We start from the raw sequence: 67,841 nt of genomic DNA, 5'->3' as shown, positions 1-67,841 counted from the left end.
GAGCGCATCCTTCACTCTCAGCTTCCTGTTCATCACTGGGTCAATGATGAACCCAGAGGCTGCCTGTGCCTCCAGCAACACCAGCGCCGTGCCCTGGCTCAGGATACCTCGTATCATGGCCTGATAGAGGCTCATCTTCTGGTTCTTGGATGGCATCAGGACTCCAGCTATAACATTCCCCTCCCTGGACCCCATCTCTTCTTCGGTGCTGACATTCCCGCAGCCCTCCATGGCTCTGCCAGATGGCCGTGAGTCCCCCTTTCTGTCGGTGGCAGCTTCTGCAGTAGGCAGTGGCTCCCTTCTCTCCTGGGTAGTAAGTGCGTCTCTGGAGAGAAAAAAGGCTCTGTGAGACACGGACATGTATGCTGTTTTCATGGTAAATAAAATAACTATGGTAAATAAGATGCTGACACACACGCACATGCACACGTGCTCTAGCACACACTTTTGCTATTGTGTGATGGAGGGGGGCACATACAGCCATTGTGTAGATTGTTATTTGGCTCCCTGCAGAGGCTGCCTGGTGCTTATTATGGTCCCCTGGTGCAGCCTTCTCTGGCCCTGGAGGCTGAGGGGAAAGGAGATCTGTAGGCAGCTGCCAGCTGATGATGGACCATGAAGCTGCCATGCTCTGTTACGCAGCCTATGCATTAGGTAAGAGTGATGTTTCTATAATTGATTGGCCGGCATCAGATAACACCTCTTTCTGACTGTGTCCAGGTGGTGAGGTCAGTAGAGATATTTAAGGGGGTCCCTTCAGGAAGGAAAGGAGGGGACATTTTTTTAAAACACACACACAGAAGCATGGACCTCCACAGTTCTTTCTTATTCTCTGGATGCAGAAGTGAGTACCTTACCAGAAACCCAACTAGGAACTTAGTTGACTGTAATCTAGTCATGTATTAATAGGCTGACAGGCCATTCAGATTTGCTCAAGGTTGGTTTTCTTTCAAAAATTTGCTATTGATAATCCTTCCCCACCATATCCCTCTTGGATCAATAAATCTATCTGTTTTAGCACATCTCGCTATGTGTGCTTATGAGGGAAGGGACTTGCTAAGGTGGGCTTGGCTATTTTATTTTCCTCCTGCACAAGAGGTTACTGGTGAATGCTTCAGGCTAATAGAAGCACCCCAAAATCCCAAGGTCTACCGGGCCTGTATATCCCGCGCAGCACAGGGTCCAGACAAAGACCTGAGTCTGGGTGGTGGCAGCGATACCCCAGGCTTGAGGGTGTGCTCCAGAGAGGGGGTCGGCCAGATGTAGGCACCCTGGGGGAGGCACTTGAAGCTTGGTTTTTGGGTTGAGCACAGTGATGCAGGTGGCTCAGCACAGGAGTTCCCCCTGTTGGCCCACTACAGGCTCTGCCTGTTCACTTCTGACCCTGTCCACAGCAGCGTCCGATCCTCTCTTTGCTGAGGTGGACAACACTGTGGGTGAGCCCCATGTCACTGGAGGAGGCCACCTGCAGTCCCCACTGCGCTGGATCTAGGAGACTTTGCCATATTTTGAACAGTTCCAAACATCTGGGAACTTTGGGAACTCTGTCCCCTGGCCACAACCCCAGCAGGGGTTTTGCTCTGTAATGAAGCTTTTTTGCTAGTGAAGTTTTAGTTCAGCATCTTATTTCTTAAATTCCTTCTGGCCGGGACTTCCAGGTTTTAGCTATATTGGTGCCATGGGCAGTGGCATCCTAAGTCACCTTCTATGAGCAGCTAGGCTGGAGAGTCCAGTATTGCTGGCAATCCCTGTGGGGGAAATGTTAGCCCATGTATCACATAGATAGCTGGTGACAGAGTTTTCATTCTTGCTCTCAGGCCTTCCTCTGAGCTAGCCACAAACCCCGGCGGCAGTGTTACGCATCCCACGCAGACCCTCATGTGGTCTTTGCCCCTCTCTCTGTCTCAGGATCTACTGTAACCCTTTGCCAGGATTGCAGCAACTGCAGCTCCCATCTATTTGAATTTAATTGCTCAACCATTGAGACTTACATTTGTGTACCAGGGTGTTTCCTTCCTACTGAGGACATAGTTCCCAGTAGCACAGATTTGTTGTCACCTGCTATTTCCTCTTGCTGAGGTATTTCCACCCCCTGGGTGATCTGCCCACCACTGCGGACTGACCTTCCCTGTGGCATCTCTTGCGTTCAGCGTCTGCTGCTGGATGTCAGTATTGCCCATGCTCATGCCTTTTGGCATTGTTCTTAAAGTCTACACTTCGGGAATGCGAAAAACTTATCTCTTTGTTTTTGTAACAGGCTCACCTTTCAGAGCTTGAGCTGAGTCCCAAGCTTGAGATCCCGCTGTTTTGATTGGTGGAACCCATCCACCAATCAGGAGGCAGCAAGGGAAATAAAGTCACACCCCTTTCCTAAGGGGAGGGGGAGAGGAGGTTCTTTGGACCTGATTGAAGGCTGTGGTGCACAGTATCATTGAAGGTAGGGCATAGACTGGGGCATCTCAGGGCACCGTGCCAAAGAGGGTAAAAAGGCAGCCTCCCTTTACCAATATTAAACGTCAAAGACGTGGCGGGCGAGATAGCGAGGGTGCATTTGAAACCAATTTGGCACGGGGCGGTAGGGGAGTTCGCGGCCGCCCCTAGTCCCCATCCCTCCCACAGTCTTGAACCCTTATGCCTTGTTGTTGCTCCTTTTTAATGTTTTATCTTATATGTGAAGGTCCCACCTCCTCTTCGATCTCGTCCCTTTCCCTTTCATCAAATATTGTCTGATAAAGGTTTACGTGTGCTGCTTGCCTCTAAGTCACACTGCTGTTTCTTCACTGTTTCTTGTGTTTTTTGACCTTGGTTAAGGCTTTTTCTCATGTGAGCTCTGCATCTCACTGCAGTTCTGCTGATAAACTGGTGTGTCTGAGGCCTACAACCATCCACCCTGTCTCTTAGCTGTTCTCTTCCATAACTGCAGGGCCCAGCAAGAGCATGACCTGCAGGACTTAAAGATTCAGCTCCCACCCCTGGCTCCTGCCGCCTCAAGTTAAATTTGGTCTTTTGATATATACCATCCTGTTTACCTACCAAATGGGCATCCAAAACCTCTGTCGCTTTCTTGTAGCCTTTCCCCGCCCTGCTCCCTGGAGGGGAAGGGCATAGAGAAAATGACCAGCTGCCTCTTCTGTGGCAAAGAGGAGGACACTTGTCCATGCTGTGATCCAGACCCTGCGGAGCCACCTGCCTGCGTCTGCAGTCACAGCTCCAGCTGCACAGCCATGCACACCCTGCCTTTGTCCTCGGGCAGCTTGGGGAATCCTCTCATAGTTTCATAGTTGGTCGGGTCATAGTTTCATAGTTTGTAGGGTCGGAAGGGACCTGAGCAGATCATCAAGTCCGACCCCCTGCCATGGCAGGAAAGAGTACTGGGGTCAAACGACCCCAGCAAGGTGTTCATCTAACCTCTTCTTAAAGACTCCCAGGGTAGGAACCTGCACCACTTCTCTTGGAAGCTGGTTCCAGACCCTAGCCGCCCTGACCGTGAAGAAGCGCCTCCTGATATCTAGCCTAAACCTGCCCTCTGCCAGCTTGTGACTGTTATTTCTAGTCATTCCTGGTGGTGCTCGGGGAAACAGTGACTCCCCCAGTGCCTGCTGGTCCCCTCGGACTAGTTTGTAACAGGCCACTAGATCACCCCTCAGCCTTCTCTTGTGGACGCTGAACAGGTTCAGGTCCCACAGTCTCCCATTGTAGGGTCTGCCCTGCTGCCCCCGACCATGCGAGTGGCCTCCTCTGGACCCTCTCCATGCTGTCCACATCCCTCCTGAAGTCCGGCGCCCAGAGCTGGACGCAGTCCTCCAGCTGCGGCCTGACCAGTGCCGCACAGAGGGGGAGGATCACCTCCCTGGCCCTGCTCGAGATGCATCTGTGGATGCAGGACAAGGTGCGGTTGGTCTTCCTGACTGCGTCCCCACACTGCCGGCCCGTGTTCATCTTGGCATCAGTGATGACTCCAAGATCCTTTTCCGCCTCTGCGCTGACGAGAAGGGAGTTCCCCAGCCTGTAGGTGTGGTGCCGGTTCTTCCTCCCCAGCTGCAGCACCTTGCACTTGTCGATGTTGAAACCCATCCTGTTCTCATCCGCCCACCCCTGTAACCTATCCAGATCTAGTTGCAGCCTGTCCCTCCCATCCAGCATGTCTACCTCTCCCCACATCTTAGTGTCATCTGCGAATTTGAGCAGGGTGCTTTTTACCGCCCCCCCCCCATGTTTTGTTCCTTGGGGAAAGGGCTCAGGCTCACTTCGGCATGTCTCTTAGGAAGGTATCACAGAGCCAGAGAGAAGGGGCTAGCCAGGCCATTGGGTCACCAGCCTCCTGTGCCAGGCAGGGGTTCTGGTCTTGCACTTGGGGCAGCAGGGCCGGGGGAGGCCAGACATCGGCCCAGCTGGTCCAGAGTTCGGTCCCACTAGCTGCCGGGAGACGGGCCTCACTCCTGGGCCGTGCCTGTCGCCCCTCCTCTGGCTGCTGGGACAGGCGTTGTCTCGTCAGCCAGGCACGAGGTCACCTTGTCAGGCTCCTGCTCCACATGACGACCCACACGTGTAATTAAGTCACCTCTCGACTTCCTCCCTGGGGAGCTGAGCAGGTTGAGCTCCTCACGCTGTGTTGCCAGGCCTGTTTGCCAGCCCCCGGGTTGCTTCTCCTCTCAGGTGTCTTGGGTGTTTCCACACCCGTCAAGAAGCCGGGACTCCAGGCCCAGCCCGATGTTGTAGGGCGGCATCTCCTGTGCTGCTGGCAGGGGCCAGATCCCACCTGCACGTCTCCTGGATGCTCCTTGTTGTACTTATCCAGGGTCTGCTGGAGCCTGCCCTGCGCCCGTGCCGCCCTGAGTGCACGCAGAGTACTGCTCTGCAATACCCCCAGTCCATTCCCGCATCCCTGCTTCTGGGATGCAGCTGCCCTGCTGCGCTCCTGCTCCCCAGGGCGTTCCCTGCCGTTGGGCTGTGCTATGGCCCATGCTGCTGGAGAGCCGCCGTTTAGGCCGGATACTCAGGTCACTCTGACAAGAGATCGTTGGCCTCCTCATTAACCGACCAGCTGATTTCTGTGTCTCTGCATATAAGAACAGCCCAAAACCTCTATCGCAGGGCAGAGCACATGCAAAACCAGTGCAGAGCCGATTGTTGGGGGCCAGCGAAGCCACCCAGAAACAGCTGTCTTTTGGGATTTCCCAGTAGGTCGTTTATCCTTGTCCAACACGCGCCCTGATCCATGTAATGCAGGTTTTCTGGCTCGGTGGTGCATACGCACGTGCTCAAGAGAAACCCCAGCACACCCTGTCATCTCAGGCTGCAACCTTGACAGGCTGTTAGATAAGACGTCTGTCCCGTGAAACTCGAGTCACGGCTACCGATCTGTCGCTGGGCTTGTGTCCTGCATCATTCCCAGGTCATTGCTCCCGCTGGGCCTGCATCAGCACCCATGAAGGGATGGGGGAACAGCTGGAAAATCTGCATCAAACCATTTTTGGGATGAAAAACGTGATGCCACAAACTCAGCAGTTCCTACAAGAAAGTTCCTGTTTGCTGAAAGCTTTGGTGTTTCCTCTGGGGAAAAATACCCAGGTCGTCTGGGCCTGGGCCTGGGCTGGCTCAACCTGTCGTGGAACGCACGTTCCACCATCTCTCCTTGGGCTACGCCCAGTGGCTCCAGGGAGCCACGGTCTGGCATGTGTCGTGATGCAGGGATCCAGCCCGGGGAGCAGCAGGGTGGCTCCGCGGCTGCTACTGCCTGGCCCTTCTCCCTCCACTCCTGGGAGCTGCCTGGGCCCTTGCTGGCAGCCGCTGGCTTCTCCTGTCCTGCTGCTGGTCTCCAGGCCGGGCGGCTGCTCCCGTTTCTTCCTCAGCATCCTCGGGGAGGCAGGAGGCCTGGCTGTCCCGTCCTGCTCCCAGGCTCTTAGAGGCGCAGATGGGGCTGGGGCCTGTGGGGGCCAGAAGCTGTCACACCCCAGGGCCAGCACACGTGTATGGGACACTCATGCCACCTGCATGGCCCTGGGGCGAAGAGACGCGAGAAGAGCGTAAACTGTCATTATCCAGGCTGCAATCAGTGTGTGCATAGCTTCCCAGGCTGGGCTGGGGTAGGGCTGCCTCTGCCTCTGCCTCTCCCACCCACGGGCTCCATCCAGCTGCCAGCTCCTCGCTGCCACACGGAGCCTGTTTGACATGGAGGAGCATGGGGGGCACAGCATGACCGGGGACCTCCTGGCAGGGGCTGGCGCCGCCTGTCCAAGTGCCCCCAACACAAATTCATCCCTGGCCCTGCTGCAGCTGCCCCATGCAGCACCCAGTGTGGATCCGCTCGCAGGGTCTTGCTCCCTGGACGATGCTGCCTCCCCGCTGGCCACAGCTCTCCCCTCTCACACCCTTGTCCCAGGCTGCCTGGGGCTTCAGCAGAGGCCACGATGCCGCGGCCCCGTGGGGTCCTTGGCTGCCAGCAGTGCACCCCTGGTGCCAAGAAGGCTACTGGCATCCAGGGCTGTGTTGGAGGAGCATTGCCCGCAGATCCAGGGCAGCAATTCTGCCCCTCTGTTCAGCACGGGGGAGGCCAAATCTGGAGTCCTGCATCCAGCTGTGGGCCCCCACTACAGAAAATGGATGGATGGAGAGAGTCCAGTGGAGGGCAATGGAGATGGTTGTGGGGCTGGGGGACAGGACTGGTGAGGAGAGGCTGGAGGAACTGAGCTGATTTAGTCTGGAGAAGAGAAGACCGAGGGGGACTGAATAGCAGCCGTCACCTCCCTGCAGGGGGGCTGCAAAGAGGACAGAGCTGGACTGGTCTCAGTAGGGGCAGACGACAGGACAAGGAGCAATGGGCTCAAGCTGTAGCAAGGGAAGTTGAGGCTGGATATTAGGAAAAACTCTCTCACCAGGAGGGTGGTTAAGCACTAGGACAGGTTACCCAGGGAGGTGGTAGAGTCTCCATCCCTGGAGGTGTGTAAGCCCGGGGTAGACAAAGCCTTGGCTGAGATGATGTAGCTGGGGCTGGTCCTGCTTGGAGCAGGGTTGCATGAGATATCTCCTGCAGTCCCACCCTGCCCAATGATCTGTGCTTCGCTAGTGCAGCAGGGCCACTGGCCATGTCGCTGCGAGTGCTGCCTCGAGGCCGTGGGGTTTGTGGGGTGCTGGTCCCAAAGGGAGCCGAGATGCAGAGCACAAGGCAGCCGCCCTCGGGGCAGGGGCCAGCTCAGCCTGGACTCCAGTGCCACATCCCTCGCGTGCCCTGCTGAGCCCCAGCCCCGTCCCGCTCTGCCAGGCTCCCTCCGTCCTACCTGGCGTCTCACCCGGGGCTGCTCTCGCTCTGCTGCTGCCACTCGTCAGGCCAGCTCTGTAGCTGGGACAAGAGCCTAATTTAAGCTGGTCCCTGCCCGTCCCCGCCCTGGGATGACGCACCAGGAGCCCATTAGGCAGGTGTGGCAGGTGCGAGGAGGGCGGCTGCAGCCCCGGCTCTTGCCCATGCCTGGCCCTTAGCGAAGCAGGGAGGTGCAACCCCCTCCCCGCTGAGCTCCCGGTGCCGTCTGGGGGTGGGGATGGGGCCCGGGGGCTCGGCACATGGCCTTGGCTAGCAATGGCTGTGCGGGGGATGCAGGGGGCTGGAGGGGGAGGCTCAGGGTCCCCAGACTGGTGCCGTCACCTCTGTCCTGGGCAGATGCCCGGGGCAGCCCTCCCTGCCTCCTGCATCGCCCGGCTCCGCCAGCCCCTGCACCGCCAGGCTTGCCGAAAGGCCCTTCCCGCATCCACCTGCGCCTGCCCACGGGCCTGCCCTGCGCTCCAGGCTTCCCTCCAGCCACCCCTCCCGGCCACGAGTCCAGTGACCCAGCCCCCCCGCCCCCCGCGCTGTGCCTGGGCAGCAGGCCCCACCATGGCTCTGCCCTGGCTCCTGCCCCTTCTCGTCCCTGAGCAGCCTGGCCTGGGCCACCGTGCTGCCGGCTGCCACCTGCGCCTCTGCACCCGCAGCGGTGCCACCGTGGTGTGGCACCGCCCCGACACAGCCCCATGGCAGGCTGCTCCAGAAAGCCCGGGGGTGAGGAGCATCCTTGAGGACCCTGCATCTCTGGCCCAAGACCCTCCTCCCATGTCTGGGATGGTTCGGATGGGGCCGGCCCTGCCTGGAGCGGGGGCTGAAACAGGCCTGGCCTGGGGTCTCTGCCAGCCCGGCTGCACTGCGAGGCTGTGCTCTCCGGGCTTTGGCACTGGCTGGTTATGGTGCGAGCTGCTGGCCGTGTGTCTTGCACACTGCATGGTTTTGTGCGACTGGTGTTGGGGAGTGCATGTGTATGACTGGTGTGTGCGTGTGTGTATGTGTCTACGGTATCATTGTGTGTGTGTGTGTGTGTGTGTGTGTGTGTGTATGACTGATGCTGATGTGAGACTGATGTTGGCATGATTGCATGCATGTGTGTGACTGATGTTGGTGTGACTCTGTGAGTGCGTGTGTGAGACTGTTGCTGTGATTGCACGTGAATGTGTATCTCTGACTGATGCTGGCGCAACTGTGTGTGTGTGAAGGATGTTGGTGTAAAGGCAGGTGTGCTCCCTGTGCTGTGGCCCTGGCCTGGGAGCCTCCCTGGTGCCGCCCGTTTGCATTTAGTGGCTGGCTGTGGGGTGTTCACGTGAGCTCGGTGCTTGTGAGGGGGACTGGCCAGGACGGGTGTCCCCACCTCAGGACACCCCTCTTCTACCAGGACCTTCTCTGCTGCCCACGTGACACCAGCCCCCCACCCCGCCCCACCCCACCGCTGGTCCCATTCTGCCTTGCTGCACCCTCTGCGGGGGGCTACGCCTGGACAAGGAAATGCAGCTGCTGCGCCCGGGGCTGCCCACGAGCTGGACTAGTGCGGCTGAGTCCGCCCGGTCCGTGCCAGCTCTGGGCAGGCGGGAAGACCCCAATACTTGTTTGCATTCAGTCACCAGACTCGACCCGGGATCGGGACTGACAGTTCTCGCACGCTTGTGGCTGGCGGCACCACGGTGTGTTGGGTCGACACCGTCACCCCTCGCCAAGGCTCAGCTCCAAGTGCAGGCCCCTCGCCCAGGGAGCAGCCCGACGCAGGGGCTGGGCGTTGCACAGGCCTGGGCCGAATCCTGTGTGCTCTGCCCCCCTCGTCCGGCCACGGGGCCTAACACCTGGTGCATCCCGTGGCTGTTTGCAGCTGATGCTGGTGGAAGCCTTGCCTTGTCCACAGCCGGGAGACGCTCATCCCGCCCCATCTGCTTGAGGCACGTCTGGGTGGAGATCCTGCTTAACAGCAAAACAGCAAGTACCAAGGAAACTTGTATCTCTGCCAATCGCCCTCCTGTCGCTGCGGGGCAGGCACGTGCGGGCGGCGGGAACAAAGCGCCTGGCTCGGCAACTCTGGGAAACCTGCCTTCGCAAGCCGGAGTTCCCAGGAACACAGACCTCTCCCCGCCCCGAAGGACGAAGGACGTGGTGCGGAGGGACGCGGCAGGGTCTGCTGGGCACCGGTGCCCCCACCCCTCCCCTCCCCTCCCCGCCTGCCAGCTGCCACTCCACGGCTCCTGCCCGGAGGGGCCCCGCTTGCAGTGGGATCTGAGCTGCCAGGAGCAGGCCCAGGCTCAGGCTGGCCGTGGCCGTGGGCCCTCGTGGGTAAAGGTGCTATTCATGCACTAGCCGATGTCTCTGGCCCCTCCCCAAAACTTCTGCTGCCCCTCACCATCGTACGGCCTGCAGTGCTGAGGCCAGGCTGGGCCTCCTGGCACAGCGAGGCCCCGGAGACCGCTGGCACCCACGGGGCACAAGGGCTAGGCCGAGTGCAGCGAGAGGTCTGAGGCTGCCCCCACTCCTTGCTCTGCGGTCTCCGCAGTTCTCAGCGCAGGACAAGGAGCAATGGGCTCAGGCTGCAGCAAGGGAAGTTGAGGTTGGATATTAGGAAAGCCTCTCTCACGAGGAGGGTGACGAAGCACTAGGACAGGCTCCCCAGAGAGGTGGGGGAGTCTCCATCCTTGGAGGTGTTGAAGACCTGGGTAGACCAAGCCTTGGCTGGGATGATGTAGACGGGGCTGGTCCTGCTGTGAGCAGGGGGTTGGACTAGATGACTGCAGCGGTCCCTTCCAGCCCCCATTGTCTGTGCATCTGTGAACTTGGCAATGCACCACTGAACCTGAGTGCCGCAGCACAGCCCACCTCCCATCCCTCCTGGCTGCTGAGAGCGCCCGCTGCTCCGCTCCCTCTGACTGTCTTCCCAGGTGCTTTGCAAACTCCCTGCCCTGCAACCCTGGCAGCTGTGGACACTTGCTTTCCCAGGGGACTCTGGGATTGCCACCCCCAAGAGCATGACCTGCAGGGCTGGCTGCGGGTCCCACTTCCCAGCATGGTCAAGACCGTCCAGAGCCAAGCACGAGACCGTCCTGCCATGCCCAGCACTCCTGGGGTGCCATTAGCAATGCAGGGTGCACTTGGGCTGTGGCAATGAGGCTGGGGAGAGGGGCTCCTAGGGGAGCGGGACCTGGGGGTGCTAATCTGGGCCTCGTGTCCCAGTGCGGCTTGCAGCACGGGGGCCTGGTTCAGAATCGCTGGCAGGCACGGGCACGGGCTCTGGGGATGAGCGCGTCCCTACCTGTTGGAGCAGCCAGCCCCCATTTACTGGATCATGTTTCCCACAGGCTCAGCTTTGCCCGCAGCTTATCCCTGCCTGCCGCAGCCTAGGCATGGCGGGGCTGCTGAATCCTGCAGGGCTCGTGCTGCCGGGGGGTGGCTGTTGGCTTGGCTGCGGGTGTGAGCCCCACCGGTGAGACACGCTATGGCACTGCCGCCCACGGCTGATACAGGTCCCCGGCGGTAACTGCCACACGGCCTGGGCTCAGCGCCTCGGCTGGGGAAAGGAGGAGCGGCAGAGGGGTTGTGACGCCTGGGTTGTTGCAGGCGGGCAGCTGGCCCAGATGTGGGCGAGGAAGGATGTCATGCCCCCACGGTTGTCTGAGCACAGCAGGGAACGGGGCATGCTCCACAACCAGCCCCATGTCCTCCACGGCTGGTTCCCTGGAACGGCCTGAGCACGTCATGCACCGCCCCAGGGGGTGGGACACACACCACGCTCGCCCCGGGCCAGCTCTAGGGCTCTGGGCCACTAGTGCTGGGCCTAGGCTGGAGCCTGCGTGGCCCAGGAGCACCTGAGTGGCAGCACCTGCAGTGCTCGTCACCCACGGTGCCAGTTTCGGGTGGGGTGCCCTAGGCCAAGACACCCCTTATTTTTGTCTGCCAGTGAACAGGCAGGCAACGTAGGAACAGTCAGATGATATTTAATGGCCAAAAGGGCGGTCGGAGCTGCCGTGGACCTGGGGAATGCGCTGTCCCAGAGCCAAGCGGCGTGGCGGGAACCCTGGTGTGGCATCCACGTGATGTGCCCTTACTGCGTGTGCCTTGGGAGCAGGGGCAGCCAGGGCACTGGGGTGAGCCTGGGAGCCACCAGCTGCTGCTTCCAAGCCCTGAGCGGGTGGTGCCTGTGACGTGGCCCCTGCCCGTCACCAATACCCAGGCGTCATCTGGGGTTGTCAGTGCCAGTGTTGGCATTGTTCTCATCCAGTGTTATTGATGTGCTGTCAGGGTTGAAGTCTCATGAGCTGCGGTGTTGACAGGTCTCAGTCAGGAGAGCCCGACACCAATCTTGTCTTAAAGACAACCACGGGTTCGGTTCGGTGGCAGAGATTCGGCCAGCTTTATTGCCTGTAAGCGCAGCCCCAACACATTGGCCTAGCTGCACCTCAGCCCAGGAGCGAAGGCACTGGTACCCATGGCACAACACCACGCAGGCTCCCACTGGCTGGTACAAAGTTGTCCGGCTTTCCATACAATGACCAAAACGAATAGGGAATTGTATTCCCTGCATCTTCAGCATCTCAAACCGGCCTGCATCAGGTGCTTGTTACGCATGCTGACCCTGGGTATTCCCACTCCAGTATCATCCTGGTACTGGTCTATCCTACCTTGTACCATCATCTCTCCCTCCTATCTCTTGGCATGTGAGCCTGCCAAATTTTGTTTATGTGAGGAATTCAGGCACTGGGCAGGTTTGCTGGTCAATGCTTCAGCAAAGCTTTTCTGCGAGTAGCATACATTGATCAATGCTCCAGAGCATCCTTTTTGTCTTTTACAGGGGAGGATGTCCACCCATCATCCTGGAAAAGCACAATGTGCAGCTAGAGGGTAACCCAGTGGGCTAGACACTGTTTTGAGTGACCTACTTATGCCCATCTATGCATTCATGTCTCATCCATCTACACATTGCTTTGTATGACCCGTATACCAGCCTTTCCAATTGTTTGTTCCACATGTAACCCAGGAACACCCAAGGGTGTGCCCATCCTCATTTGGAAGGGATAGAGGAGGCAGGTGACAGTGCCATGAGAGGGACACTGGTGATTTGAGCACAGGTCCCTCTTTCCTCTATAGAGTGAACTCCATGCCAATGCTCTTAACTATTTACAGTTTATTGAATTATAATATACGTACTATTTCTTATTCAATATTAGACGTAAATATTCTAACAGGTAGCAAAAGAAAAAAAACTTTCCAAAAATATTCTTAGCAATATCTTTTAACACCACCCAAGGTATACAGATAAATATTTACAATACAATAAGCCAAAACCCATTATACCAAACTAACCCAGTTCCATAACATTTTGTACAACATAGCCATATTTATGATAAAATTATACAAAATACAAGGTGCGGTTTTACATGACATGGTGCATTTACCCCTAGATCCCAGCTAGCAAGGGGTGCTTCCCCTCCTATGTGTCTAGCTGGCAGGGAAACTTCCACCCAGGGCTTCCCTTGGGTGCGCGGTGTCGCCTTATTTCCGGTATGCCTCCCCTGCGGGACCCGACTCTTCCAGCAACTTAGTTTTCCTCGAGGAGCCATCGACTGGGCCTCCGAGCCCTCTTCGCAATCGGGCACCCCGCCAGTGTTGTCTGCGTCACTCCAAGACCTCCCGTCCTGGCCCTGTGCCCCGCTTTGGGCACTGGGGGCTCTTCCAGCTCTTGTGGTGGGGAACTTAGCTGCTGCTGGCTGGGTTTACCTGGCCTTATGCTTAGGCCTCCCTTTCCCTGAGCCCTGCCCTAGGCTCTGGGGCTCTGTTAGTTCTTTGGCCGGGCCGCACTGTGGGGCTCTGGTTATCCAGCTTACACCGGGGCCAACCTGAGCAGCCTCAAGCTGCTCCCAGGCCCAGCTCTCAGTGTGCTGGTCTGCACGCCGCATGGGGCCAAGCAGCCGCGAGCTGCTCCCAGGGCCGGCTCTCCATGTGCCGGTCTGCACGCCTCTCCATCCAGCCCTTTGCTGAGGACGCAGGCTTGAGCTGCCTTGACAGCTCCCAGAGCCCAAGCCCCATGCGCCAGCCTGCACACCGCTGGGGTGAAGAAAGGATCCCGTGGAGGCTCTTCCTTCACCAGTGTCCCTCGTCATCTCTGCCCAGCGTGCTTTTATCTACCCCGGAGGCCCCGCCCCTGCAGTCTGCTGGACCAGCAAAGCACAGTCTTCAAACAGGTCCAGGGGCTCCTCACCCTCCCCACTCTGAGCAGGGGCATGGCAAGCTCCTCCCAGCTGTTACCTGATTGGTAGAAATGTTCCACCAATCCAACGTGTCCTTCTCCAAGCTGGGCTTGCCGGGCAAAAGCGGTGAGCCCGCCACACATAGGTTGGGCTGGGGAATGTGAGGTCCAGGACCTAAAGTTGAGAGGAGGAACGCTTCACCCATACAGTGATAATAAGCCATATGACGAGAACACCAGTACTATGCTGATACGGATAAACAATACCATTAAAACCTAAATGCATATGGGTGTACAGAGCATGCATGGAAATCCAGAGTTTCATAGATTTTTAGTCAGAAGGGACCTCAGCAGATCATTGAGTCCAACCCTCCGCCCCGGGCTGGAAGAGCGCTGGGGTGAGATGACCCCAGCCCGGTGCTTGTCCAGTCTTCTCTTAAAGACCTGCAGGGTAGGGGAGAGCACCACCTCCCCTGGAGCCCGTTCCAGATTCTGGCAACCCTTACCGTGAAGAACTTCTTCCTAATGTCTAGCCTAAATCTGCTCTCCGTCAGTCTGTGGCCGTTGTTTCTAGTTACTCCAAGGGGCGCCCTGGTGACCAGAGCATCTCCTGTTTCTTGCTGCCCACTCTTCGGCAAATTTGTAGATGGCCACAAGATCCCCTCTCAGCCTTCTCTTACGGAAGCTGAAGAGATCCATCCCTCAACCTCTCCTCGTAGGCCCTTACCTGCAGGCCCCCAACTATACAAGTGGCCTCCTCTGGACCCTCTTGAGGGTGTCCACTTCCTTCTTGAAGGGCGGCGCCCAGAACTGGACACGGTACTCCAACCGCAGCCTGACCAGTGCCGCATAGAGGGGACATATCACCTCCTTAAACCTGTTCGTAATGCACCTGCTAATGCATGATAGAGTGTGGTTAGCTCTACTGATCGCTTCGTCACACTGTCGACTCATGTTCATCTTGGAGTCAACTATGACTCCGAGATCCCTGCTGCTGCTGTGCTGCTTAGAAAGTCCCCCCAGCTGGAAGTGTGTTGGGGTTTCCTTCCCCCTAGGTGCAGTACTCTGCACTTATTCTCATTAAACGGCATCCTATTTTGTTTTGCCCACTTTTCCAGCTTGTCCAAATCTTCCTGAATCCACTCCCTGTCCTCCAGTGTGTCTGCTTTCCCCCACAATTTGGTGTCATCCGCAAATTTGGACAGTCTGCTCACTACGCCTTTGTCCAAATCACTGATGACGATGTTGAACACCACTGGCCCGATGACCGAGCCTTGGGGGACCCCACATCCTTCAAGGTCGATACCGACCCATCCACCACCACTCCCTGGGCGTGTCCCGTCAGCCAATTCACCACCTACCTGACCGTGAAATCATCTACGTCACAGCCATAGTTTCATAGTTTCTAGGGTCGGAAGGGACCTGAGTAGATCATCTAGTCCGATCCCCTGCCATGGCAGGAAAGAGTACTTGGGTCAAACGACCCCAGGAGGTGGGGCCACTCAGTAGGGTTTTTTTGTTTGTTTTGTTTTGTTTTGTTTTTGGGGGGGGGTTGTTCATTTGTTTGGGTTTTTTTTATGAGAATGGGATATGACACCATAACAAAGGCTTTTTAAAAATCCAAATAGATGACAACCATCTCAGCTCCTGCATCTAAGCAGTTCGTAACCTGGTCGTAAAAACAAACCAGGTTTGTCAGGCAGGATCCACCTGCTATAAATGCATGCTAGTTGCCCCTCAGCATTACTTTTTCTGCTGGACTCACACAAATATATTCCTTAATAATTTTTTCAAAGGTTTTCCCAAGGATAGAGGTAAGGCTAACTGGCCTTAATTACTCAGGTCCTCCTTCCTCCCCTTCTTGAAAATAGGGACCACATTGGCCCTTTTCCAGTCTCCTGGGACCTGTCATGAGCACCATGAGTGGTCAAACAGCTGTGCCAGCAGCTCTGCTATGACACTGGCCAATTCCTGCAGCACCCTTGGATGAAGAACAAGAAGTCCTTTTTAAATACATCGGGGGCAAAAAGAAGGTACCGGGTAACGTGGGGCCCCTGCAGGACACGCTAGGAAATTTGGTCATCACACCAGACGACAAATCTAACCTATTTAACAACTTCTTTGCCTCCATTGTCCTAAGCAGGGGGTAGATCAGCCCCCACACCGGGCCCCCCCCAGGCCCCAGGGGAGGCGCACCCAGGCCCAGGGTCAGGACGGATCTAGTCAGGGATGTCTGGCGGGACTGGACGTGTTCAAGTCAGCGGGTCCGGACGATCTCCACCCCCGAGCACTGAGGGAATCGGCTGCGGTCGTTGCGGGACCCCGGCACGGCTGTACGAGCACTCGCGGTGCTCTGGTGTGGGGCCGGAGGACTGGAAAAGGCCAACGTGGTTCCCATCTTCAAAAAAGGCAGGAAGGAGGACCCGGGAAACTATAGGCCAGTTAGTCTTACCTCGATCCTGGGCAAGCTTTTTGAGAGAGTTATCCTGGCGCATGTCCACGAGGGGCCGGGGGCGGAGATTATGCTCAGGGGCAACCAACGTGGGTTCATTAGTGGCAGATCCTGTCAGACCAACCTGGCGGCCTCTACGACCAGGTCACCAAATCCTTAGATGCAGGGGGAGCAGCGGACATCGACTTCCTGGACTTTCAGGAGGCCTTCGACACTGTCTCTCACCCCGTTCTCATTAAGAAACTGGGGGCTGTGGTGTCGACACCCACACAGTCAGACGTGTCGCCAACTGGCTGGAGGGCCGCACCCAGAGAGCGGTGGTGGACGGGTCATGTTCGACCCAGAGGGACGAGGGCAGTGGGGTCCTCCAGGGCTTGGTCCTCTGGCCTGCACTGTTCAACTTCTTCATCAGTGACTTGGATGAGGGGGTAAAAAGCACCTGTTCAGATTTGCTGATGACACTAAGATGTGGGGGGATGTGGGCACACTAGAAGGGAGGAATAGGCTACAATTGGACCTAGACAGGTTACAGGGGTGGGCAGATGAGAACAGGATGGGATTCAACACCGACAAGTGCGAGGTGCTGCACCTGGGGAGGAAGAACTGGCCCCATACCTACAGGCTGGGGAACTCCCCTCTTGTCAGGGCAGAGGCAGAAAAGGATCTTGGAGTCATCACTGACTCCAAGATGAACATGGGCCGGCAGTGTGGGGACGCGGTCAGGAAGGCCAACCGCACCTTGGCATGAATCCACAGATGCATCTCGAGCAGGTCCGGGGAGGTGACCCTCCCCCTCTGTGCGGCACTGGTCAGGCCGCAGCGGGAGTACTGCGTCCAGTTCTGGGCGCCGCACTTCAGGAGGGATGTGGACAACATGGAGAGGGTCCAGAGGAGGCCACTCGCATGGTCGGGGGCAGCAGGGCAGGCCCTATGAGGAGAGGTGACGGGACCTGAACCTGTTCAGCCTCCACAAGAGAAGGCTGAGGGGGGATCTTGTGGCCTGTTATAAACTAGTCAGGGGGGATCAGCAGGCACTGGGGGAGTCCCTGTTCCCCCGAGCGCCGCCAGGAGTGACCAGGAATAACGGTCACAAGCTGGCAGAGGGTTGATTCAGACTAGACATCAGGAGGCGCGACTTCCAACCAACTATGAAACTAAGATCATCTGGGTCTGCTGCTTTGAACACATCTAGCCCCTCCAAATGCCTGTTCACTAGGTTGATACTAGGAGTTGGTGGACCAGTGTCCCCCCCCGTGCCTGTCTATTTCATAGACATTTGGGCTGGAAGGGACCTCGGAAGATCATGGAGTCCAGCCCCCACTATAGTCCAGTTTGGTGATATTGTAGGCTGCTATGGGCAGGGTCTGGGCAGATCACAGCAGGGTATGTTTGGTCACACTAGTTGAGCTGACCAGCTTTACTTTTACTGCTGGCTTTGGCCAAGGACTCACTGTTCAGGGCCCTTGCCTCTGCTGCAGCCAGGCTAGTGGATAATACTCGGAGGCCACCCAGGCTTGGTAGCGATGCAAAACAAATAAAAGAAGTTAAACAAATAAGCAGCACTTAGGTGTATTTCAGTGGTTCTTCTAGACTTCACCTCCTGGTCGTCTCTTATCTTTCAGAGGCTTTGCAGAGCCTGTGGGCTTGTGCAACAAGCAAATGATCAAACAGAGAGAGAGAAGCCCAGCTCCAGCTCTCCTGGTGGTTGCTTAACCCCAGGTAGCTCCAGGCTCCAGGCAGCCTGCTCCCTGGCCAGGTGCAGCCCCTCAAGGCTGCTTTACTCTTCCCACTCTGGGCTCATGTGGCTAATCCTCTCTCACTGCCCACACCTGTGCCAGCTCCCTTGCTGAAGGATTCACTACATCCCAGGACCTGGTCCCCAGCCTCTGGTGAGTGCTCCCAGGTCTGGGGTGGGTGTGCAGAGGTGCTTCTGGGGTGTTGGGCTGTTCAGACTCCCCCAAACCCCTGGTAACAGGGCAGGGCCCGGTTACAGATATGTCTTTATCTGTGTTCAGGAATATTGGTGCAAAAAACTCATTGAAGGGCTCAGCTTTCTCCCTCCCGTCTGTCACCAGTTGCCCTAGCCTGTCCTGTAGGGGTCCTATGTTACCACACGCCTTCTTTTTGCTCCCAATATACCTGAAAAAGGTTTTTTTGTTGTCCTTCATTTTTGTTGCCAGCCTGAGCTCCATTGCTGCTTTGGCCTTTCTTACTAACTGCCTGCAAGTGTGAGCCAAGTAGGTGTATTCCTCCTTGGTGGCTATGTCCTGCTTCCACAGTCTGTACGCCTCTTTTTTCATCCTTAGGCTATCCTGGATTTCCCTGTTCAGCCAAGAGGGTTTCCTGGCCCCTTTGCTACTTTTATGTGCAATGGGATTGTCTCCTTTTGTGCCCGAAAGATCATTCCCTTGAGGAACAGCCACCCTTCCTGGACTCCCATCTCACCGAGGCTCTTGTCCTTCAGCGCCTCACTTACTACCCTCCTGAGCTCACTGAAGTTAGCCTTTTTGAAGTCTAGCACTTCTGCCCTGCTGGTCATCTTTCCCGCCGTTCAACAGGTAGTGAATTCCAGCAACCAGTGGTTGCTATCCCCTAGATTACCCCGTATCTGCAGATCTCCCACCAGGTCGTTGCCTGTAGCAAACACCAAGTCCAGCAAGGCGTTTCCCCTAGCAGAACCGTGTACCTCCTGCATTAGGCGCAGGTCCTGTACGCAGGTTAGGAACCGATGTGAACGGTTGGATCTGGATGACTGCTCCTCCCAGCAGATGCCAGGGTAGTTAAAGTCACGTGTGACAACCATGTCCCTGGACCATATGGCCTCCGAGAGCTGGCTTGAGAAGTCCAGGTCCAGCTCATCCTCCTGATGTGGCAGCCTGTAGTAGATCACCACTACCAAGTCCCTTTCCCCCCGACCCCCTTGTATTCTGCCCCACAGTATCTGAATTTGCCCCTCTTCAGATTCCATCTTGATTACTGAGGATGTGTATTGCTCCTTAACATAGAGAGCAATCCCCGCCACCCCTTTTCCCCCTACTCTGTCCCATCTATACAGCTTATATCCCTCAATACTTACTGCCCAATCATGGGTAGGGTCCCACCAGGTTTCAGTTCGTCCAGTCAGGAGACAATGCTAATTTAAGTCCCATTTTGAACTTTCATAGTGATTGCACACATTTACTAAAGTTTTACAGGTCTGGTTCAACAGTTCAGTGTGAGATGCATAACAGCCACTTTGCAAACAGACGTTTTGCTGGTTTTGGCACAGATGAGACCTTCAGAGGAAGGGGAGAACCTTTATCTACACATACAACTTAACCAAGTAACAACGGATAAAAAATGCCTTGTTATACTTTACAATAACATTGGTTAACGACTGAATATTCGTGTTAGATCAAGTCAGTCTCTTTGGTTATTACAGCCCTATTTACAGCTACAGTCAATCCCTTTTCCATCTGGTTTCGCAATTTAGTGTTTTGATGCTGACGATGTAGATAACAGCACATTCCAATTAGCACAATCACAGCAACTCTGTATTATTATTATCAGGCTTAGTGTTCAGACTATTAGGTGTACGGTGATATTATTTTCCAGGACACCAAGGTGCCTTTACTTTTTCCCACATCTTTTTTATGTCCTGGATTGGTGGTTGTACGAGCAGGCAACCTCCAGAGGTCATTTCTATACTGGGGGCGGTAATGGGAATGGAAGATTCCTTTGTGTGGGTGACCAGGCCTTGTCTGTCTAGGTGTAATTCTGTGATGTGGGGAAATAAGTTAATCATTAAATCCCTTATATTGTCAGAAGGAATGAATAGCTCTGTTAGAGTTCTTGTAGTGCAGGTTAGCAAGAAAGCCTGAGTCCTGCTTTGGGTTGTACTGGTTATGTTCAGGCAGAATCCTTCCCAGTTTTCTGGACAGGTTTCTTCCTGAATCATAGATTTCATAGACATTAGGGCTGGAAGGGACCTCGGGAGATCATCGAGTCCAGCCCCCTGCCCAAAGGGCAGGAAGTCAGCTGGGGTCATAGGATCCCAGCAAGATAAGCATCCAATATACTCTTGAAGCTGTTCAATGTAGGTGCTTGAACCACCTCCGATGGCAGGCTGTTCCAGTCCTTGGGAGCTTGGACAGTAAAGAAATTCTTCCTTATGTCCAGCCTGAAGTGGTCTTGCAGGAGTTTGTGACCGTTCGACCTCGTTGCCCCTTGGGGCGCTCTGGTGAACAGATGTTCCCCCAGATCCTGGTGGTCACCCCTGATAAACTTATAGGTGGCCATCAGATCACCCCTGAGCCTGTGCTTTTCCAGGCTAAAGAGTCCCATGGCCCTCAGCCTGTCATCGTAAGATCTGCTTTCCTGACCTCTGATCATGCGCGTGGCTCTCCTCTGGACTCTCTCAACTTCTCCACATCCTTTTTGAATTGTGGAGCCCAAAACTGGACGCAGTACTCCAGCTGTGGCCTCACCAAGGCCAAGTACAAGGGGAGAATGACGTCCCGGGATTTGCTCGAGAAGCATCTATGAATGCACTTCAGCATTTTGGTCGCTTTACTAGCCGCAGCATCACATTGCAGGCTCATGTTCGTCTTGTGGTCAATGATGACCCCCAAGTCTCTTCCTTCTGTAGTGCTAACCAACGTAGCACTGCCGAGCCTATAAGGGTGCTGCAGGTTTTTCCTCCCAAGGTGGAGAACCTTGCATTTTTTGGTGTGAAACACCATGAGGTTCTCGTCTGCCCATTTGCTGAGCTTGTCCAGGTCAGCCTGGATCACCCGCCTATCTTCTGGCGTGGATGCTTTGCCCCAAAGTTTGGTGTCATCGGCGAACTTGGCCAGTCCACTCCTGACTCCAATGTCCACATCGTTAATGAAGACGTTGAACAGTATGGGTCCCAGGACAGAGCCTTGAGGGACCCCCTGGTCACAGGGCACCACGATGAGTGACTGCCATCAATCACAACCCTCTGGGTCTGACCACAAAGCCAATTTCCCAGCCAGCGGATCGTGGTGGAGCCAAGGCCACAACTGGGCAGTTTGGCCAAGAGGTGATCATGGGATACCAGATCAAAAGCTTTTTTGAAGTCAAGATATATGACATCAATCTCTTTTCCCTCGTCCAGGTGACAGGTCACCTGGTCGTAGAAGGAAATGAGATTGGTCAAACAAGACCTACCCGCAACAAACCTGTGCTGGCTGTCTCTTAGGATGTTAGCCTGGGCCAGTCCCTCAAGGATGGCCTCCTTAATAAACTTTTCTAAGATCTTCCCCAGGATAGAAGTCAGGCTAATGGGCCTGTAGTTAGCCGGATCCACTCTCCTCCCTTTCTTGAAGATCGGCACCACATTGGCCTTCTTCCAGTCTTCGGGCACTACACCAGAGCGCCAGGAGCTCTCGAAGACCCGTGCCAGGGGCTGGGCTATGACGCTTGCCAGCTCCTTGAGTGCCCTGGGGTGCAGGTTGTCAGGGCCGGCTGACTTGAAGGTATCCAGCTTCTCAAGGTGTTCCTTCACGAGGTCAGCATTGATGGAGGGTAGGGGATCCCCCTCACCCAGATTTCCCTGTCCCATAGCAGGCATGGGCATCCCGTGTGACTGATGAAAGACTGAAAATAAGACCACACACGAGTATTGTTACTGGTACTACCTTATTAATTAATTTGTTTTCAGTACAAAAAGGGCTGGGTCTGATTGACAGACCCAGCCCTTTTTGTACTATTGGCAGTGACAGAGGCAGAGCACTCACAGAGCCACCAGCCATTGTTTTTTGAACAGTGAGCCGGATTAACTTCTAACCCCATTTCTGTTATTAAGCGAACACTAGGGTAGTGCTGCACATATACATTAGTCACAAAGGCTCCCACACTGTTTGTGTGGTATACCTTCTCTGGAGGATTATTTCATTTGGGAATTGCCACTAAGATTTTGACTCTTTTATCCATGTACAGGGAGGGAGCCTGGTCAAATTTAGCAAGTTTAAAGAAGTCCCATGTAAAGTGTTTTATTTTTTGTTTGTGTAGTTGTGCTATAATAGCTGTGCTATTTAACAAATTGGGCCATCGGTGTAATTTCAGTTGATTTGCTTAACCAGATCAACAACTCTGCTTCCGTACCTTACATGTGCCATGGCTAAAGAAACATCATTATGTTTTAAATTATTGATACCATTGCACTGAATTTTCTATTAAGCATTTTTGTGTCGTAGCATGTGTGTTGTTCAGCCAGTACTTGTCAGCCAATTGGCAGGGTTAAAAATCTCTGTATCCTGGTTAGCATAATTTTTTTTGTAAAACAAAATAAGAAATCGCCTCTCCCTTTTTTTGTTTTTAAATACCCCCCCACCCTCCCCAGCAGTGTATATATTTTAGTGGTTTGTTATTAGAGTATTGGCTATTACAAGGACTAGGGCTTTTACTTTAGTACACAAACTAAAGTGTGTATATATACAACTACATGATATGTTTTTAGCGTAACTGGCCATTTATGTTAATTAGATACAGGGATGGTCCTTATATATTTACAACAGGGTGTGGGCCACTCCCATTCATTTTTAGCATAGTTTCTTTTTGGCTCTTGTACAATTTTAACCATTGCTCTGTAAAATCAAGGATTATCCTCAGTCATTTTATAGTTTTTTGCCTGGTTTTTTTCTTCCCTCTAACAGCACATTGTTTCTTAATTATATAAAAACAACTAAAGGGTTAATGATTTCACCATAATTGGTATCACTTGTGATATTTTCTGCATTTTTACAGTTATTGTTACTGGATCAGCATTAAGCACATATTTTATAATGGGGACTCCTGCCCCCATGTTTAGTAAGAAATGTATAAACCTGTCCCCAATGCAGATGTGAGTATAGGGGTCTCCCCAAACACGTAAGACCATGGGTTATTGAAATATTCGTTTTGAGTCTTGGGGCTTACTATTCATTTACTTGCAATTGGTCCATTTAGTTTTGAGGTCAAGGCAGCAGCCGCCAGTATAGAGGACTTTTTCTTATCTTTTTGTTTGAATTCCTGCCTATGCTAACAGCTGCGCCTGCAGTTTCTTTCTTAAGAATTGTATTTTTGTATAACTGCTCTGCTGGAATCCCTTCCCCCGCCCTTTTTATGTGTGCTGCATAGCGGACGGGAACAGGTAATTGCCTGAAGGTCACAGCAGAGCTGCGACACCGAAGACTTTACTTTCATGTTTCGCTTAAACATGGTATTTTAAGCCAAAGCGGCACTGGGGGCCCTGCTACATAGTGCTGGCTCCTCCTGTTCCCATGGCAATATCCGGCGTGCCTGCCGGGAATGCCGGGGCCCCTTGCTCTGCCTGCGAAGCTGCTCCCGGCCCTGCTCCCTGCGGATGGATGGTGCTGTGAGCTGGCTCTCCCGGGAGAGGGGTGATGAGTGGCTCTTTCTACTGTCCCCGGGCTGCAGAGCGGAGAGGAGGGGTCTGGTGGTTCCCAGGCTCGGGGCTTTGCTGCTCGCCGCGTGGGAACAGAAAGGATTTATTCCGCCTCCTGTTGCTGCAGGTGTCAGGGTTTTCTCATCTTCCCCAGCAGCGCTGGGTGCTGGCTGCAGCCGGGGCTGGGCCAATGCTCCCCTGGCACCGACTCGCAGGGCCCTGGCTGGAGGGTCTTGCCCCCGCGCTCGGGCTCAGCCCCGGTCTGCCCTGGGGCAGGAAGGGATTTTACCCCACTGTCAGATCCTCTGCCTGGGATCTCCTGAGCATATTTTAACAGGCAGCTCCCTGCCCTTGAGTTGGCAGGACATTGGCAGGGCCCTTGTCCCCGGCTTTGCCTGTAGCAGGTTAAAGAGGTTCGGGATGTTTTGGGTGCAGTTCTCCGTAGTTGTGCGGTTGTTTGCAAAGTTCCTAAGCGCAGGTGTGGCGAACACTTGTCTAGGGTGGTGTGGGTGGGGAGGATGGTACCTCAGTTAGAGGGTTGGACTGGATTTCAACTGGGCGACCTCCAGAGGTCATTTCCATGCTTCGGTGTACCCACATTTGCCCCGAGGTGCCCCCTGCAAGGCCCGCTGCTTTCCGTGGGCCTGCTGCTCCGCCCTGACCTAGGGATACATGACGGTGCCCTGCCCTGAGCTTGCTCGTGCCTTGGGCCCCAACTGGGATGGGATGGGATGGGTGGACCGCTGCGATGCTTGGTTTCAGGGTGAGGGCGGCTGCAGTGGTGGCTGCTCCCTACACCTTAATTATTGCCTGTGCTTGTTTGTAGGTCGAGCCCGTGCTGTAACACCTGTCTGTCCCCTTCCGAGCCCTGCCGCCCTCTCAGTCTGTCTCTGGGTTGATGGGCTCCATCCAACGCTGGTCCATGAGGTGTCTAGTGAAGCGACGCTCTAGGTTCATGGACACTTGGGACCGGGAGTGTCGCACCTTGAGACCCCCTGCATGGATGCAGGTTCTGCTGCTGCGAGCCCGCCCCAGAGAGACCCCAGCCCAGCCGCTGCTTGAGCCCCTGGAGCTTCCCTGCGCGGGTTGCTCCCTCACCCTCCTCTTCCTCGCCGAGGAGGCCGCTCCCAAGACCCCATCCAGCTCCAGAGTGCTCAGCACTGCAGAACAGAGCCCCTGCCCAAAACTGCTTTCTGGGGTGCAGGGAGGCGCTGGAGCTGTGCCTGCTGACGGAGTCCAGTTCCTTCCCTTCTGGCCTGGCTGCCTGGCAGGGTCGGGGCAAGGAAAGGCCCATGGTGTTGCGGCCAGTCCCGGGAGATGGGGAGCGCAGCAGCGAGGAGGGCGAAGGTCTGCCCCTACTGCTCTGCTGCCCTCCTGGCTTCTTCCGGGGACCTCTGAGACGCGAACGCCCATGGCATTACCCAGCTGCCCCACCTAGGCACATCTCCCACGCGGCTCCCTTGCAGCCTGCCGACCTGCCAAAACATGGCTTGGCAAAGGCACTTGGGAACCTTTCATGCAGCTCTCGACATGCTTCCCCTCCCCTTTCTCCCGCGGCGCTCTGGAGGAGCCGCGTGCCCCATGCGGGGGACTGCCTCACCAGGCCCCTGTGCAGCGAGCGGTGAACCGGCTGAGTGTGCAAGCCGCAGCGTCTCCTCCGGCTGGTCCTGGAGGCCGCGTGGCGCTGGCGCTGGCGCTGCTTTGCCGCGGGAAGGCCGGGGTGCGGGGCGCTGTGGCTGGGCTGGGAGCAGGGAGCCGGCTCAGTGCGTGCAGCCACTGGAGGTCACTGTTCCCCGTGCCAGCCCCGCGTCACCCGCAGCGGGGCAGCACACGGATCACACGGCGGCCCGGGACGCTGCTAGTACTGCTGCGTGTGTGGGCTCTGCGTGGGTCACCCTCGTGCCCCTCAGCTGCACCCTGACCAGTCACCGCTCCAGCAGCCCAGTGTCCCCCGGCCCTGCCCGGGGTCCTGCGGCAGGAGCGCCTGGGCATGTTTGGCTGCTGGACCAGGGCAAAGGGGCACGATAACCAGCACTGCAATAGAGACGGGCAGGCCGTGGCCCTGGTGCAGTGACCAGGTCATGTTCATGCCCAGGCCCCGGGCTGCTGTTCGACTGGCAGCATCGCTGATCCTGTCTGTTGTGCTGGAGCACGAGCCCAGCCACGTCCCGGGACAGGCCCTGCAGCAACCTCCTGCCCTCGGAGGAGGCGAGGGCAGGGGCGGGAGGGCTGGCACCAGCGGCGGGGGTGAGGGTGGCTGGGGCAGGCACAGGTGCCACGGAGGGCCTTGGTGCCTTGGCACGAGCATGTTGTGATGGGTGAGGGGCTGCTGAGGGCTGGAGAGACGGGGAGGGGAGCGGCAGCCAGGGACCTCCAGCTCCCTACACAGCCTGGCTCTGCACAGCACGGCCCCCCAGCCTCAGCACCAAGCAGGGCCCTGTCCCCTGCACACAGCCCCTGGCCCAGGGCAGCCAGGAGCAGACGCCTCACACCCAAGCAGCAGGCTTTGGGCCTCCGAGGCCCAGCTCCATGGCGGGTCGCAAGTGAGGCCGTGGGGCCAGGGCCTGTGGGACCTGGTCCTTGCGGGGGGGTGAGTGAGGCCGTGGGGCTGGGCCTGTGGGACCTGGTCCCATGGGGATGGTGAGTGAGGCCGTGGGGCTGGGCCCTGTGGGACTGGGTCCCGTGGGGATGGTGAGTGGGGCCATGGGGCTGGGCCTTTGGGACCTGGTCCTGTGGGGGTGGTGAGTGAGGCCGTGGGGCCGGGGTCTGTGGGACCTGGTCCTTTGGGGGGTCGAGAGTGAGGCCGTGGGGCCAGGGTCTGTGGGACCTGGTCCTGTGGGGGTGGTGAGTGAGGCCGTGGGGCCGGGGTCTGTGGGACCTGGTCCTTTGGGGGGTCGTGAGTGAGGCCGTGGAGCTGCGGCTGTAGGACCTGGTCCCATGGGGGTGGTGAGTCTTGTAGGGGTGGGACTGTGGGACCTGGTCCTTTGGGGGGGTGATGAGTGAGGCCGTGGGGCCGGGCCTATGGGACCTGGTCCTTTGGGGGGTCGTGAGTGAGGCCGTGGGGCTAGGCCTGTGGGACCTGGTCCTGTGGCTGCATGGCGGGTCAGGACTGGAGAAATGGAGTCACTCAGAGCCTGGTCCCGAGGCCCTGGGCAGCGCCTCCCACTCACATTTCTGGACTTTCCTCTCCTCTGCCCACCCTGCTGCCAGCTCCTGCCCCTTCTCCCGTTTTCCCCTCCTCCACCCCTGAGCTGTCGTCCTGGCCCCTCTCCTCCTCCCAGTGACGTGGACCAGCACAGCGTGGCTTCAGTTAGCCCATGGCCTTTGGAGCGGTCGGTGCTCACGGCGTTATGCTTGGGAGCCCGGCAGAGCCCGACCGGTGCCGCAGGGAACGTGACCCTGGCCCGGACGCCTCTCCTCTCCCCCTGGCTCCGGGCAGATCACGTGTGTCCGTGCTTCCCAACTTCAGGGCCTGGGAGGGTGACACTTGCTCCCTGCCTGCTGTGGGGGAGGGCATGCATGGAGGTTGCGGGGTGCAGGGAGCCAGTCATTCACCCATCCTCTGTGCATTGCCTTGCAGACTCTGCCCTGGTAACAGGAGACCTCTGCACCCTTTCCCTGCCTGTGAAGCCCTGTGTGGTCTCTCTTGGCCAGGGCGTGGGGTGGCTGCCCGGGCTGCAGGTCTCTAACGTGGAGAGGAAGTCACATCTGCTCCAGACTCTGGCACAAGGCCGGATTACCCGTCTAAACGGTCTCAGACAAATGCTTGGCTAATCAGCACTTAAAAACTTCCAGTACCAGGAAGTTTTCCGACTAGTTCAAAGCTGCGGGTAACATTTGCATGCGTGGCGTGGAGGAACAAAAGCTGGCACCCGGTCCACTGAGAGAGAGCTCTCCCTCTGGGCATGGTTCAGAGCAGAGCCCTTTCCAACGGCAGCTTTAGAAGTCCTGGGACCAAATCCATTTGCTGTATAGAGCCGTGACATGAGGAATAATGGTGCAGGGCTGATTAAGACAAAGATCCACTCTGCTCAGATAATCTTTTCCAGGTTTTAAAAGTTTCCCTTTATTGAGTCAGAGGAAGGAGCCCAGGGCGCGCTTTGTGACAAAGCCGATTCCAGGAGACATTCCCTCCAGGAGAATGCGGCCCTGGCAGCACACACACTTTGCCCTAGGCAGGGTTTAGGCAGGCGTACAGCATTGGCAAAGCTCGTTCAGGGGCTCAAATGACAAGCAGGGCTGAACCCAGGACAGAAATCCTCTGAGTTGGCTAAAAGGCTAAGGCCCTTTTCTTTCATTTCCCCGAAATGCAAAAAGTGAATGTTGCAACTTGGAATAAGCAAAAAAATGGAAATAAGACCCAGGATCCCTCAGTTCCTGGCTAGACTCCACAAACCACAGTGTACAGACAGATCTCAGTAGAGAAAGGGAACTCTAACAACATAATAGGTCTGTGGGTCAATCAAGTGCACATGCAAGTAAGGGCAAAGTAAACCCAGCCATATAGACTCACAAACCTCAGTGAAGAACTAAGCAATATAAATCATACTGCAGGCAGGTGTCATGCAAATATTCTGCTGATCATTCTGGACAATAAAACTGCACCAGACACTTCACAGCCGAGTCCCCCGATTACTGACCTCAGGCCCAGAGATTCTTCCGGGTCCAGCCTCCACAGATGGTTTGGCTGTCTAATTTCATCTCTGAATGAAATGAACTTTGAAATTCCTGCTCTAGCCTCAGGAATTGAGAGAATGACATACAGAGAGGATACTAAGGAATGCTCCCTTGATCTGTTTCTATGATCTTATGTAGCATGAACTCCGAATTTATTGTATGAGCCAAGAGCTTTGGGGAGCCTGCACAAAACCCGCGGATATCCTGAGGCTCTTCAGGAGAAGAGGTTACAGGAAAAAAAGTGGGAAATAATCCTGCAACACTGTGGGACAAATGAGAAACCACAAAATGTGAAAGCACAAACTACAAAAACCTTGGTAAAGGACATTGAAAAAAAAGGGAAAGTAATTGAGAACAATGGAGGAAAAATTAAGGAAAATATAACACAGGCATACTGAGAGGGCACAAATAAACTATGTAGGTACAAAAGAGATGAACACTCTAGGTACTAAGGGAATTAAAATAATAAAAGCTTTCAAAACTGAAGTGAAAATACAGCACACAATCCAAAAGATGACTTAAAATCCCTCCTTCCTAACCTCCAGCAAAAACAGTCCAGTGTCGGGGTCTGGGACGCAGCGGCTGAGGAGCTGCGCGTAGGTGAGGTTCTCCTGGGTGTTGGGGTCGAAGAAGCCCTTGGTGTCATCGCTGGGGTCCGAGAGGATCTGGTTCATCTCCTGGTCGAAGTAGCCCCGCTTGTAGGCCACCTCCACGGGGACGCGGTGGCTGTGCACCGGGTCGATGATGCCGCCGGTGGCGATCTGGGCTTCCAGCAGGCGGATGCCGTGGTCCTTGACGATGAGGTCTTTCTTCATGGCCTGGAAGAGGGAGATCTGGTCCCCGGTGTAGGGGTCGCGGTAGCCGGTCACGGCTCTCTCGGCCGAGAGAAGCTTGTCGTGGAGCTCGCTGCCCACCAGGCCGGCGGCGACGGCGTCGTCCACGGACAGCTTCTGGTTCTTGAGCGGGTCCACGATGAAGCCGGTGGCCGCCTGCGCCTCCAGCAGCACCAGGCCGGTGCCCGGCCGCAGGACCCCCTTCCACATGGCCTGGGAGATGCTCATCTTCTCCATCTTGGAGGGGTCGGTCTTGGAGGGCACCAGGAGGCCAGCAATGCAGCTGGTGCCCTCCAGGTACCTCTTGACGGCGTCCCTTTGCGCAATCTCCTCCACCGTCGTGGTGCCCTGGGTGAGGTCAGCCAGCGTCTTCTGGTCCAGGATGTCCGAGCTGAAGAGCTCCGAGGCGGTCACCCGTCTGCGGAGGCCCTGGAACTTCACTTGGCTGCCCCTCGCTTCCGCCTCCTGGAGGATGACGGTGAGGAGGCGGAGCAGCTCTTCCAGCGTCACGCTCCCGGCTCGGTACTGCCCCAGCAGCTCCTGCCTCTTCCCTTCCGAGATGTATCTGGAGTGAAGCAGTTCCCACACAGACACCTTGCGCCCGGCAAAGTCGCCGCCCGGCCCCTCGACGGTCTTCGACTTCAAGGCCTTCTCCAGCTCCCACTCCCGGCGGACACGGGCGGCCTCGCCGTCCTCCCCGGCCCCCTCTGTGCCGGGCGCTGTCCCGTTGGAGGTTTGCTCGCCCGCGCTGCCTCGGGCCTCCCGGCTGAGGATGGCGATGACGATGGTGACCAGCTCTTGGGTGGGGAGCGTGCCCGCTCTGTGCTTGTCCAGCAGCTCTTGCCGTCGCTCGGGGGGGACCTCCCCGGAGAAGAGCAGCTCCCACACGGAGACCTTTTGCCCTCGGAACGGGCCGGCGGGCACGTCGACCATGGTGCCCCGCAAGCTCTCTTCCCAGCCGTCTTCCCGGGACGAGCGGTCGGTGCCGGGGGAGCGCGCCTCCGCGCCGGCCTCCAGCTTGGCGCTGGGGCTCTTGCCACCCCCGTGCTCCCGGCTGCTCTTCTCCTCGGTCTCGGTGACGATGGTGGTGAGGATGGTGATCATCTCCTGAACGCTCAGCCGCCCCGCCTTGTAGTTCCTCAGCAGCTCCTGCCTCCTGTGCTCCAGGACGTAGCGGGAGAAGAGCAGTTCCCAGACGGACACGCTCTGGCCCTGGAAGAGGCCCACGTGCACGGCCACCCGGGCGGCCTGCAAGGCTTTGCGCGCGCCCTCGTTGAGCTGGAAGAGCACGGAGCCCTTGTCCATGAGCTGCAGCATGAGGAGCCCCGAGTCGGGGTCTGGGACGCAGCGGCTGAGGAGCTGCGCGTAGGTGAGGTTCTCCTGGGTGTTGGGGTCGAAGAAGCCCTTGGTGTCGTCGCTGGGGTCCGAGAGGATCTGGTTCATCTCCTGGTCGAAGTAGCCCCGCTTGTAGGCCACCTCCACGGGGACGCGGTGGCTGTGCACCGGGTCGATGATGCCGCCGGTGGCGATCTGGGCTTCCAGCAGGCGGATGCCGTGGTCCTTGACGATGAGGTCTTTCTTCATGGCCTGGAAGAGGGAGATCTGGTCCCCGGTGTAGGGGTCGCGGTAGCCGGTCACGGCTCTCTCGGCCGAGAGAAGCTTGTCGTGGAGCTCGCTGCCCACCAGGCCGGCGGCGACGGCGTCGTCCACGGACAGCTTCTGGTTCTTGAGCGGGTCCACGATGAAGCCGGTGGCCGCCTGCGCCTCCAGCAGCACCAGGCCGGTGCCCGGCCGCAGGACCCCCTTCCACATGGCCTGGGAGATGCTCATCTTCTCCATCTTGGAGGGGTCGGTCTTGGAGGGCACCAGGAGGCCAGCAATGCAGCTGGTGCCCTCCAGGTACCTCTTGACGGCGTCCCTTTGCGCAATCTCCTCCACCGTCGTGGTGCCCTGGGTGAGGTCAGCCAGCGTCTTCTGGTCCAGGATGTCCGAGCTGAAGAGCTCCGAGGCGGTCACCCGTCTGCGGAGGCCCTGGAACTTCACTTGGCTGCCCCTCGCTTCCGCCTCCTGGAGGATGACGGTGAGGAGGCGGAGCAGCTCTTCCAGCGTCACGCTCCCGGCTCGGTACTGCCCCAGCAGCTCCTGCCTCTTCCCTTCCGAGATGTATCTGGAGTGAAGCAGTTCCCACACAGACACCTTGCGCCCGGCAAAGTCGCCGCCCGGCCCCTCGACGGTCTTCGACTTCAAGGCCTTCTCCAGCTCCCACTCCCGGCGGACACGGGCGGCCTCGCCGTCCTCCCCGGCCCCCTCTGTGCCGGGCGCTGTCCCGTTGGAGGTTTGCTCGCCCGCGCTGCCTCGGGCCTCCCGGCTGAGGATGGCGATGACGATGGTGACCAGCTCTTGGGTGGGGAGCGTGCCCGCTCTGTGCTTGTCCAGCAGCTCTTGCCGTCGCTCGGGGGGGACCTCCCCGGAGAAGAGCAGCTCCCACACGGAGACCTTTTGCCCTCGGAACGGGCCGGCGGGCACGTCGACCATGGTGCCCCGCAAGCTCTCTTCCCAGCCGTCTTCCCGGGACGAGCGGTCGGTGCCGGGGGAGCGCGCCTCCGCGCCGGCCTCCAGCTTGGCGCTGGGGCTCTTGCCACCCCCGTGCTCCCGGCTGCTCTTCTCCTCGGTCTCGGTGACGATGGTGGTGAGGATGGTGATCATCTCCTGAACGCTCAGCCGCCCCGCCTTGTAGTTCCTCAGCAGCTCCTGCCTCCTGTGCTCCAGGACGTAGCGGGAGAAGAGCAGTTCCCAGACGGACACGCTCTGGCCCTGGAAGAGGCCCACGTGCACGGCCACCCGGGCGGCCTGCAAGGCTTTGCGCGCGCCCTCGTTGAGCTGGAAGAGCACGGAGCCCTTGTCCATGAGCTGCAGCATGAGGAGCCCCGAGTCGGGGTCTGGGACGCAGCGGCTGAGGAGCTGCGCGTAGGTGAGGTTCTCCTGGGTGTTGGGGTCGAAGAAGCCCTTGGTGTCGTCGCTGGGGTCCGAGAGGATCTGGTTCATCTCCTGGTCGAAGTAGCCCCGCTTGTAGGCCACCTCCACGGGGACGCGGTGGCTGTGCACCGGGTCGATGATGCCGCCGGTGGCGATCTGGGCTTCCAGCAGGCGGATGCCGTGGTCCTTGACGATGAGGTCTTTCTTCATGGCCTGGAAGAGGGAGATCTGGTCCCCGGTGTAGGGGTCGCGGTAGCCGGTCACGGCTCTCTCGGCCGAGAGAAGCTTGTCGTGGAGCTCGCTGCCCACCAGGCCGGCGGCGACGGCGTCGTCCACGGACAGCTTCTGGTTCTTGAGCGGGTCCACGATGAAGCCGGTGGCCGCCTGCGCCTCCAGCAGCACCAGGCCGGTGCCCGGCCGCAGGACCCCCTTCCACATGGCCTGGGAGATGCTCATCTTCTCCATCTTGGAGGGGTCGGTCTTGGAGGGCACCAGGAGGCCAGCAATGCAGCTGGTGCCCTCCAGGTACCTCTTGACGGCGTCCCTTTGCGCAATCTCCTCCACCGTCGTGGTGCCCTGGGTGAGGTCAGCCAGCGTCTTCTGGTCCAGGATGTCCGAGCTGAAGAGCTCCGAGGCGGTCACCCGTCTGCGGAGGCCCTGGAACTTCACTTGGCTGCCCCTCGCTTCCGCCTCCTGGAGGATGACGGTGAGGAGGCGGAGCAGCTCTTCCAGCGTCACGCTCCCGGCTCGGTACTGCCCCAGCAGCTCCTGCCTCTTCCCTTCCGAGATGTATCTGGAGTGAAGCAGTTCCCACACAGACACCTTGCGCCCGGCAAAGTCGCCGCCCGGCCCCTCGACGGTCTTCGACTTCAAGGCCTTCTCCAGCTCCCACTCCCGGCGGACACGGGCGGCCTCGCCGTCCTCCCCGGCCCCCTCTGTGCCGGGCGCTGTCCCGTTGGAGGTTTGCTCGCCCGCGCTGCCTCGGGCCTCCCGGCTGAGGATGGCGATGACGATGGTGACCAGCTCTTGGGTGGGGAGCGTGCCCGCTCTGTGCTTGTCCAGCAGCTCTTGCCGTCGCTCGGGGGGGACCTCCCCGGAGAAGAGCAGCTCCCACACGGAGACCTTTTGCCCTCGGAACGGGCCGGCGGGCACGTCGACCATGGTGCCCCGCAAGCTCTCTTCCCAGCCGTCTTCCCGGGACGAGCGGTCGGTGCCGGGGGAGCGCGCCTCCGCGCCGGCCTCCAGCTTGGCGCTGGGGCTCTTGCCACCCCCGTGCTCCCGGCTGCTCTTCTCCTCGGTCTCGGTGACGATGGTGGTGAGGATGGTGATCATCTCCTGAACGCTCAGCCGCCCCGCCTTGTAGTTCCTCAGCAGCTCCTGCCTCCTGTGCTCCAGGACGTAGCGGGAGAAGAGCAGTTCCCAGACGGACACGCTCTGGCCCTGGAAGAGGCCCACGTGCACGGCCACCCGGGCGGCCTGCAAGGCTTTGCGCGCGCCCTCGTTGAGCTGGAAGAGCACGGAGCCCTTGTCCATGAGCTGCAGCATGAGGAGCCCCGAGTCGGGGTCTGGGACGCAGCGGCTGAGGAGCTGCGCGTAGGTGAGGTTCTCCTGGGTGTTGGGGTCGAAGAAGCCCTTGGTGTCGTCGCTGGGGTCCGAGAGGATCTGGTTCATCTCCTGGTCGAAGTAGCCCCGCTTGTAGGCCACCTCCACGGGGACGCGGTGGCTGTGCACCGGGTCGATGATGCCGCCGGTGGCGATCTGGGCTTCCAGCAGGCGGATGCCGTGGTCCTTGACGATGAGGTCTTTCTTCATGGCCTGGAAGAGGGAGATCTGGTCCCCGGTGTAGGGGTCGCGGTAGCCGGTCACGGCTCTCTCGGCCGAGAGAAGCTTGTCGTGGAGCTCGCTGCCCACCAGGCCGGCGGCGACGGCGTCGTCCACGGACAGCTTCTGGTTCTTGAGCGGGTCCACGATGAAGCCGGTGGCCGCCTGCGCCTCCAGCAGCACCAGGCCGGTGCCCGGCCGCAGGACCCCCTTCCACATGGCCTGGGAGATGCTCATCTTCTCCATCTTGGAGGGGTCGGTCTTGGAGGGCACCAGGAGGCCAGCAATGCAGCTGGTGCCCTCCAGGTACCTCTTGACGGCGTCCCTTTGCGCAATCTCCTCCACCGTCGTGGTGCCCTGGGTGAGGTCAGCCAGCGTCTTCTGGTCCAGGATGTCCGAGCTGAAGAGCTCCGAGGCGGTCACCCGTCTGCGGAGGCCCTGGAACTTCACTTGGCTGCCCCTCGCTTCCGCCTCCTGGAGGATGACGGTGAGGAGGCGGAGCAGCTCTTCCAGCGTCACGCTCCCGGCTCGGTACTGCCCCAGCAGCTCCTGCCTCTTCCCTTCCGAGATGTATCTGGAGTGAAGCAGTTCCCACACAGACACCTTGCGCCCGGCAAAGTCGCCGCCCGGCCCCTCGACGGTCTTCGACTTCAAGGCCTTCTCCAGCTCCCACTCCCGGCGGACACGGGCGGCCTCGCCGTCCTCCCCGGCCCCCTCTGTGCCGGGCGCTGTCCCGTTGGAGGTTTGCTCGCCCGCGCTGCCTCGGGCCTCCCGGCTGAGGATGGCGATGACGATGGTGACCAGCTCTTGGGTGGGGAGCGTGCCCGCTCTGTGCTTGTCCAGCAGCTCTTGCCGTCGCTCGGGGGGGACCTCCCCGGAGAAGAGCAGCTCCCACACGGAGACCTTTTGCCCTCGGAACGGGCCGGCGGGCACGTCGACCATGGTGCCCCGCAAGCTCTCTTCCCAGCCGTCTTCCCGGGACGAGCGGTCGGTGCCGGGGGAGCGCGCCTCCGCGCCGGCCTCCAGCTTGGCGCTGGGGCTCTTGCCACCCCCGTGCTCCCGGCTGCTCTTCTCCTCGGTCTCGGTGACGATGGTGGTGAGGATGGTGATCATCTCCTGAACGCTCAGCCGCCCCGCCTTGTAGTTCCTCAGCAGCTCCTGCCTCCTGTGCTCCAGGACGTAGCGGGAGAAGAGCAGTTCCCAGACGGACACGCTCTGGCCCTGGAAGAGGCCCACGTGCACGGCCACCCGGGCGGCCTGCAAGGCTTTGCGCGCGCCCTCGTTGAGCTGGAAGAGCACGGAGCCCTTGTCCATGAGCTGCAGCATGAGGAGCCCCGAGTCGGGGTCTGGGACGCAGCGGCTGAGGAGCTGCGCGTAGGTGAGGTTCTCCTGGGTGTTGGGGTCGAAGAAGCCCTTGGTGTCGTCGCTGGGGTCCGAGAGGATCTGGTTCATCTCCTGGTCGAAGTAGCCCCGCTTGTAGGCCACCTCCACGGGGACGCGGTGGCTGTGCACCGGGTCGATGATGCCGCCGGTGGCGATCTGGGCTTCCAGCAGGCGGATGCCGTGGTCCTTGACGATGAGGTCTTTCTTCATGGCCTGGAAGAGGGAGATCTGGTCCCCGGTGTAGGGGTCGCGGTAGCCGGTCACGGCTCTCTCGGCCGAGAGAAGCTTGTCGTGGAGCTCGCTGCCCACCAGGCCGGCGGCGACGGCGTCGTCCACGGACAGCTTCTGGTTCTTGAGCGGGTCCACGATGAAGCCGGTGGCCGCCTGCGCCTCCAGCAGCACCAGGCCGGTGCCCGGCCGCAGGACCCCCTTCCACATGGCCTGGGAGATGCTCATCTTCTCCATCTTGGAGGGGTCGGTCTTGGAGGGCACCAGGAGGCCAGCAATGCAGCTGGTGCCCTCCAGGTACCTCTTGACGGCGTCCCTTTGCGCAATCTCCTCCACCGTCGTGGTGCCCTGGGTGAGGTCAGCCAGCGTCTTCTGGTCCAGGATGTCCGAGCTGAAGAGCTCCGAGGCGGTCACCCGTCTGCGGAGGCCCTGGAACTTCACTTGGCTGCCCCTCGCTTCCGCCTCCTGGAGGATGACGGTGAGGAGGCGGAGCAGCTCTTCCAGCGTCACGCTCCCGGCTCGGTACTGCCCCAGCAGCTCCTGCCTCTTCCCTTCCGAGATGTATCTGGAGTGAAGCAGTTCCCACACAGACACCTTGCGCCCGGCAAAGTCGCCGCCCGGCCCCTCGACGGTCTTCGACTTCAAGGCCTTCTCCAGCTCCCACTCCCGGCGGACACGGGCGGCCTCGCCGTCCTCCCCGGCCCCCTCTGTGCCGGGCGCTGTCCCGTTGGAGGTTTGCTCGCCCGCGCTGCCTCGGGCCTCCCGGCTGAGGATGGCGATGACGATGGTGACCAGCTCTTGGGTGGGGAGCGTGCCCGCTCTGTGCTTGTCCAGCAGCTCTTGCCGTCGCTCGGGGGGGACCTCCCCGGAGAAGAGCAGCTCCCACACGGAGACCTTTTGCCCTCGGAACGGGCCGGCGGGCACGTCGACCATGGTGCCCCGCAAGCTCTCTTCCCAGCCGTCTTCCCGGGACGAGCGGTCGGTGCCGGGGGAGCGCGCCTCCGCGCCGGCCTCCAGCTTGGCGCTGGGGCTCTTGCCACCCCCGTGCTCCCGGCTGCTCTTCTCCTCGGTCTCGGTGACGATGGTGGTGAGGATGGTGATCATCTCCTGAACGCTCAGCCGCCCCGCCTTGTAGTTCCTCAGCAGCTCCTGCCTCCTGTGCTCCAGGACGTAGCGGGAGAAGAGCAGTTCCCAGACGGACACGCTCTGGCCCTGGAAGAGGCCCACGTGCACGGCCACCCGGGCGGCCTGCAAGGCTTTGCGCGCGCCCTCGTTGAGCTGGAAGAGCACGGAGCCCTTGTCCATGAGCTGCAGCATGAGGAGCCCCGAGTCGGGGTCTGGGACGCAGCGGCTGAGGAGCTGCGCGTAGGTGAGGTTCTCCTGGGTGTTGGGGTCGAAGAAGCCCTTGGTGTCGTCGCTGGGGTCCGAGAGGATCTGGTTCATCTCCTGGTCGAAGTAGCCCCGCTTGTAGGCCACCTCCACGGGGACGCGGTGGCTGTGCACCGGGTCGATGATGCCGCCGGTGGCGATCTGGGCTTCCAGCAGGCGGATGCCGTGGTCCTTGACGATGAGGTCTTTCTTCATGGCCTGGAAGAGGGAGATCTGGTCCCCGGTGTAGGGGTCGCGGTAGCCGGTCACGGCTCTCTCGGCCGAGAGAAGCTTGTCGTGGAGCTCGCTGCCCACCAGGCCGGCGGCGACGGCGTCGTCCACGGACAGCTTCTGGTTCTTGAGCGGGTCCACGATGAAGCCGGTGGCCGCCTGCGCCTCCAGCAGCACCAGGCCGGTGCCCGGCCGCAGGACCCCCTTCCACATGGCCTGGGAGATGCTCATCTTCTCCATCTTGGAGGGGTCGGTCTTGGAGGGCACCAGGAGGCCAGCAATGCAGCTGGTGCCCTCCAGGTACCTCTTGACGGCGTCCCTTTGCGCAATCTCCTCCACCGTCGTGGTGCCCTGGGTGAGGTCAGCCAGCGTCTTCTGGTCCAGGATGTCCGAGCTGAAGAGCTCCGAGGCGGTCACCCGTCTGCGGAGGCCCTGGAACTTCACTTGGCTGCCCCTCGCTTCCGCCTCCTGGAGGATGACGGTGAGGAGGCGGAGCAGCTCTTCCAGCGTCACGCTCCCGGCTCGGTACTGCCCCAGCAGCTCCTGCCTCTTCCCTTCCGAGATGTATCTGGAGTGAAGCAGTTCCCACACAGACACCTTGCGCCCGGCAAAGTCGCCGCCCGGCCCCTCGACGGTCTTCGACTTCAAGGCCTTCTCCAGCTCCCACTCCCGGCGGACACGGGCGGCCTCGCCGTCCTCCCCGGCCCCCTCTGTGCCGGGCGCTGTCCCGTTGGAGGTTTGCTCGCCCGCGCTGCCTCGGGCCTCCCGGCTGAGGATGGCGATGACGATGGTGACCAGCTCTTGGGTGGGGAGCGTGCCCGCTCTGTGCTTGTCCAGCAGCTCTTGCCGTCGCTCGGGGGGGACCTCCCCGGAGAAGAGCAGCTCCCACACGGAGACCTTTTGCCCTCGGAACGGGCCGGCGGGCACGTCGACCATGGTGCCCCGCAAGCTCTCTTCCCAGCCGTCTTCCCGGGACGAGCGGTCGGTGCCGGGGGAGCGCGCCTCCGCGCCGGCCTCCAGCTTGGCGCTGGGGCTCTTGCCACCCCCGTGCTCCCGGCTGCTCTTCTCCTCGGTCTCGGTGACGATGGTGGTGAGGATGGTGATCATCTCCTGAACGCTCAGCCGCCCCGCCTTGTAGTTCCTCAGCAGCTCCTGCCTCCTGTGCTCCAGGACGTAGCGGGAGAAGAGCAGTTCCCAGACGGACACGCTCTGGCCCTGGAAGAGGCCCACGTGCACGGCCACCCGGGCGGCCTGCAAGGCTTTGCGCGCGCCCTCGTTGAGCTGGAAGAGCACGGAGCCCTTGTCCATGAGCTGCAGCATGAGGAGCCCCGAGTCGGGGTCTGGGACGCAGCGGCTGAGGAGCTGCGCGTAGGTGAGGTTCTCCTGGGTGTTGGGGTCGAAGAAGCCCTTGGTGTCGTCGCTGGGGTCCGAGAGGATCTGGTTCATCTCCTGGTCGAAGTAGCCCCGCTTGTAGGCCACCTCCACGGGGACGCGGTGGCTGTGCACCGGGTCGATGATGCCGCCGGTGGCGATCTGGGCTTCCAGCAGGCGGATGCCGTGGTCCTTGACGATGAGGTCTTTCTTCATGGCCTGGAAGAGGGAGATCTGGTCCCCGGTGTAGGGGTCGCGGTAGCCGGTCACGGCTCTCTCGGCCGAGAGAAGCTTGTCGTGGAGCTCGCTGCCCACCAGGCCGGCGGCGACGGCGTCGTCCACGGACAGCTTCTGGTTCTTGAGCGGGTCCACGATGAAGCCGGTGGCCGCCTGCGCCTCCAGCAGCACCAGGCCGGTGCCCGGCCGCAGGACCCCCTTCCACATGGCCTGGGAGATGCTCATCTTCTCCATCTTGGAGGGGTCGGTCTTGGAGGGCACCAGGAGGCCAGCAATGCAGCTGGTGCCCTCCAGGTACCTCTTGACGGCGTCCCTTTGCGCAATCTCCTCCACCGTCGTGGTGCCCTGGGTGAGGTCAGCCAGCGTCTTCTGGTCCAGGATGTCCGAGCTGAAGAGCTCCGAGGCGGTCACCCGTCTGCGGAGGCCCTGGAACTTCACTTGGCTGCCCCTCGCTTCCGCCTCCTGGAGGATGACGGTGAGGAGGCGGAGCAGCTCTTCCAGCGTCACGCTCCCGGCTCGGTACTGCCCCAGCAGCTCCTGCCTCTTCCCTTCCGAGATGTATCTGGAGTGAAGCAGTTCCCACACAGACACCTTGCGCCCGGCAAAGTCGCCGCCCGGCCCCTCGACGGTCTTCGACTTCAAGGCCTTCTCCAGCTCCCACTCCCGGCGGACACGGGCGGCCTCGCCGTCCTCCCCGGCCCCCTCTGTGCCGGGCGCTGTCCCGTTGGAGGTTTGCTCGCCCGCGCTGCCTCGGGCCTCCCGGCTGAGGATGGCGATGACGATGGTGACCAGCTCTTGGGTGGGGAGCGTGCCCGCTCTGTGCTTGTCCAGCAGCTCTTGCCGTCGCTCGGGGGGGACCTCCCCGGAGAAGAGCAGCTCCCACACGGAGACCTTTTGCCCTCGGAACGGGCCGGCGGGCACGTCGACCATGGTGCCCCGCAAGCTCTCTTCCCAGCCGTCTTCCCGGGACGAGCGGTCGGTGCCGGGGGAGCGCGCCTCCGCGCCGGCCTCCAGCTTGGCGCTGGGGCTCTTGCCACCCCCGTGCTCCCGGCTGCTCTTCTCCTCGGTCTCGGTGACGATGGTGGTGAGGATGGTGATCATCTCCTGAACGCTCAGCCGCCCCGCCTTGTAGTTCCTCAGCAGCTCCTGCCTCCTGTGCTCCAGGACGTAGCGGGAGAAGAGCAGTTCCCAGACGGACACGCTCTGGCCCTGGAAGAGGCCCACGTGCACGGCCACCCGGGCGGCCTGCAAGGCTTTGCGCGCGCCCTCGTTGAGCTGGAAGAGCACGGAGCCCTTGTCCATGAGCTGCAGCATGAGGAGCCCCGAGTCGGGGTCTGGGACGCAGCGGCTGAGGAGCTGCGCGTAGGTGAGGTTCTCCTGGGTGTTGGGGTCGAAGAAGCCCTTGGTGTCGTCGCTGGGGTCCGAGAGGATCTGGTTCATCTCCTGGTCGAAGTAGCCCCGCTTGTAGGCCACCTCCACGGGGACGCGGTGGCTGTGCACCGGGTCGATGATGCCGCCGGTGGCGATCTGGGCTTCCAGCAGGCGGATGCCGTGGTCCTTGACGATGAGGTCTTTCTTCATGGCCTGGAAGAGGGAGATCTGGTCCCCGGTGTAGGGGTCGCGGTAGCCGGTCACGGCTCTCTCGGCCGAGAGAAGCTTGTCGTGGAGCTCGCTGCCCACCAGGCCGGCGGCGACGGCGTCGTCCACGGACAGCTTCTGGTTCTTGAGCGGGTCCACGATGAAGCCGGTGGCCGCCTGCGCCTCCAGCAGCACCAGGCCGGTGCCCGGCCGCAGGACCCCCTTCCACATGGCCTGGGAGATGCTCATCTTCTCCATCTTGGAGGGGTCGGTCTTGGAGGGCACCAGGAGGCCAGCAATGCAGCTGGTGCCCTCCAGGTACCTCTTGACGGCGTCCCTTTGCGCAATCTCCTCCACCGTCGTGGTGCCCTGGGTGAGGTCAGCCAGCGTCTTCTGGTCCAGGATGTCCGAGCTGAAGAGCTCCGAGGCGGTCACCCGTCTGCGGAGGCCCTGGAACTTCACTTGGCTGCCCCTCGCTTCCGCCTCCTGGAGGATGACGGTGAGGAGGCGGAGCAGCTCTTCCAGCGTCACGCTCCCGGCTCGGTACTGCCCCAGCAGCTCCTGCCTCTTCCCTTCCGAGATGTATCTGGAGTGAAGCAGTTCCCACACAGACACCTTGCGCCCGGCAAAGTCGCCGCCCGGCCCCTCGACGGTCTTCGACTTCAAGGCCTTCTCCAGCTCCCACTCCCGGCGGACACGGGCGGCCTCGCCGTCCTCCCCGGCCCCCTCTGTGCCGGGCGCTGTCCCGTTGGAGGTTTGCTCGCCCGCGCTGCCTCGGGCCTCCCGGCTGAGGATGGCGATGACGATGGTGACCAGCTCTTGGGTGGGGAGCGTGCCCGCTCTGTGCTTGTCCAGCAGCTCTTGCCGTCGCTCGGGGGGGACCTCCCCGGAGAAGAGCAGCTCCCACACGGAGACCTTTTGCCCTCGGAACGGGCCGGCGGGCACGTCGACCATGGTGCCCCGCAAGCTCTCTTCCCAGCCGTCTTCCCGGGACGAGCGGTCGGTGCCGGGGGAGCGCGCCTCCGCGCCGGCCTCCAGCTTGGCGCTGGGGCTCTTGCCACCCCCGTGCTCCCGGCTGCTCTTCTCCTCGGTCTCGGTGACGATGGTGGTGAGGATGGTGATCATCTCCTGAACGCTCAGCCGCCCCGCCTTGTAGTTCCTCAGCAGCTCCTGCCTCCTGTGCTCCAGGACGTAGCGGGAGAAGAGCAGTTCCCAGACGGACACGCTCTGGCCCTGGAAGAGGCCCACGTGCACGGCCACCCGGGCGGCCTGCAAGGCTTTGCGCGCGCCCTCGTTGAGCTGGAAGAGCACGGAGCCCTTGTCCATGAGCTGCAGCATGAGGAGCCCCGAGTCGGGGTCTGGGACGCAGCGGCTGAGGAGCTGCGCGTAGGTGAGGTTCTCCTGGGTGTTGGGGTCGAAGAAGCCCTTGGTGTCGTCGCTGGGGTCCGAGAGGATCTGGTTCATCTCCTGGTCGAAGTAGCCCCGCTTGTAGGCCACCTCCACGGGGACGCGGTGGCTGTGCACCGGGTCGATGATGCCGCCGGTGGCGATCTGGGCTTCCAGCAGGCGGATGCCGTGGTTCTTCACGATGAGGTCTTTCTTCATGGCCTGGAAGAGGGAGATCTGGTCCCCGGTGTAGGGGTCGCGGTAGCCGGTCACTGCTTTTTCTGCTGAAATTAGCTTTTTCTGAAGCTCGGTGCCCACAAGTCCAGCAGAGATAGCTTCATCTACCGACAGCTTCTGGTTCTTGAGCGGGTCCACGATGAAGCCGGTGGCTGCCTGTGCTTCCAGGAGCACCAGAGCTGTGCCCGGCCGTAGGATCCCCTTCCACATGGCCTGGTAGACGCTCATCTTCTCCATGTTGGAGGGGTCAGTCTTGGAGGGTACCAGGACGCCAGCGATGCAGCTACTCCCTTCCAGGTATCTTTTTATCGAAGCAGTATTTGCTATCTCTTCTGCACTTGTTTTTCCTTCCTCCAACTTTTCCATTGTATCTTTTGTAATGATCTCTGCCGTATAGAGTTCTCTTGCTGTTATTTGTTTTCTGAGTCCCTTAAACCAGATATCATTTCTGTCCTTTTCTGTTTCTTTAATAATGGCTATGATTTTGTCTATCAAATGTTGTGTTACAACAGAAGATTGTGCTTTGTATTTTTTTAAAAATTCCTTCCTCTTTTCTTCTGTGATATATTCTGAGTTTAGTAGTTCCCAAAGTGATAGTGTAAGGCCTTGATATTTCCCTACTGATACTTGTACTTTTGTGGAGAGGAAGATGTTTTTCGTTTCCTCTTCAATGTAGAAGTAATCCTCCTTCTTTTGTAAGAGCTGGAGAAAGTACAGTCCTGTTTTTGGCTCTCTGCTGCATCTATTCAGGAGCTGGGCATACGTGATTTTTTCATGAGTAACAGGATCCGTAAATCCTTTTATTCCATGCTCTGGGTCCGAAATGAGGAGCAATGTGTCATCATCTAAGAGGCTCCGCTTTTCAGCAACCTCCACGGGGACGCGGTGGCTGTGCACCGGGTCAATGATGCCGCCAGTGGCGATCTGGGCTTCCAGCAGGCAGATGCCGTGGCTCTTCAGGATGAGGCCTTTCTTCATGGCTTGGAAGAGAGATATTCGATCCCCGGTGTTGGGGTCGTGGTAGCCGGTCACAGCTCTCTCGGCCAAGAGAAGCTTGTCGTGGAGCTCGCTGCCCACCAGGCCGGCGGCGACGGCGTCGTCCACGGACAGCTTCTGGTTCTTGAGCGGGTCCACGATGAAGCCGGTGGCCGCCTGCGCCTCCAGCAGCACCAGTGCGGTTTCTTGGCTTAGGAGGCCTGTCTTCACCACCTCATAGATGCTCATCTTCTCACTGTTTGCTGGGAGTTGCACGCCAGCAATGCATCCTGTTCCCTGCAGGTATCTCGTGATTGATTCTGTTTGGGCAAGTTTTTGCACTGTTAGGCGTCCTTCCTGCAAACTGTCCAGCGTGTTCTTGTCAATTATCTGCGAGTCAAATAACTCCAATGCTGATACGTCACCTCTGAGCCCTTTAAACTTAAGGGCCTGGTTTCTCTGCTCCTTTTCCTCAACAATGCTGATGATGGCTGCGATGAGCTGCTCTAGTGTCAGAGTTTCACATTTGTACTGCTTCACTAATTCTTTCCTTTTTTGTTCTGAGATGTAGTGAGAGCACAGAACCTCCCAGACAGATACTTTTTGATCTTTGAATGTCTCAACTTGCATTTGGATCGGTTTTGAGTGTAGAAATTGTTTTGTTGCCTCATCAATATAGAAGTACTGGCCCCCCTTCTTGACTACTTGGAGCATGTACAGCCCAGTGTCGGGGTCTTGGACACACCTCTCCAAGAGCTGCATGTAAGTGAGATTTTCATGAGTGTTGGGGTCGAAGAAGCCCTTGGTGTCGTCGCTGGGGTCCGAGAGGATCTGGTTCATCTCCTGGTCGAAGTAGCCCCGCTTGTAGGCCACCTCCACGGGGACGCGGTGGCTGTGCACCGGGTCGATGATGCCGCCGGTGGCGATCTGGGCTTCCAGCAGGCGGATGCCGTGGCTCTTCAGGATGAGGCCCTGGTTCATGGCTTCAAAGAGGGAGATTTGGGCCTTTGTGCAAGGGTGAGTGTATCCTGTCACTGCCTTCTCAGCACAGAGCAACTTGTCATAAACATCTCCTCCTATCAGCCCTGCTGCTAACGCCTCCTCCACCGACAGCTTCTTGTTCTTCACGGGATCAATGACAAACCCCGTGGCAGCCTGCGCCTCCAGCAGCACCAGCGCTGTGCCCGGTCTCAGGAGCCTCTTCCTCATGGCTTGAAAGATGCTCATCTTCTCATTGCTTGGCTGTATGATGACTCCAGCTATGAAATTACATCCCTCTAGGTATCTCCGGACTGAGTCCATTTCAGTGACATCTTTGATAGTTTTCTTCCCCTGTCTGAGCTCATCAAGGGTTGTCTTGTTTATCAGCTGGGACTGGAAGAGGTCGCTGGCTGACACCTGCTTCCGCAGGCCCTTGAAGGCAAACTTCTTTGCTTGCTGCTCGGTCTCTTTGATGACCGTGGTGATGACAGTTATTATTTCTTGCAGCAAATCAGCAGTCTTCTCCTTGTATTTCTCCACCAGCTCTCTCCGCTTGCAGTTTGAGACGTACTCAGAGGTGAGGAGGTCCCAGACAGAGACTGTCTGCCCTTTGAACCGCCCTACGTTAACGTAGACTCTCACAGATTTCAGCACCTTCATGGTTTGCTCGTCCACGTAGAAAGCTGCCTTCTCTGACAGAGGCAGCAGCCAGAGGCCCGTCTCCGTGTCAAGGATGCACCTGTCCTTCAGCTGCTGGTAAGTCAGATTCTCCTGTGTATTTGGGTCGAAAAAGATCCTGGTGGTGTCACTGAGCTGGGAGAGGGTTTTGTGCATGTCTTCATCGTAAAAGCTGTGCCTATAGGCCGCCGGAAGGGGAAGGTGGAGATGATGGATGGGATCGATGACCCCTCCCGTTGCCAGCTGGGCCTCCAGCAAGGGAATGGCTTTGCTCAGGGGAATGAGCTCTTTCCTCACTGCTTGCCACACGGAGATGGCATTTCCTGTGTATGGGTCTGCGTATCCGGTCACTGCCCTCTCTGCAAGGAGGAGTTTCTCAGTGAGCTCTTCACCCACAATGCCTGCCTTGACAGCATCCTCTACCCCCAGTTTCTGGTTTGTTACTGGGTCTATTAGGTTTCCAGTGGCTGCTTGAGCCTCTAGTAGCATCAGGCCTGTGCCAGGCAGGAGGAGGCTGCGTTTCAGTGCTTGGTAAATGCTCATCTTCTCCTTGGAGGCCTCCACACAAACACCAGCGATGCTTCCAGTGCCCTGTAGGTACGTCTTCACGCTTTCCATCGCGGCTACTTCTCCGGCTGTTCTCGTGCCCTGAGCCAGTTCTTTGAACACGGTCTCATCGATGACGCCTGTGTCCAGCAGCCAAACAGCAGGCACACGACCTCGCAGGCCTTCGAAGGTGATGTGAGTGCGAGCTTTCAACTCCATTTCCTTAATGAGCTTCAGCACGAGGACGACCAGCTGTGGGAGGGACACCTCCTCAGACCTGAACTTCTCCACCAAGTCATTCCTCTGCTCCTCGGTGAAGTAGCCAGAGCTGATCAGCTCCCAGAGGGAGACCCCTCGCTCCTTCACCACCGTCTCCTTGAAGAGCTGCTGGATTTGCTCCTCTGTGTAGACGGGCACGGATGTTTGTGGCAAGGGCAGCAGGTGGAAGCCGGAGGTCTCGTCCTTCTCGCACCTCTCGATCAGCTGCGCGTAGGTCAGGCTGTCTTTGGTGTTTGGGATAGAGAAGGCCCTGGTGTCATCGGTGGGGCTAGAAAGGGCTTTGCTCATGCCCTCATCCAAGTAGCCTTGCTTCTGGGCAAATGCTACGGGGACGTGGTGGCCACAGATGGGATCGATGATGCCTCCAGTTGCAATCTGGGCTTCCATTAGCTGCTTGGCCTGCTTGTCGGCAATGAGGCCCTTTTTCATGGCTTGGAAGATGGATATCTTCTTGCCTGTGAAGGGGTCTTTGTAGCCCATGACGGCTCCTTCCACGTGCTGCAGCTTCTCGTGGAGCTCTGGCCCGATAACCCCTTCTCTGACGGCATCGTCCACGCACAGCTTCTGCTTGTTCACCGGGTCGATGATGAAGCCTGTGGCAGCTTGGGCCTCCAGCAGCGGGACAGCTGTCACGGGCGTGACAATCTTCCTCTTCATGGCTTCGTAGATGCTCATCCTCTGGTTTGACGGCTGCAGCACGACCCCGCCGATGCTCCCGGAGCCGTAGAGGTACTGCCTGACAGTGTCCATGCGCAGCACCTCCTCCGGGCTCACAGACCCCTCCAGCACCCTCTCGAACAGAGCCCTGTCAATGATGCCCGTCTCCAGCAGATGGTAAGCCGTGACGCTGCCTCTCATGGCTGGGAACTTGATGGGGGCCCATTTCTTCATCTCCTCCTCCAGCATGGCTTGGATCTGCTCCAGGCTGAGCTTCCGGAGGCGGTAGTGGTTGAATATCTCCCGCCGCTTGCCCTCGCTGAAGTACTCGGAGGTCAGCAAGTCCCACAGGGAGACGCGCGTGCCCTGGAGCCTGCCGTAGCGCACGAGAAGCCCGGCGCTGCGCAGGGCATCTCTCGTGCCGGCATTGACGACCTGGCGCCTCCTGCTGTTCAGGGGCAGGAGGCAGAGCCCGGTGGAGGGCTCCGTGATGCACTTCTCCTTCAGCTGCAGGTACGTCAGGTTCTCCTGGGTGTTGGGGTCGAAGAAGCCCTTGGTGTCGTCGCTGGGGTCCGAGAGGATCAGGTTCATCTTCTTGTCGAAGTAGCCCCGCTTGTAGGCCACCTCCACGGGGATGCGGTGGCTGTTGATGGGGTCGATGATGCCGCCGGTGGCGATCTGGGCTTCCAGCAGGCGGATGCCGTGCTCCCGAACGATGTGCTCTTTGCTCATCGCCTGGAAGAGGGAAATCCTGTTTCCGGTGTAGGGGTCTCTGTAGCCGGTGACTGATTTCTCAGCTGACAACAGCTTGTCATAAATTTCTGGGCCGATGACCCTTGCACGCAGAGCCTCGTCCACAGAGTACTTCTTGTTGGCAACCGGGTCGATGATGAACCCAGTGGCCGCCTGCGCCTCGAGCAGGATGAGGGACGTCCCAGGCATTAGGAAGCCTTTCCTACTCGCCTGGTAGATGCTGATCTTCTCCTGTGAGTCCGGCAGTAGCAGCCCACTGATGCTGCCTGTCCCTTGCAGGTACTTCCGGACCGTGTCCATCCTGACCACTTCTTTGGCCGACATCTCCCCCTGCTTCAGCTTCTCAAATAAATCCTTGTTAATGATCTCGGAGCGCAGAAGCTGGTCCGGGGTCACCTTCTCCCTCAGGCCTTCAAAAGTGATGTGGCTGGTGGAAGCTGCTTGCTCCACAGTGGCACCGACCTCCTTGGCCAGCTCTGGCACGGCAAGTGTCCCTGCTTGGTACTGCTGGGCCAGCGCGGCCCTCTGCTCCCCCGTGAAGTAGTCTGAGAAGAGGAGCTTCCAGAGCGATGCCGACCTCCCCTTGGACTTGCCACAGCTCACCGGTACCTTGGTGTTTTCCAGAGCCAGCCGAGTGCTGTAGTCGATGAAGGGCTGCATCCCCTGAGCTCCTTCCCTCCCCTCCCCGTGTAGTGGCAGCAGGAGCAGCCCGGTGCCTGGGTCGGTGACGCATCTCTTGAGCAGCTCTGCGTATGTCAGGCTCTCCTTGGTGTTGGGGTCGAAGAATCCTCTGATGCTGGAGAGGAGCCGGCTCGTGTCCTCGTCTAGATGCCCATCCCTGCGGGCCACCTCTGCCGGGAGACGGTGGTTCTGGCCAGGGGCAATGATGCCGCCGGTGGCCACCTGGGCCTCCAGGAGACACAGGCCATGGTCCTTGGCAACCAGCCCCTTCTTCATGGCCTGGCACAGGGAGAGCAGGGCCCCCGTGTAGGGGTCGCGGTACCCTGTTACGGCTCTCTCGGCTGACGAGAGTTTCTCGTGAAGTTCGGGACCGATGACGCCAGCCCTGACGGCGTCGTCCACCGAGAGCTGCTTGTTCTTGATGGGGTCCGTCAGGCCGCCAGTGGCAGCCTGCGCCTGCAGCAGGGCCAGTGCCGTGCCAGGCACGAGGAGGTGCTCCGCCAGCGCTTGGTAGAGGCTCTTCGTCTCCCGGGCGGGCAGCACGGCGACGCCAGCTACGTGCCCCGTCCCTTCCAGCAGCCGCCGGACCGAGTCCATCTCTGCTACCTCCTGCGCCGAAACCTCCCCCTCGCAGAGGGCTCTGAACGTGTCCGCGCTGATGATGTTGGCGTCCCGCAGCTGGCAGCAGCTCACCCTGCCCCTGAGCCCCGGGAAGGTGATCGTCAGGGGCAGGAGCAGGAGCCCCGTGGCCGGGTCGGTGACGCATCTCGCCTTCAGCTCCGCGTAGGTGACCCTCTCGTTGGTGTTGGGGTCCAGGAACCCTTTGCTGTCCTCACTGCTGGGCTCAGAGAGGAACCGGCTCATCTCCTCGTCCAAGCATCCCCGCTCACAGGCCACCTCCGCGGAGACACGGTCACCCGTGGCTGGGTCGATCACACCCCCCGTGGCCAGCTGGGCCTCCAGCAGGCGGGCGCCCTGCTCCTTCCCAATCAGCTCCTTCCTGATGGCCTGGTACAGCGGGATCCTCTCCTCCGTGTAGGGGTCTGCGAAGCCGGTCACGGCTTTCGCTGCAGACAGCAGCCGCTCTTTCAGCTCCAGGCCTATCAGCCCCAGCCTGGCAGCGTCTGCCACCGAGCACCACTTGTTCTTGACAGGGTCGGCGATGGAGCTGGTGGCTGCCTGGGCCTCCAGGAGGGCGAGCGCCGGCTCCAGCATCAGGAGGTGCTCTCTGGTGGCATCATAGACGCTCATCGTCTTCTTGGACGCCTCAATGTACACCCCCGCGATGGTCCCTGGCACCCCCAGGTGTGCCCCGGCCGCGTGCGCCCCATCGTCTCCCCTGGAGCCCTCCTGTCTCTGGCCCAGAGACGTGGGGCCCTCCATGCTGCCCCTCGGCTTGCACTGGGTCCTCCCTGCGGGAACAGGCGTGCACGGCTCCGGCTCTGCAGACGGAGAAAACAGCCCCATGAGGACCTGGCGCTCGTGCCCCTGGCCTGGTCACTACGGACAGAGAAACGCCCCGGGGGGGGCCCCGGGAACGGGCGCAGCAGCGGGGAGCGGAGCCACGGGGCTAGCCCCACCCGGAGGGGGACAGGCCTGCCGAGGCAGCATGTGGCGTTGTGGGCAGGCCCCGGGGCAGAAGCCGAGCCGTCCCAGACGTGGGGCAGCGCGTGGGCCCTGCTTGCTGCAGCCTGCGCCCCTGCGCCCCGTGCTCTCCCGGCACCACTCGGAGGGCCGGGCTGGGGGCATGCAGGAGCAGGCAGGGGCCGGCTCCAGCCACGAGCGGGCCGGGGGCAGGCTGCACCTTGCACAGCCCGCCCCGCCTGCGCCCCCCGGCACGGCTGGGCGCCTGGCAGTGCGGCCAGGGCCGGGCCAGGCCGGGCAGGGTGGGGACGGCCTGCGGGCAGGGAGGCTTTCAGGCACCAAGGGCTTGGCTGCCCCCCACGCAGCCAGGAGCGGGGCAGGAGACCTGCGGCATGGCCTGTGTCCTGGGCCTCTGGTTCAGCCCCCGCCCACCCGGCTTCTCTGCTCCCACGCGCTGGCCGTGGGCCGACATGCGAGTCCGGGCTCGCAGCACGCCGAGAGGAGCAGTGCCGCGGCGGCTGTGGGCCCAGGCGGGCAGGGCGTGGGGGGGCCGGGCAGCGGGGTGCTGCGGCGCAGGGGCTGCTGGCCGAACCCCAGGCCTGGGCCAACACCGGCGTCCAGGAGCTGCCAGGCTGAGCCGCGCAGCGCGGCGTGGGAGCGGCTGTCTGGCAGGGCAGGACTTGCCCCGGCGGCTGGGTGAGGCCATGGGAGCCGACTTGGGGCAGGGGTGTGACCCCACCCTCCCCTCGGGGCTTCCCGGCCTGGGTGGCACACCAGCCCATCCCTGGGGGCGGCACATGCCCGGGCAGGCCTGAGCCCCCCGTCTGCTCTGGGGAAGACCCGACCCCCCGCGCCTCCCCCATCAGACACGACCCGGCGGGACCGGGATCAGCCCGCCGTGCAGCCACGTTCCCACGCCCGCTCCCGGCCCCACGTGCGCCCGCCGGGGGTGCGGGGCGGGAGCAGGAGCGCTGGAGCCCCGAGCCCTGCGCGCTGTGGCCGCACCCAGCCAGGGGCACTGCCTGCAGGGCGTTCCCCCACTCCTGGCTGCGGGCAGAGGGCGTCGGCCCGTGGAAACAGCTCTGAATTCAAGTTTCCTAGGAAAGGTGGGAACTTCCTGTCTGAGCACCCAACACCTGCAGCTCCTAGGGGTGGGCGGGTCACGGCTGTCTGCAGCCCACGCTGGAAAATGTGAGCCGCCTGCCACACCTCCCTGCACACGCTGTGGCACTCCAGCACAAGCACATACGTGATGGCTCCGCACTCCTAGCAGCCTCTTTCATAGCTGCCACACATGCATGCGTTCCCACCCCTTGGGGTCACTCAGCACACGCATGTCGCCACCCACATATGTGCACAGAGCCGGTCATGCCAACCCACGGGCCAACGGTGAGAGAAGAGTGGGACAGGGGCTGGCACACGGATGAGACATGGTTTGCAGGTGGCCCTGCGTTCTGCATTTCCACGTGTGGGTGCGCGAAGGGCCCCTGCACTGGCCATGGCCTGGGGCACGGGTGCAGTCAGCCTGCAGGACACGCCTCGGCCCTGAGGAATGCGCCCAACCAGCTCCGCCAGTGGAAGTGCTGGCCGGGGGCTGGGGTGGGGGGGTCTGACCCTACGCAGCCCCTTGGTCTGCCCCGCACACGCAGCACCAGTCACCGGTGTGCACACGCGTGTACCCCTGCGCACGGACCTGCACACTGCTCCGGCATGGTGGCATGCTGGTATGGGCACACCCGGGCTGCACACATGCAGATGACTGTGCAGGCACACACACAAACACACACACACACACACACACATGCAAGGGGGGGCCAGGGACATCCACATGTGAATATGTAAAAACATGCACACACTGGCCAGCCACAAGCTATGGAGATGCTGACATGCTCCTGCCCCACCCCACCAACCACACGCACGTACACACACACACACACACGCACAAAAGCATGCGTACCCCCCACCAGGGCACCTGCAGCTCCCTGGGGCCCATTACCAAGCGCTGTGCCTGAGCGTCAATCCTGGGTCCCGAGCCCACACGGGTGGCACCAGGGTGGCAGACAGCAGCCGTGCCCAGGGCCGCGCGCCCGTGGTGGCTGGGCCCAGGCTGCAGGGGCCGAGTGCAGGGTCCCGGCTCCTTGCACAGCCCTGGCGCTCACCGAGATGTGCCAGCGATGGCGCAGGGCCAGGTGCACGCTGGGGGGGACACCGTGCCCTGCCCCGTGCACGGCGCAGACACCTGCCCCACCGGGGCCGGGATCCCAGTGCCCAGCAGGACTCTCTTCCCACTGTCCCCAGGGCGCAGGGGCCAGCACTGGCGCGTGGGCATGAGCCGCTGCCAGTCCCCCCGGCAGGTGCAGGGGCAGTGCCAGCTGCTCCCCTCCGCCCAGGGCTGCAGGCACGGGGAGCTCGCCCACCCGGCGACGGTGCAGCCAGGTCACCGGCTGCGGGCAGCCCCGGGCCACATGCCCAGAGCACCAGGCCACGAGGGTCACCGCTTTGCCCTGTGCTGCCCTGGACCCTGCTCCCTTCCCAGGCAGCACCGGGCTACTCTGGCACCCTCTTCCCTGCCTCCAGTCACTGTCTGGCTCAGGGCCCTTGAGGGTCATGGTCCAGCCCTGCACGCACACACACGCACGCACGCACGCATATGCAGACAGGCATGCAGACATACATGCACACAGACACGCATGCAGCAGCAGCCCAGGGAGACCCGTGCCCCCCGCTCCCAGGCCCCCTACCTGCCAGTGCTGGTGCGGGCACAGGGGCAGCTCGGGCAGGTGCAGGGGCCGGTCCTGCAGCGGCAGTGGCTGTGCTCGGCTGTGCTGAGCCGGGCAGTGGGGCTGGGAAGAGCCCAGCTCGGTTAAACCCTCCCTTCCCCACCCCCCAGGGCTGATACGAGCTGGCCCAGCCCTGAGCTGGGAGTGCACATCGCTGCCTCGCCCGGCCTTGCAGCCGCCAGCCGTGCCTGCTGCCCTGTGCCCCTGCGCTGCACATGCCCCGCTGGAGGGCAGGGGCTGGGGGAAAACTCAGGAGCCGGGATGGGGGTGGGGGCAGCTTGGGGGGGGTCCCCAGCTCTGCTGCGGGCCCAGCAGGCACGGGGTCCGGGACAGGTGGCACCTCTGGCGGTTCCCAACCTTGTGTGCCAGGAGTCGACCCTGCCGGTGCCTGTGCCCCGTGTCCCCCCGCAGCCTGCTCCCACCCCCTCGTGCAGTGTTGCCCCGGCCCCCACACCGGAGGCCAGGCCCCGCCAGGCTGGAAGAGCCCAAGCCTGCCCCAGCACCAGGAGCCCAGGGGCCCATATCCCAGGCACCAGCCTCAGCACCCACCTTGGCACCACGTGCCCATCCCCGCTCAGGTCCGGGATGGGCCCCAGCCATTGTGGCCGCCTCGCTCCCTTGCCCTCCTGCTGCCACGCACCGGCTCCGGCCAGCCACGGCGATGCCCTCGGCCCAGGGCCAGGGAGCCCGAGCGTGGCAGGAGTGGAGCAAGCAGCCCATGGTACCAGGCAGGGAGGGGTGTCGGGTTGCGGGGGCACGTGTGTACCCCCTGTGCATGGCATGTTGTGTGTTGCCTGGGGCGGTGCCAGTCTTCAGGCAGCTCTGCGGTGCGGGGGAGTGTGCAGGCCCCTGCGCAGCACCTTGCACAGGGGCCAAGAGCTGAGCTCATCCCCTGGAATCTGGCAGGTGGAGCCCAGCGAGTTTGGGCACAGGGCGCCGGTGGGTGGGAGCAACCAAGGGCCAAGGCTGGGAGGCAACAGAGTCCAGGCAGCCGGGGCTGGGAAACACCATAACAGCGCAAGCGAATAAAGACCCCAGCACATGCGCTCACATATACCACCACCCCCCCATCCACTGACACGCACACATGCATGCATGGACACACATACGTGAATGCAAATGCACACCGCTTAGTGACGTGTGTGCCCACATACACACATGCATATGCACCCACACACACCACCCAGTCACACACACATATACATGCATGCATATGACATACACACACAAACAAACATACCCCTGTGGCAAACATATGCACACACATGGTCTTCACACACACGCGTGCACGCGCACACACCTTGGAGACATCCCAGACACACACACACAGACACATACATACAGACGCACACGTGTGCTCTGCAGTACAGTCCATGGGCCTGCTGCAGTAGCCCGCCTGGCCCCCCCCCTCGCTGACCCCCAGGAGCTAGGGGAGCATGACCAGAGCCGCCCAGTGCCATGGGGAGGCCACCCAGGCAGGACTGGCCCTGACTGGGGGCACCCCAGTGCCACTGCCCCACACAGCCCCCCCCACCCAGCCCAGCAGGGCCGGGGCAGGGCAGGGTGCTGGCAGGTGCAAGGGCCACAGCCCTATCAAGGTTGCAAGGCAGGGCGGGGGCTGGTGCAACGCTGCCTGCAAGCCACAGACCTGCGCGGGAGGTGGCGAAACCCCAGCACACACCTGGCATTTGGGTCACGCTGTGGGGGCAGGCCGGGCCCGCGCACCGGGGGCTCTGACACGGGATGGGGCGTTGCAGTCACCCAGGAGGCACCGCATTGCTCATGCCCCATCCGTGCTGCGGGCCTGCGGGCAGCGGTGCCTGGCCCATCCGCGCTTCCAGGCCGGCAGGCCCAGGCACTGCCCCGGCTTCCTGGAATTGCAGGCGTTGCGCAGTGTCACCGGCCGCGCCGGCCGCAGGCCCGGGCAGGCCCAGAGCTGGCTGGCGGGGTGGGCTGTGCACGCCCAGGCCCTGCTGGAGCCCGCAGTGCTGCGCATGGTGCGGGTTGCATGGCAGCTCCCCTACCCCGGGGCTGGGGATGCTCTTCCCCCTATGTCTGTCCCCAGCCCTGGCAATGGGTGCTCTGCAGAAATGCCCACGCTCATGAAAAAATTATGAGACTCCTGATTTCCAAACCAAATGGACTCTGACTCGCTCGTGATCTCCTGCCAGAGAGATCAGATCTCAGGATTTTTTCTTCCGGCACGGGCAGAGAATGCCAAGCTGCTAAGTCTGTGGCGGGGAAGGGGGAGAGGGCAGGGAAGGGATGGGGGTGCAGATCGAGGCCCCCATGGTGAGGGAAGGAGTGGGGCAGAAGCAGAGGTGAATGGGGCCCTGGGGAGTCATGCAACGGGGGGGGGGGGGGGGGGGGTGCGCGTGTGCATGTATGTGTGCGTGCGTATGCCTGCCCCTCACTCCCAAGCCACGGCACCCACATCCTGCCAGGCTGTGCGGGGACCCCCCCCCCCCCCAGGCTCCACACCCCCCCCGCCCCCCCCCCCCCCCCAGGCACACTTCAAAAATAGCATCTCAGGATTTATATTTCAAGTCTCTTGATTTTTAAGAGTTTGTCTCATGATTTTTGACATGGTGGGGTTGGCAATACTGGCTCCAGCCAGGGGCACGTGGCTCTTACGTGCCAGCCTAGCCCTGCCACATGGCTGGAAGGGCATGCCCTACCCCACGGGACCCAAGGTCTTGGGCCCTGCCAGAGCCAGCGAGCGCATCCCCTTGCCAAGGACACCTCGTAGCACTGAGCCGCGCTGGGCCCTCTCTGCTGCTGCGGCACATCCTCGGCAGCGTGGCCTGGAGCCGAGTCAGCCACAGCCACGGCCACAACGCGGGTCCTGCTGGCAGCTGGCAGGGATAGGAAAAAAACACACACCAAGGTCTGACTGAGGAAAAAGCCCACAGGAGGGTCTGCTTGTGGGGCAGAACGGGGGCACCGGGGCTACGCCCTTCACCAGGGAGCAGCACGAGGGATAGGGCCAAGCCATGACCTGGCCCCGGTGAGGAGCTGGGGATGGCTCGCTGCCTTCCCCGCCCCCACGCACATGTGCACACACGCGCACGTGCATGCACACGCATGCCCCAGCCCTGCCCGTGGCACTGGTTGTGGTGTGGCACAGCGTGCTGGGCAGTGGGGTGATGTCACTGGCACCCTGATGAGACCCAGTAGTCACCGCCCTGCGGCCCCCCCCGTGGCCTCCCTGCCCATGGGCTCCCGTGGTGGGGGTCAGGGCCTGGCACGGGGAAGGGGTGGTGCAGGCACGGTGCAGGCCCGAACACCCCATTGGGGGTCAGGGGGTGCAAGATCGCCAGGCGCCCCTGGGCCTGGGTGGAGGGTGGCCAGAGCCAGGCCAGCATCTCCCGAGGGCTCCACAGCAACCGCGGCCTCTGCCCGGAGCGCCGGGGACGGAGGCAACGCCTGCCTCCGCTGGGTGCACGCGCCAGGGCCCTGGAGGCGGGAGCCCAGGCCAGCCCCGCCGGCCCCTTGCCTGCGGCCGGGCTGCGACTCCCCTGACCTGGCAGCGAGTGCCCTACCCGGCCAGCGCCCGGACACTGCGACCAGCTCCAGCCAGTGCTCTGACCAGCTAGCCAGCACCCCTGCCAGCCAGCGCCCCCACGGGTGTCCGTACCCAGAGATGGGCCCCCACCCGCCAGCAACACAGCCACCGCCGTGCTCCACCACGCCGTCACGAGCCGACCAACTGCCCAGGGACTGACTGGCCGGTCCAAGGCCAAGCAGGGCTGCCCGCTGCCCTGACCGCCCACCACCCGCATCGCGCAGCCGGAGCAGGCGAGCCAGCAGCCCACCTCGCATGGCTGGCTGCGCCCGGGCTAAGCACACGTGTGCCAGGGCAGCTGCTGGCCGCAGCTCGGCCCAGGCCCCCGGGACTCACGGCAGCAGGGAGGTCTCACACGCCTTCACCCAGTGACCCCACAGGGGCTGGGCAGTGGCCAGGACCCCCATCCCCGTGCTCCCTTCTCCCACTGCCGCGAGCAGCTGGCGTGTCCTTACCCTGGGGCCGTCCTGTCCTGGCACCGCGGAGCAGGCTCAGGCGACCGCGGGGGGCTGCTGAACGGGGTCCCTGGGGTCCCCGTGGGGAGCGGCCGGTGGCAAACCCGCCCGCCCAGCACCCAGTGAGCAGCCCCGGCTGCCCCGGCCTGTCCAGCCCCCTGCCAGCTGCTGTCTTCCCACTAACGAAGTGTCAGCAGGATTACCGTTAACCCAGCAGGCATCCCGCCAGCGCCTGCCTCTGTCCAGGACCTCTGTGCAGACTCAGTCCCAGCGCCGCGGGGTCACGTCTAGTCCGGAGGCAGAATCGGCCCCATTCAAATCCCCCAGACAAACCGACGTGCGACCTCGGAGCTGCACAACACCGTTGCCCTCAGCACAGCCCCGAGCATCGCCCCGTCCTGCCCCCGGGATGCGGGGGTCACAGCTGCCAACATCCTGCTGTTGCCCCGGGGGTCGTGGGCGCTGCAGAGAGCTCAGGCCCAGGCTGTGCCCCCACTGCAGGGGAAGGCAAAACCCCAGTGCGACCAGCCTGAGCAGGGGGAAATCCTTCCCTGCCCCAGTGCAGCGTGAGCGCAGGGGCGAGACCCTCCAGCCAGGACCCTGCAGGTCAGCGCCTGGAGCAGCATTGGCCCGGCCCAGCCCGGCACCCGGTGCCTCTAGGGGAGGTTTAAGAAATCCCAGACACATGGAGTGAGAGGGGATCGGGACTTCCCCCCAGCCACGGGCAGAACTGCCCAGAGCAAAGCAGAGCCCTGTCCCCAGCCCCTCAGCACCGCCGGCCTGAAAGGAGACGGGGCTCCTGGCCCCTCCTGCCAGGGCCAGACTGGGCTTTGGCCCGGGATCGCTCGGCCCTGCAGACGCCCCTGCTCGCGCTCTCTGCTCAGCCAGGCGAGGCCCCACCGAGCGCCGCGAGCACCCATGTCTGGAGCCGCACCGGCGGCTCTGCCAAGCCGTAATCCCCGCACACCCGAAGTGCCCTGCGGTGCCCGAGGTGAGCCGGGCTGGGCGAGCAGAGCCCGTTCGCACTGGCAGGGGAGCGAGCGGCACGGCCACCTTGGCTCGGGCCCTGCGCGGCCGTGCTGCGCTCACGGGGCCGGGGGACCGGGCGGCTCCGGCCAGGGCAGGAGCGTGTGCGTGTCCGCAGGGAGCTGGCGCCAGAGCTGGCCGTGCGGGACCTGGGCAGCGGTGGGGGCGCGGGCAGTGCCACCAGGCCAGGGGGGCAACCAGGCAGCTCCATGGCACCTGGCGCTGGCAACGACCATGGGGATACCCCTACCCGCTAGGCTCGCGGCCCTGACTTGGGGTCTGGGCATCTCCATGCAGCACCCAGCCGGGGTCTCAGCCGTGCTCCGGCTCCACGCCGTGCGTGGGGGGGGGGCCGAACCAGCCCTGCTCCCCAGGATGGAGAGGCCTGGGGAGGCACGATGGGTGCCGGGGGCTGTTTGGCCATGGGGTGGTGCTGGCACTGCCCGTCTCCTGCACAGGATCAAGACTGGGCCCAGCCCCAAGACTAACGGCAGTGAACCCGACAGCGTGGCGGGGGGATCCCGCCGGGATTAGTCGTTCATCCTGTGGCGCTGGGTTTGACGGCTGGGCCCCAGCACTTGCTGCTCCAGGCTGACAGCTCCGGGGAGCCGGGGGGAGGCCAGGCTGGCCGAGCGCTGCCCCCCAGCGCAGGAGGTAGCGGGGGCGGTGGGTGGCACTCGCCCCTCAGCTCTGTGCAACTGGGCATGGCCGGACACCTGCCTCCGGCCGGGGACTGTGCAGAGCAGGTGGCACTGGCCATGGGGGTGCACGAGGGGCCGCGGGGTGGGCGCAGTGTGCATGTGTACGTGGGGCGCCAGGCCCCTGGGGGGGTACACAGAGCAGGCCCCTTCAATGGGGCACACAGAGGACGTGATTCAGGTGGGGGGGGTGAGCCAAGTGCAGTGCTAGCCGCTGGGACAGGGCATGCACGTGGGGAGCAGTGCGGCTTGCTGGCGTGCGTGTGGGGCAGTGCCAGGTGGGGAGAGGGGGCTGGTGGGGCAGGGAACTTCCCAGGCCCAAGGCCCTATCCCACCCCCAGGCTGGGCACAAGACCCGTGGTGGGGGCAGGCACAGGGTGCAAGTGCAATCCGAAGACCCCTCCCTCGCTCCTACCCTCAGCAGGGCCCGTGCCTCTGGGTCAGCCCCAGCATGGTCCTTCCGCGCTGTCCTTGCTCCAGCTAGCACCAGCTGGGGCTGGTAAGTGGCATGGGGCAGTGGGCACTGTCCCTCCGGTGGGCAGCACCAGGGGTGCTGTGTCCAGGTGGGGTGGGGGTGCCGTCAGGGGCACCCAAGGGGTGCAGTGGGGGGGGGGGGGGCAGGTGCCCCTTCCTCTGGCGCTGACCTGTGTCAACCAGTGCACGAGGCCAGGGGTCACGCTAAGGCAAGGGGCTGCAGCCCTCGAGGCCGCCACCAGCTCCAGCACCGTCTGCCAGGTCAGGGGCTGCCCTGACCGCCCGTGGGGCCAGGGCCTGTCAGCCCCACCTGCGGGCCCAACTGGCCTGATCCTGGCCAGGGGCAAGCCAGCGGCCCTCACCCACTGCCTTTCAAGCAGGTGCATCCTGGGGCACGCTCAGCGGGCGGGCGGGGCCGGGCTGGGCCATGATAAGCAGCAGGAATCCCAGCAATGTTTGCCCTGGCAGCAAGATGAATGGGAGATGCCTTCGCCACAGCCCTGCGGGGCCCCGCGCAGCAGGGAGCCATGTCACGGGGCAGGGCCGGAGGCCGTGGTCTGGGGTCCCACGTGCTCCCACAAGCTGGGGTCCAGGGCTCTGGGCTCATGGGACGCGGCCCTTCCTGCACCCCGGCTGCTGGTGTGGTGAGAAGGGCACGGCCATCCTGGCAGCCATCAGCTGGCCACGGGCAGAGCCAGGGCCTCGATGGCCCGCAGACCCCAGCCCGAGCCGGGTGGTCCCCACGTCCCCCTGCAGCCACACGGACAGACGAGCGGACTCAGTGGCTGCTCATAGAAAAATCTACTCTTTACTGTTCCTGGCGCGCGGCACGGCGCGGCCAGGCCCGCGGTTACATTCAGCTCTATTGCTGTCAGGTTAGCGAGGGGGCGACGTGAACATGCGCGGCTGAGGCCAGCGGGACGGGCCCTGCGGCTGGGGGGCAGCGCTGCAGGCGGGGGCTCGGCAGGGGCAGGGGCAGGGGCAGGGGCAGGGCGGGTGGCAACGGGGCCCCAGCTCAGCAAGGCCGGGGAGCAGCTGGGGGCTACCAACCAGTCGCAGGGGCCGGGGCAGGGGTTAGCACCGGAGAAGGGCTCCTGCCGCCGGCATAGCCCAGCTCATGGCCCCACTGGGCAGCAGGGCCCGGGCCGGGGGGGCAGAGGTCAGGACCCCCAGCAGGCCAAGGTCCCCGCAGGGGGGCACTGGGGTCCGCAGGATCGGGGCCGTGTCCCTGGGGGAACGATGCTGCCCTGAGCCTCCCCCCGTGTTGCCGGCAGGCGCCCAGCCGGGGTATTTACAGTGCTGGGGGGGGGGGTCGTGGGTGTTTGCATATATCCTGGGCCAGGCCCATCGGGTGACGGTGGGCGCGGACAGCTCGGCCCTTGCAGAGCCGCACTCCGGCCCAAGAGGTGGGGACGGCGGCGTGCAGCCGGCACTGTGGCCCGGGGGCAGGCGGGAAGTCCTGAGTGGGGCCAGGCGCTCGGCTCTGCCCATGGGGAGGCGTCTCCGCAGGCGCAGGACGGCGGCCGCGGCTCTCAGGTTGGGGGGCCTTCGGGGGGCTCTGCAGACAAAGCAGAGAGCGCCCGTCCACAGTCGCTCGGGGCTGGGGTCAGAGCCCCGCAGACCCCCCTGCCCCGGCCCTCCGCGCCGCTCTCACCGGGGGGCGCCGGGTCGGCGCTGTCCTCGGCCGCGGTAAGCCGCAGCTCGGCGCCGTCGACCAGGAGGGAGCTGCGGGAGCGCGGGCACCGGTCGCCGGAGCGTGTCCTGCGCAGCACGGACTGCGGGGCAGAGGGCAAGGAGTGCCGCGGGCCGGGCACGGGGCACCCGCGATGCCCCCGGTCCCAGTGGGCCGGGCCTGCCGCTGGGGCAGTTACCTTGCGGGCGAGGGGGCTGCTGGGCGCGGAGGCGCTGCTGTAGAGGCTGAGGCTGGAGTTGGAGCGGCTGGGCGACAGCACCTTGGAGGACGGGGCCGACTGGTTCCCGGGGCACTTGGCTGCAGCCGCGGCCCCGAAGGCGTCGGGGGACAGGTACTTCTCGTTGATCTTCAGGTTGGTGCGTCCCTTCACTGGCAGAGCGGGGGGGCTGGGCACCGGGGCCTGCGCCTGCCCCACCCCAAGGCGCAGGGCTCCGGCCCCAAATCCCCGAGGCTGGAGGTGCCCAGCTCCTCCCCCGTCTCCAGGTCTCACCAGGATCAGGACCGCACACGGGGCTGGAGCCTGGCCCGAGCCCTCTCCTCCCCGGCGGGCTGGGCCCGTTCTGGCAGGTGCGTCCCGTTGGGCCCGGGCCGCCACGCGAGTCCCGGCCCCCGCTGCCGGGGGGAGCCCAGGGTCCCCGCATAGTCTGGGCCGCGGGCGCCGGCTACCCCGCGCTCATTGGGGCACCCGGAGGTGACGGCCCAGGGCGGTGGGTGCAGAGGCTGCTGCCCCAGGCCCATGGCAGGTCAGAGGTCACAGGTCACTGCCTAGCCCAGCCTCCCCCGCCCCGGCCGGAGCCCCGCAGCCCGGCCGGCACCTCCTACCTCGGCAGGGGTCGTTCTTCACCAGGAACTCGTCCAGCGCGATCCAGCCTCCGCCCACGCGCACCATCAAGGTGCTGCGCAGGATCCGCACCATGCGCAGCTGCTGCGACTCCCCAAACTGCAACGGTGGCAGCGTGAGCCGTGGCCCGCGGACAGGTCAAGGGCAGGGGCACAGCTCAATGGCACAGCTAAAGGGACTGGGGGGAGGGAGTGTCTGCATGCCGCATGGGGGCCTGTCTGCACGTGGCCCTGACCCTGGGGGGAGCCCGTGGCTGGGGGGGTGATGCTTACCCGGTACCTGTTGGCGCTGATCTGCTCCACCTGGAAGCGCTTGGCGCAGTTGCACTGGGCCACCTGCCTGTTCACCTGCAACGGCCCCACACGCGGCTTCAGTGCAAGGCTGGGCCAAGCCTGCGCCCATCACCCAGTGGCCCAGGCAGTCCTGTCCCCCAGCCCCAAAACCATTTCCGCTCCCCTCCACTGGACTCTCTCCAATGTGTCCACAACCTTTCTGTAGTGGGGGCCCACAGCTGGACACAGGACTCCAGATGTGGCCCCCCCGTGCTGAATGGAGGGGAAGAATCACTGCCCTCGATCTGCTGGCAGCGCTCCTACCAGTGCAGCCCGGGATGCCGGTCGCCTTCTTGGCACAAGGGCACGCTGCTGGCTCCTGTTCAGCTTCTTGTCCCCTGTCCCCCCAGGTCCTTTTCTGCAGAGCTGCTGCCCAGCCCGTCCTCCCCGCCTGCCCCGGTGCAGGGGATCGCTCCTCCCCAGTGCAGGACTTTGCACGTGTCCTTGTTGAACTTGCTCACGGGGGGACTTGCACTTTGGGGCTTTCTGCTTCCCTGCCCCAGCCTGGCACAGAGGCAGCGCCCATGCCCAGAGCATCGCCCTCCCCCAGCACCGGAGCCCCAGCGCCTCCAGGGTTCAGCCCCCATCCCCACACCTCGTCCTGGATGCGGTCAGCGTCGCCAGCCCGGCGCAGCGGGTCCCGGTTGGGGTGCAGGGTGCTGACGAACTCATAGTAGTCAATGAAGCCGTCGCCGTTGGTGTCGAAGATGTTGGCCACAGCGCTCATCTCCAGCACATTGGTGGGGAACTCTGTGGGAGCAAGAGCAGCCTGTGGAGCGGCCACAGGTCTGGCCAGACCGCCCTCAGCCACCACCCAGGTCCTTTCCCCACCCCAGCCAGGGATGCACCAGTGCCCCCCAGCACTGCTGCAGCATCTGCGACCCCATCCCGGCTGCTGCAGCCAGCATGCAACAGGCAGGGCCCCGGGAACCGCGGCTCGCACCACTGTGGCCGAGAGCCCAGCACAAGCACCGGTGACCGGGAGCTCCCCGAGCCACGTCCCGGCGCCGCGCCAGTGCTCACTGGAGGAGAGGACACTGTCGATGAACTCCCGCTGGCTGATGCGCCCATCCTGGTCCCGGTCGATGCCGCGGAAGACGTCCAGGACCCGGGACTTCATGTGGCTGATCCACTGCATGTAGCGCTTCCGCCAGACCCCGAAGTCAAAGTGCGCAAACTCCTCCAGCTCCGGGAGACAGGCCGCGGGTTAGACCCCGAGGCGGGGAGCCCGCGGCCTCCGTCCCGCCAAGCCCAGCAGGCTTCCAGCACGCCAAGCCGGGGGGGATCCCCTCCCTGCTAGGAGCATCCCTGGCTCTGGCACGGGTGGCACAAACCCCGCCAGCCTGGGTCTGCTCATCCCACGAGCCCCCCAGCCACGACAGAGGGAAGCAGGGCCCTCGGGGCCTACGGGTCAGCCATCAGCCCTCGGCCTCCGCCCCGCGGCAGCCCTGTGCCCGGAGCAGACGTGGCCTGGGCAGCACCCGCCGGCGCAGCCCACGGCCGAGCCGGCCCCAGCGCATCCGCAGCCCCCGCACGCGGGGACGGCCTCACCTCCCGCAGGCGCTGCAGGGCCGTCTGCAGCCGGTACTGCCGGTCCAGGGCCAGGAGCCAGAGCTGCTGCCAGCGGTGCAGGAGCTGGGCCATGAGCGGGCTCTGGGGCTCCAGGTCGACGAGCGGCACCGCGGGGACGGCGTGGGGGGCCTTGGCCGTGCTCCGGCGCCCTGCAAGCAGCCAGGGGACAGGCGGGCCTGAGTGGGGCGGGAGGGCACCCTTACATGCCGAGCTGGCCGGGGCCGGGGTCCCTATGTGCGGAGGTGGGCGCAGGGCCACGCGGGCAGGGGTGCTTACGTGCGGAGAGCCGGCGGGCGGTGGGCGGCCCCAGCTCGGGGCCCAGCTTGCGCTTGCAGCTCTTGGTGACCTTCTCCACGTCCGGCTGCTTGCGGTTCAGCTCCTCCAGGAACACCTGCGGGGCCGTGATGGTGGGACGGAGGGGCTCACCCTCGGAGCGGGCTGGCCCCAGGGATGGGGCGGCTGGGACGAGCTGTGGGGCCTGGCCAGGAGCCCCGGGCTGGTGCCGGGTGTGGCGCGGCTCACAGGACTCCCGACCCGCTCTGGGCCCGGGACATTTCTGCAGCGGTTGTGGGGCAAAATGGGGCAAGCACGCGGGGCAGCCGTGGGTGCCGGAGCCAGGGGCCGGGCGCTGCCGGGGGAGCATGCGACTGCCCGTGCTGCGAGGCCCGGTGGCGCAGGGCGGCCTGGGGTCCCCAGCACCGGTGTCAGACGCAGCCGCACGGGCTGGGCAGGGGCAGAGCGAACCAGCGGCAGGCGGGGGCTGGGCAGGAGCACGGTGCGGCTCCGTTTGGGGGCCGCGGCCGCGGTCACAGTGCGGTTCTGGGCCCCGGGGCAATGGGGGCCCGTCCTCCCCCCACCGGGCCGCCCGGCCCATTACCGCGTGCTGGGCATTGAGCTCCTCCAGCTGCTCGGCGTCCTCGGGCAGCGGCTCCTGGTCGCGCAGGCCCAGCGCCTCCTCGGCGGCCGTGATCCAGTCGATGAGCCGCGCCGTCTCCGCCCGCTCCGCCGCCAGACTGGCCGTCTGCGCCTGCAGCCGCTCGCCCTGCTGCTGGGCCCAGCTCAGCACCTGCGACGGCACGGCACGGCGCGCACCGCCCTTGGCACCCAGCACCCGCGAGCCCAGCCGGGGCGCCGGAGCCCGCCGCGTCGTGGTGACCGCGCTGGCGCCCCGGGTGCTGCTGGCTGGCGCCTGGCACACGCCAGCGGCCCCTCCATCAGCCCAGCCCAGCCGGGAGACCGTGGTCTGCCGCCAGCCCGAGGACGATGCCGCCCAGGAATGAGGGCTGGTCCCATGCTTCCCAAGCGCCAGGCGCTGCGTGCCGTGTGCTTACCACCCCAGTTTCACCCCCAGGAGTCACAGGGAGGGCAGGGAGCCTGGGAGCCCCGCACCCCCGGGAGCGCAGCGTGAGCTCGCCCCAGGGAGAAGACAGCAGAGACCCAGAGACACGGGCAGAGCCAAACCCAGCGGTCCGCAATGCCAGCACCGTGTCTCCAGCCCCGGGATGGGCCAGGCGGGCGCGCGCTCGTGCCCTCACCTCCTGGAAGCGGCTCCTGGCCACGGTGATCCAGGACTTGATGGTGATGACGGCGTCGGGGTGGCAGGCGGCCAGGATCTCCTCGCCCAGCGACGCGATGCACTCCAGCTCCAGCTGCTGGCACTGGAGCGTCTTCATCAGCTCCTGCGGGCACGTGGGAGGGCGCGGTGACCTCTGTGCGAGCCTGCCTCAGTTTCCCCTCCCTCCTGCGGGCTGCCGTACCCTGGGGTTGAACGGGTTAGCCGCCCCTGCGCAAGGCAGAGCGCCCTGCGCTCAGAGGGCCCCCAGCTCCGGCGTCTCTCCTCCGGGGCCTGGCGACACTGTGGCCTGAGGTCTGTGGCTGGGGCCGTCACCAGGGATTTGAGATGGGGCCAAGCCCCTGCCCAGGCACTGCCTCCCCCCAGCTCGAGCCGAGCATCAGCGCCCAGCCAGGGCTGCAAGGGCAGAGCGTGAGCAACCCACATGCACCCCTCGTTGCACGCCGCAGGGTCACCCCCGCGGGCGCTCACCTGCAGATGGCTCTGGCACTCCTGCACCGCGGCCTCCTCCTCCGGGAAGACGCCGTACTTGAGGGCTTTCTCCGACTCGGACAGGCGGCCCAGGAAGGCCTGCACCAGCGTGTGGAACTCCTCCGCCTGGCGCAGGACAGCGGTCGCATGGGCCCGGCCCGTGCCCTGCAGCCCCTGCCCCTCCCTGGGACCCCGCGCAGCTGCGAACCGCCGGGGCATGACCAGGGCTACACGCAGACATCGCGTTTGTCCCGGGATAAACCATTTTACCCCAGCACAGAGGGCGAGTCTTCAGGCATCCATGGCAGTTGCCCTGGGATAAATCCCAGCATGTTTCCCAGGACAAGAAGTGCCAGCCCTTTATCCTCGGACCTTGCAAAGTGCATCAGGAATGGGCACTGACTCAACAGGGGCAAGGCAGGAAAGCAGCAAAGCCCTGCCTACACAGGCGGTGTGTGGACATGCCAATCCCGGGATATTCCTGCTCTAGGACAAGCCACGACTTGTCCAGGGACAAATGCAACGTCCATTCCCAGCCTGCGCTGATCCGCAGACGCCAGCTCCAGGGCTGAGGCAGGACGCCCGCGCTGCCCCATCAGCTCTGACTGCACAGTCGGCCGGGGGCTATTCCCTGCACAGGCCCGGACCCCGCCTGCCCACAGCTGCCCTCACCTGCCGGAGCGCGGCCTCCAGCCGGGCCTGCTTGGACACGGAGAGCTTGCAGACCAGGTCCCAGCGCGTGCTCAGCTCCTCCATCTGCTTCTGCAGCCACTGGGAGTCGGCGCTGCTGCTGCCGCGGGTCAGGTCCCGCACCGAGCGCTTCAGCATCTTGATGCAGCTGGCGCGCTTGCCCAGCTCCTTCTGGAACACCTGGCGGGCGGGCGGGCGGGACCGGGCAGTCACGGCCCCCGCCGGGCAGAGCTGGGCCGGATGCTCCCGGGCGGGCGCTCCAGTCCCTGCGGGGCATTTTCCCCTACCCTGCCCCACACAGACCTTATGCTTGTCCATGAGGTCGCTGACCAGGTCACGGTCACCCCCGACAGGTGCCTCCTCGCAGAGCTGCGGCTCGGCCCGGTACAGCCAGTCCATGAGCGCCTGCAGCGCGTCCGTGAACTTCCCCGAGAACAGCAGGCTCTCCTCCAGCTGGTGCTGCCTGCCAGGGGAGCAGGGTTAGGGCGTGGGTGAGCGAGCAGGCATGGGGAGCTGAGCTGTGGCCCTGCCATGGGTGGGGAGAATGTGCACGTATGTATGCATGTGCGTGCATCCAAATATGTGCCTATACGACTATGTGCATCATGTGTATGCAAATACATGTGTGTGCATCCAAGTGCATGCATGGGTATGCAAGTATGTGCATTATATGTGTATGCGAGTACGTGTGTGTGTGTGTGTGTGTGTGTGAGGGCATGCAAGTACATGTGGGAATGCATGTCCATGAAAGTATGTGCCACATGTATGCAAATACATGCATGTGTGTTTGCATGGATATGTGTGCATGTGCACGCATGCAAATACGTGTGTGTATCTGCCTGTGTGCACGTTCAGTGAGGCAGAGCCCCTGACCAGGCAGTGCAGCCTGGGGTACGTGGCAGGGCGGCACATGGGTCGCGAGGTGTGGAGCTGCAACAGGTAGGGGCCGAGGGGAGCTGTGGTGTGCACAGCGGCAGGGGAAGGAGAGCAGGGTCTTGGCCCGCAGAGCCCAGCACCGGCGCCGGCCTCACCTCTCCACGGCACGGCTGCTCAGGCCGTCCCAGCGCTCCCGCAGCTGCCCCAGCAGCTCGTCCAGGGGCTGCGCGTCCTCAGCCAGCTGCGCCCTCTCCCGCAGCGCGCGCCCGCTGCGCAGCGTGGCCTCGTACACGGGCCGCTTGGCTCGCAGCACCTTCTGGAAGTCCTGCGGGCGGGGGGAGGGGTCAGCTCCTCAGACCGTGGCACTGCCCCGCTGCTCCGGGGGGCAAGGGGAGGCCCCGTGCAAGCAGAGAGACCCCGGGGGCAACAGGGTGGTGGGAAGCCGGGGCTGTGCCGAGCTCCAGGGTGCCAGCTCTGTCCGTGGCAACTGCTCCAGAGGGCACCGCCACCCATCCAACCTCCTGCCTGCCCATCTGTCTGCCCCAGCCCGAAGCCCGGCGCAGCACCTCACCTTGTGCTCAGCTAGCTGGCACTTGATCTCCTCCTGGCTCGCGGGCGGCTCGCCGGGGGCCTCCAGCGCCTGCTCCGCCTCGTCCATCCAGTCCAGCAGCAGCCGCCGGGACTCGCTGAACTGAAACGGCCGGCATGGGGGCATCAGGGGCTGCGGGCACAGGCCCATGGGGACGCCAGCGCGGTCCCCGCCCGGCTGCGGTACCTGCTTGGCGCGCTTGCGAGCATCCTCCAGCGCGGTGCCGCGCTCGGCGGTGCGCTGCAGCACCTTGGCCAGCCGCTCCTTGGCCGTCAGCACCAGGCTCTGCACCACTGCGCCGTCCTGCTTCCGGCTGAAGTCCTTCAGGCGACAGGCCACGGCCTCCAGGCCGGCTAGCTTCTCCCCGCGGGCGCTCACCTCCTTCACCAGCACCTGCCGGGAGCCGGGGCGGTGAGCGCAGCAGGAGCCGGGCCTCATCCCCACACGCGGGCATCGCTACTCGCAGGGCGTAGCCACCCCACGGGGCTCCCAGCCCTCGGCACGCCCGGAGCCCACCAGCCCAGAGCACCAGCCCTGGGGCCACCTTATGGGCCATGAGACGCGGGCTGTGAGCCGGCCCGGGGAGGCCCGCACGCGCACGGCCTGGGAGACAGGCTGTGCTCACCTTGTGCTCCTGGATCTGCTGCGTGATGGTCTCCAGGACAAAGCTGGGTGCCGGGGGCGCGCTCAGGTTCTCGTCCGTCTGCGCCACCCACTGCAGCAGCTCCTGCACCGTGCTGTGAAACTCGGTGGTGACCGTCAGCCCCTCGGCCAGCCGCTCCTGGGCGACAGCAGCCAGCGCTGATGGGCGGCACGCGGGCCCCACGGCAGCCCCTGGGCCAGGCAGGGCTCGCGCCTGGCTCCGCCAGCTTCTTCCTTTACATGTGTGTACATGCACACGCGCGCACACATGCACACGTCAGCCAACCGGCACAGGCGCGAGCACACGCTACTCCAGGCCGCAGGTGGGTGTGCACACACATACATACACTCGCACACTATCCAGGAGGCAGACACAAACACACAGGCACCCACAGCTGAGCCAAAGGACACACGTGTATAAGCAAACGTTAGCCCAGATAATGGGCACTTACGTGGCCACACAGGCACGCACAAACAGGCGTGCACACACGTGGTCCGATCACAAGGCTGATGCAAGGGTGATCCCAACCGGGCAGTACACACAGGCGCGCGCACCCACACGCACCTTCCTCTCCTGCACCTCCGCGTGGACGCTCTCCCACTTCTGCTCGAGGATGCGCAGGCTGTGCTCCGTGCTGCAGGGCCGGGCCGCGGCGCAGGCAGCCAGCAGGCGCTGCAGCCGGTCCCGCACGCCATTGTATGCCTGCTGCTTTGACTCCATCTCCTTGCACAGCTCCTGCAGAGGGAA

The 67,841-nt window shown here is 62.1% G+C and overlaps 3 protein-coding genes across 15 annotated transcripts in view; all 3 read right to left on the bottom strand.

Annotated features, from left to right (window-relative positions):
• The window catches only part of LOC149869785 (epiplakin-like), a 5,925-nt gene extending 5,694 nt beyond the window's left edge, over window positions 1-231 (bottom strand). The window contains exon 1 of the mRNA XM_090040952.1: window positions 1-231. This exon is cut by the window's left edge and continues 3,201 nt beyond it. Within this exon, the coding sequence (XP_089897078.1) occupies window positions 1-231 (231 nt within the window).
• A 27,164-nt stretch (window positions 232-27,395) lies between these two features.
• Window positions 27,396-51,658, bottom strand: EPPK1 (epiplakin 1). The gene is made up of 2 exons (XM_090040913.1): window positions 51,558-51,658; window positions 27,396-48,674 (listed from the first exon to the last, which is right to left on the bottom strand). The coding sequence occupies exon 2, from the start codon at window positions 48,613-48,615 to the stop codon at window positions 28,552-28,554; it is 20,064 nt and encodes a 6,687-aa protein (XP_089897039.1). The 5' UTR covers window positions 48,616-48,674; window positions 51,558-51,658; the 3' UTR covers window positions 27,396-28,551.
• A 6,948-nt stretch (window positions 51,659-58,606) lies between these two features.
• LOC149869783 (microtubule-actin cross-linking factor 1, isoforms 6/7-like) overlaps window positions 58,607-67,841 on the bottom strand; it is a 26,111-nt gene continuing 16,876 nt past the window's right edge. For 3 of the 13 annotated variants that reach the window (XM_090040939.1, XM_090040947.1, XM_090040943.1), the window contains 15 exons: window positions 67,659-67,829; window positions 67,077-67,232; window positions 66,638-66,844; window positions 66,434-66,553; window positions 66,018-66,187; window positions 65,290-65,449; window positions 64,969-65,166; window positions 64,297-64,422; window positions 63,788-63,931; window positions 62,529-63,318; window positions 62,232-62,401; window positions 61,276-61,866; window positions 60,621-60,695; window positions 60,330-60,447; window positions 58,607-59,876 (listed from right to left, as the gene is read on the bottom strand). In XM_090040939.1, the coding sequence (XP_089897065.1) occupies window positions 59,347-59,876; window positions 60,330-60,447; window positions 60,621-60,695; window positions 61,276-61,866; window positions 62,232-62,401; window positions 62,529-63,318; window positions 63,788-63,931; window positions 64,297-64,422; window positions 64,969-65,166; window positions 65,290-65,449; window positions 66,018-66,187; window positions 66,434-66,553; window positions 66,638-66,844; window positions 67,077-67,232; window positions 67,659-67,829 (3,726 nt within the window). In that variant the 3' untranslated portion in view covers window positions 58,607-59,346. Of the gene's footprint in view, window positions 59,877-60,329; window positions 60,448-60,620; window positions 60,696-61,210; window positions 61,867-62,231; window positions 62,402-62,528; window positions 63,319-63,787; window positions 63,932-64,296; window positions 64,423-64,968; window positions 65,167-65,289; window positions 65,450-66,017; window positions 66,188-66,433; window positions 66,554-66,637; window positions 66,845-67,076; window positions 67,233-67,658; window positions 67,830-67,841 lie in introns of those variants that run through there. The other 10 variants (XM_090040949.1, XM_090040942.1, XM_090040945.1 and 7 more) reach the window with 10 other exon arrangements.

The sequence above is a fragment of the Crocodylus siamensis genome, chromosome 3 (genome assembly GCF_052110815.1).
Source record: "Crocodylus siamensis isolate JL-2025a chromosome 3, ASM5211081v1, whole genome shotgun sequence".
In the NCBI taxonomy this organism is placed as follows: domain Eukaryota; kingdom Metazoa; phylum Chordata; order Crocodylia; family Crocodylidae; genus Crocodylus; species Crocodylus siamensis.
Note: the sequence above shows the minus strand (reverse complement) of the source record. Positions and strands in the feature narration are given on the sequence as shown.

Excerpts from the sequence above, each read along its gene's own strand:
- EPPK1 (XM_090040913.1), bottom strand. The coding sequence starts at position 48,615 with ATGGAGGGCCCCACGTCTCTGGGCCAGAGACAGGAGGGCTCCAGGGGA.